This window comes from Hordeum vulgare, chromosome 7H (assembly GCF_904849725.1).
Source record: "Hordeum vulgare subsp. vulgare chromosome 7H, MorexV3_pseudomolecules_assembly, whole genome shotgun sequence".
Taxonomy (NCBI): domain Eukaryota; kingdom Viridiplantae; phylum Streptophyta; class Magnoliopsida; order Poales; family Poaceae; genus Hordeum; species Hordeum vulgare.
The window spans coordinates 303,337,036-303,409,124 of record NC_058524.1 but is presented as its reverse complement, the minus strand read 5'-3'; the positions used below and the strand labels follow the sequence as shown (position 1 = coordinate 303,409,124).

Sequence of the window (72,089 nt, the reverse complement as noted above, 5' to 3'; positions counted from 1 at the left end):
GGAAAAGATGGGATCAAATTTCCGGTCGGTCACCCATCCTAGAACTACTCCACGCCAAGCACACTTAACCTGGGAGCGTCTGTGCATCCAGTCCAGTACATGTGACATGTCGTGTGCCACGACGGGTCACAAACGTCATGAGCAACATGACCGTGCACCTGTCCGCAAACATCCGTGTAACCGCGAGGGTCAGCTCTGATACCAACTTGGTAACGCCCCGGACACACCCATCGGCAAAGATGGGATCAAATTTCCGGTCGGTCACCCATCCTAGAACTACTCCACGCCAAGCACACTTAACCTGGGAGCGTCTGTGCATCCAGTCCAGTACATGTGACATGTCGTGTGCCACGACGGGTCACAAACGTCATGAGCAACATGACCGTGCACCTGTCCGCAAACATCCGTGTAACCGCGAGGGTCAGCTCTGATACCAACTTGGTAACGCCCCGGACACACCCATCGGCGGGCGTTACTCCTGATGGGATCTAGACTGGCCCCACATATCAACACTAGTCTTTTCTGCGCACTTTGTCCTCACTCATGTGCACACGGGATCACTTCCTGGTCGGTCACCCATCCTAGAACTACTCCAAGCCGAACACGCTTAATCTGGGAGTTATGTTCGAATGGGCTCCCAGAAAAGAAGGAATTCCTTATTGATATGGGTAGTCTATCATCCCTAATAAGCCAGGCTATCACACGTCATGAACCCGAGGATAAATTCAACATAATACAAGGTGCAGTGTTGCTAGTGCTGGTCCAAAATAGAGCCACTTGCGGGGCCACCCGGGGCAACTCGGGGGATTTCTATCTGTCCACCGTACGTATTGCTCATACATAGTGTCGTGAGAACGAGATATCCAGCTCCTAGCGGGATCGTCGACACATCAGGCGGCCTTTCCGGAGTTGTTTTACCTTGCTCGACCGTCTCGTGCATGGGATTCCGAGGATACTTCTCGAGGTTGAGGTTTTCCAATAGGAACCCGAGGAGATCACGGGTTTTCCATGATCGAGGTCATTCCGGCGCAGTGTGTGGTAGTTTGTGATGGACTAGTTGGAGCACCCCTGCAGGGTTAAATCTTTCGGAAAGCCGTGCCCGTGGTTATGTGGCAAACTTGGAAACTTTGTTTAACATCCGATTCTAGATAACTTGAAGTAAACTTAATTAAAATATGCCAACTGTGTGCGTAACCGTGACTATCTTTTCTCGTGAGTTATGTATCCCGAAGAGGACACGGTAGGGTTATGTCTGACGTAGGTAAGTGTTCAAGATCATTCTTTTGATCATTATTAGTTCACGTAAGCTATGAGTAGATCATCCCCCCTTTTTATTCTTGTATGTTAAGTTAGCCACCTCAAATAAATGCTTAGTCGCTTGCTGCAGTCTCACCACTTAACCATACCTCACCCATTAAGCTTTGGTAGTCTTGATACCTTTGGAAATGAGATTGCTGAGTCCCCTCTGGCTCACAGATTACTACAACACCAGTTGTAGGTACATGTAAAGAGATACTTTGATGTGAGTGCGCTGATTGTGCTATTTGGAGTTTCTTCTTCTTCTTCTTCATTGTTCTGGATGGGTTCCAGGCTGGCAGCCTCGGATAGCAAGCATGGACGTCGTTCTTTTATCATTTGTTTTCGTTCGTAGTCGGGCCGTGCTCTTCTTCATGATGATTGTATATTGTTGTATTGATGTGAACTTGATGTAGCTTGTGGCAAATGTAAGCCAATTCCATATACTCATCTCTTCAGTACATGTACTTGTAACGATATCCATTCTCGCAAAACGACGACATGCGCTTCTATCCTTGCCGAGGCCCTCGTGCCAAAATAAGGATAGGATTGCATCTTGGATGTTACATTAGTTCACTCTTCTAAAAAAGAACTACATTTGGTTGGGGTGACTTGTGATTAACCACATGAGCAAAACTCTCTTTGTCATATTATTCTTGACCAAGTTAATCAACTTATGTCAATTTACTCTCGATAGATGCTTCACGCGATGTCCATAACCTTCACAAACTTCGTCTTCAGATACCACATTAGTCTTGATGACCCAGACACACACCTATAACCATCTAGAGAGTTAGCAGCATTCAAGAGTAATAGGTTCAAACTTCTCGACTTAGATCTGTGTGATACTTAACCACTATCTAAGTTTCGGGATATGGGGTTTTCCCTTGGTGGACTCACTCAAATCTTTCTCAGAGTGGTCTCAAACAATTATTTTGGCAAAATCAAACTGAGAAGTTGAGCAAAACGGCAGATGGGGGTTGACTATTTTAGTCAGAGCAATCGTGAGGGTGAAATGACTATTTGGGGCATCGAGCCCAGCCAATAGCCAACCGACACGTATCTAACTATCGGATTTCAATTACACCAGACAACTTTACTTGAGGAACAACTAAAGTTGGCTCCTCCCCCTGAGCAATTCTCTCGCAGCCTAGAAGAACCGCCTCTGTGGATGGTAAGTTAAGTTATCGCACAGAGAGATTTCTCTTGTCTCACTTAGGATATTTTTTTGTTAAGCATCATGAAGATGTAAGTCTCGAAACTCTAATCCCTCTCAATAGTATGGTGGTCCTATGACTCATTTAAAGAAAATAAACTAAGAAATAAATGCACTAGTCTTCATTACGCCTTCATTCTTCTCTCATGCAGTCATTTTCTCTCGGATGCCACGCGTATCAATTGCTTCAACTCAACAATATTTTGGGGAGTCTTCAACTATACGCAATCTTCTAGATTGACTTAGCATTCTTCTTTTCTTTGTAGATAATAATGTTCTAGTTTACAGTAAACTCCTCTGAAATAAAGGGACCTAATCTATGTGTGTGCACTAGCAACTCAGAAACCGATAGAATCTCCTATTGTTGCTACACACGATTTGATAGTGCTTAATGAAGATGTACAATATTATGAATTGGAGAGAATGGCAAAGTGATGTACTTAACTACTGTTCATTTGTTTTAAGAAGTACTTCCTCCGTTCCTAATTATAAGAGCCTCTTTATTCGCGGGATTTTAAAATCGCATGAATAGGAGAAGTAGAGGGTTGAAGTGGCATGTCCATTTGAACCCTATAGAATTAGCAAAGAGTGTTTGATGTTAGAGAAAAAATAAAAAAATGTAAAAAGAGGTTGGAGCGGATGTTAGATTTTCTATGAAATCTAGCACAAAAGATTCCATATGAAAAATTCCTATGGGATCCAATACTATGAATCAAAGGATCAGTGTAGGAAAAAATTCTACGGATTTCAATCCTCCAAAAAACTTATAGAATTCCTTTGAATAAAAGGAGCCCTAAGGCCCAGATCTTTTGCCATAGTTTGGGGGTTCTCCCAAAATTTGACCCCCCGGCTTCTTCCAAAATCTTCGACCCCTTTTTATTTTACAATCCTAGCTAATTAGACTCTAACTAGATAAGATTGTAAAACATATGGTGCTCAAAGATACTGGAAGAAGCCCGGGAGGGTTAGATTCTGGGAGAATCCCCAGATTTTGGCAAAAGAAGTGGGCCAAATCTTTTTAGATATTCCAATACGGACTACATATGGAACAATATAAATGAATCTACACTCTAATGTATGTCTATATATATATATATATATCCGTATGTAGTTTTTAGTGAAATCTATAAAAAGACTTATACTTAGAAACATAGAGAGTAGATTGTGAAGTCAAATGACATGATCTAGGAGGCTCTTCAAGAAAGACGGAATGGCAATTGGGCATGGCATGTTCGAAGTTGTTGGCTTACAAAGACAGAAGATAAGGCGAACAAAAATACTCGTAATATTTGTACCAATTCTCCGATGTGGTACCATTGCATCGACAACGAGAAAATTGTAAAAAATCACCACAATTGGGGACGCTAAAACAAAAAAAATGTCACTATTTGTTTTGTTTTCAAAAAAACACCACAATTGTGCCGACGGTTTTCAAAAACACTCATAGGTTACAAAACACAAGCTAACTATGTTTGTGACAAATCGGCCCCCTGTAAGTGATGACGTGTCACCGAAATCTCATAGTGCTTGCATGTCACATTTGGTGTTAAACAACTTTAATCAGTTGATCAATGTTTTCTGAAAACTGTTAGCACAATGGTGACGAGTTTTTGGAAACAAAATGAATGATGACGGTTTTCTGTTTTAGTGCCCCCAATTATGAAGATTTTTTTGTAATTTACTCGTCGGCAGCTAAGTCGCTCCCACACCGATACCGATCACATCATCAATGCCGGTGAAGTCACTGCAAAGGCGAGAAGTTGCTTTTGCCATGTACCGCTACATGACATAGAATTCTCGAGAAGATCTTATTTCTGTCTCCCACCTCTAGGCATTCCTTGTACTGGATAAATGCATCCACCTATGTCATGTAAACGTAGTACTCGACCATTGTTCCATGAATGCTCAAAATCTATGTAAATTGGTAAGTTTATTTTATGTTTAATGCCTCAACATTCTACACTAAGTCCACTGCTCCTCTACTCAAACAATGTAGTTTTTCTATACTTTATTTGCAATAATGTACCATCTGTATCCTCAAGACTTCCTTCTTTTCATGCGAAGTAAAGATTTAAAGAAGCTCTCTCAAGAGGCACTCGCGTTCTAATTTAAGGAATGAAGATATATGTGTCCAATCCTTATATATATTTTGCTTCCATGTATGTATTGTATTTGGTGTCGCACACTAAAGATTTAAACGAGATTTCTTACTCGCGCGGCATGATGTCGTGCTGTCAGCGCTAGTGTATACAAAAGGAATATATATATGTACGTATGTATGTATGTATGTATATATATATATATATATATATATATATATATATATATATATATATGTGTGTGTGTGTGTGTGTGTGTGTGTGTGTGTGTGTGTGTGTGTATACATACATATATATATATACATACATATATATAGAGAGAGAGAAAAAACATCCTACCATCTAGGGGTAGTTACTCCGCATGTTTCATATACTATCATGCGGTAGTATATATATTAATTCATCATTTTTATTATGTTTATATATTATATAAAAGATTTTCCAAAATGAGTTCCATGAAAAAAATACAAGTTAGCCCATAGTTTTTATTATATTTGTGAAATACATATATTTTTATACGTAAAAAAGAACATACACAAAATATGATACATACTACCAAAAAATAGTATATATACTACCTAAACATTATTATATACTATATAGTACGCGTACATACTCTCTGATTTGATAGATATACTACATACAACATACGAAACGCAAGTGCTGGTAACTATAACCGGTGGTAGATAAAATTTATCATATATATATAACTACCGAACGTTCAGATTTTAGCAATAGGCAAGAAAGATCTTTATTTCACTTTAATTATTATACATGCATGCATTACAATGACTAATTTTCATTTTACGTACACTTCTCTCTCTAATTACATGCATATAAGCACTAAGTAAAAAAAGATGATGTCATCCTAAATTCTTTCTTTTTTAAAGCTTTAAAATGTTTTGTAGCTCATATCGTCGCTCCGATTGAAAAATCATTTTCACATAAAAGATTCGTCGCGGCGACACCTTCGAAACTAGATCCCATGTTGGTATGTTTTCATGACTTTTTTTAGGTAAGAAGTTACCATGCCCGTAGTACTAACTTATCATGGTGTTTAGACTGAAGTTATCGGAGGTGTTTCAACTATCTTTTTTGCGTGGGTCAAAAATTTACCATGATGTTTATAAGTAAATTATCATGTCTATAGTATCGCCTACCATCCGTGAAGTGCCTCGGCCGTAGGGTGAGATCCACATGCTGACATGGCATGACTCACTTTATAAACAGAACTTTGGGGGTCATGTCAGTCCATGGCTGTTTAGGTGTGTGTCGGGTTGTGTCGTACCCGGGTTGACCTATTGGCCACCTATTATCAGGTATGTGGCGCGTAAAATATCATGCTAATTACGCAAAAAATATTGGGTGTATGTGGAGATATTTCATCAACCCCCCCCACCCCTACCCCCGTCGCCAAAGTTACCAGGACTGGTGTACATAAGTTATCGGGTCTACGATGTGTGACTTACCATGCTATTCACACAAAAGTTACGGATAGGATATTTCATCAACTCTCCCTGCCTCGTCACCAAAGTTATCATGACCGAGGTACATAAGTTACCAGCTCCATGATGTGTGAGTTACCATCTATTCACACAAAAGTTACCGGGGATATTTCATCAACCCTCCCCCCATACCAAAGTTATCAGGACCGAGGTGCATAAGTTATTAGGTCTGCGGTGCGTGAGTTACCATGTTATTCACATAAAATTTATCATGGGATATTCCATCAACTGCCCCTGCCCCCTCTCCCCCGGCGCCAAAGTTACCAGGATCAGGTATATAAGTTATCAGATCTTCGATTAGTGAGTTACCATCTATTCACACAAAAGTTACCGGGGGATATTCTCACCTCCCGCCACGCTCGTGAAAATTACGAGGGTGTACGATGTGTGAGGTACCATGCTATTAACATTAAAGTTACCATGGGTATATTTCATAACCCCCCGCCTTGCACGCGAAAATTACCCACGGGTGTACATAAGTTATCATGTCATGGGGACGTAAAAAGTCATGTTATCTGTACATAAGTTGTTGTGGTGTGTTTCAACAACTCCCACATCTCCACCTTGTCGCCAAAGTTATCAGGATTAGGGTACATAGGTTATGTGGTTTGTAGTGTGTGAGTTACCATGCTATTCACGCAAAAGTTATCGAGTGGTATATTTCATCACCACCCCCACCCCCACCCCCCCCCACCCCCGCACGTCGCCAAAAGTTACCATGACCGGGGTACATAACTTATCAAGCTACGAAGTGTAAGTTACCCTGCTACTAACATTAAAGTTACCGTGTGTATATTTCACCACCCCCTCACCAAAAGTTTACACGACCGAATCACATAAGTTATCAGGTCTGCGATGTGTGAGTTACCACCCCTGCCCCCTCCCCACTCCCGCGCCAAAGATACCAGGACGGGGGAATATACGTTCCATGGTGAGAAAAAATGCACACAAAGAAAAGACTATCATTGGCACTCAATGAGTGAATCAAAAAATTACGTTGAATAAAAAATCATTGGCATTAAATGGGGTGGCTGCACGGAATATGAAATGGAAGAAAACAATGCCTTGAATTTAATTTTATGAATCAATCTCTCGGAAACTGACAAAAAATGGTGTTTTAAATATACTAACATGACTCTATCGGGTCAAGTATTCTGACTATCGCTTAACTAAAAAAGACGTCAAGTGGTGTGGTGATAGCTTGCTATGGGTCTTCTCTTGGAGACCGGAGTTCAAATCCTAGCCGTGACAATATATATTTTCTCTTCTGCGAAGGCAGTTTTGAAGCAAAAGAATGTTCGAAACTTACAATTATTGTGATCCTATGATGAGAATAATTATTGTGATCCCAGTCGATCTATAAGGTAGAGGTTCCGCTAAGATTTTGAAAAATCCCCAACTAGTAAAAAAATACGAACCTCCCGCACCTTCATCCTCAGCCCTAGATTCCCCCCGCTCCCACGATCCCCACCCCCGCCCCCGGACCAGGCCTCCGCCCGACCCCGGACCCGGCCGTCGCGCCGCTCCCAGACCTGTTTCCTGTGGCGCACCAGAGGATTCAACTCTCACTTGCGAGAGTTCAAATCCTAGTCATTACAATATATGCGCCGCCCCCATCCCTGGTTCCAGCCGATGCGCCGCCCTACAGCAACCACCCGCCACCTTCTTCCATCGCTCCGGCCAACCACCCGCCACCTTCCCTCGCCGCCGCGGCAACATGATGGGGACGATGAATCGACATGCATGTGAAGGGGAGGGCGTCGACCTGCAGCAACAACAGGCCTTGACCTGCTCGCAAGTGAGAGTTGGATCCTCTGGTGCGCCGTCCCTGTGGTCGGCTGGGTCCTTCAGTCTGGCTCCTCCCAAACCCAACGCCATGCGCCACATCTCTGACGCCGTCAGCTGCATATGGCCTGATGTCCTGCTCATCGTAAGGATCCGATGCGTTGCACTCCATCCCCAGGAACTCACCGTTGAGAGCCCAGATTAGGCCCTCCCTCGTCTATGGCCTCGCGCTCATGAGCACCGGAGTGTGCAAGAGGCCTTTTTGTCGGTGCCACTCATTGGGGGTTGTGTGCAGCCTACAGCTCGAGGGCAGTCCAATCCAACCCAACGCCACCGCCAGGCGGGGTCTCCGGCCACCATGTTGGCGAGGGCCCTTCCATGGGCGTGGACGACCACCTAGCAGCCATCTGCTTTGTCGGGGGCAGCGCTGCCTCCGGCACCCGTTGTCGCACCTCCCGTCCGCTAGCCCCGCCGTCCGTGGATCCCTGCCTCCCGACGAGTCCAACGTTCCTCAACGAACATCATGGTCGTTGCCTCCCTTCCATCGCGCTACTGTCATCGTCACCCCCAGCAACCATTGGCGCCGCTACCCTCGTCACTTCACTCCATCGCCACGCCCTGCCTTCTCCCCGATGCGGGTTCTCCACATCGCATCCAACCACCGCCGTGGCGCCCCAACCACTGAACCTTCATTGTTCGTTGACCTTTTCCCAATGGCTGCTTTGACCTTCCCGAGAAAGGTTGCCTCAAGGGATTGGGCTCGCGGGGTGCACGCAATCTCGTCCTAGCCAGTTGTTGTTTGGTAAAGATCCTCCGGCCTAAAGATGCAAGAGGTGGCCTTTCTAGCTAATGCTACTACTACTCTTTCTTCCAATGCTAATTTTGATTTTCTCCTAATGAAGCCAACACCTTGATTTTGATGGATAAGCAAGAACAAAGCTAATACAGAGCATGTGTAGAATACGAATTGCTTGCACGCGCCGCCACGGACTGCTCTGGTGCCATCCCCATCGGATATAAATTCACCCGCGGTCACTGTATTTGATCACTGAATTCACTTTGGTCACCAGACTGTAGAATACCCTAAATACGGTGCTTAATATCACATCGGTGAACAGTGATGGTCACCGCCGACTCTGTATAGACGTATCTGGCACACATGGCGCGCTTTTTGACCTGTTGACTAGCCACGCTGGGGGTCTTTTGCTTTGGTCGTTGATTTGAGGGGCCTAGTGTAAAATGTACCGGTCGTTGTGCAATTAACTCCCTCATCGTTGCGCTCTGTTTCTTCGTCGTTGCGCTCGAGGCCGGTGGTCGAAGGCGCTCGAGGCCGGTGAGGCTGCTGTGGGAGCGAGGCTGCTGGCGGATTTGCTGTCGGGTGTGAAGTTGCGGGAGGTTTGCCGTCGGGAGTGAAGTTGCGGAACACCGACTGCTCTGCCGATGGCCTATGTTCGTCGCCCGGAGCATGAAACTCCACCGCAATACGGTAAGAACCGCCCAGAACCTCCGTCGTCCATCCATGGCCCCTGTTCCATGCGTAATCTCTCGTCGAGAGCCTCAATCCATGGATTTGACATAGAAATTTTGTGGAGAAAGGGGTTACGGCTAGGGTTTTGGTAGGGTTTTGACAATGGATTTTTGGGGGGATTTAGGTATGGTTTACGACGGGTTTGGGGGGGGGTTGTAGATACCAATGGTTTTAAGCGAGATATGTAGTGATCAAGCAATAAAGTAGGGTCTTTTGCAATTCAGTTTTAAGGGAATTCGGTATGTAGTTTTTGGGGTTGGGTAGTTTGTAAATAAAGCAGCTTTTTTTACAATGCAGTAGTGATCAAGCAATAAAGCAGGGTCTTTTGCAATGTAGTTGCTACCAATGGTTGAAATTCATGTACTTTGTTGTTGTGAAATTCAGAAACTACGTTTTTCTTATGTTTTGTGATTGCATATGTGTATTTATTGATTCTAGGTGATGATGATCCTATGTTTTCTGTTCAAATATGGCATGGAGGTTTTTTCATGGGCCAAGGTAGAACCAAAAAATACTATGGAGGACACAACATCTGGTTTGATAACATAGACAAGAACACATGGTCACCCCAACATGCGGATGATCTCATAGAGCAGATAGGGTATGAGAAGGAAGGAAGGATGAAAGTGTAATACCGCATGCCAGGTCTTCAAGTAAGCACAAATGGGCTGACGGTGATCAATGAAGATGATGACACAGATAACATGAGAGCTTTTGTTACATTTGGGCATCATTTCATTGATATTTTTTTGGAACATGATGATTCTATCAGGGACTTGGATGATGTAGTTAGGTTCCCAATTCGAGATCTTCCTCAAGTCTTCAACCCTATGAAGCCAATGATTGTGGACACACCTGAATTAGTGGAGGGTTTCAGGACAGCAACTGAAGTATTAAATGATAAAGGCAAGTCAGCTATGAATATGGATGTAGATGAGGTGGATGACATTGATGAGAGTGGAGATAGTGAAAGTCAGGAGGAAGATGGTAGTGACATTGATTATATGCCAGAACTTGTAGATAGTGACTATGCCATATCAAAGGGGGATGATGACCTATATGTCAACAATTCTTTGATGCTACAGACAGTGGCGGAGCCAGGGGCGAGCAGGGGCCTCCCCCCCCCCCCCCCCCCCCCCCCCCCCCCCCCCCCCGTGACCATTGACCAAGTAGTAGTAGTATTTTATTACTCCATCCGGCCGTTCACTTTCCTTTCCCATAACCGTAATTAGCGTTTTGCTTGTTGCAGCGCCGCAGCCCGCAGTCGATCCAGTTTTGTTTTGATTTGATCGATCTCTACAGCGCAGCGGCGACAGAAACCTGGCACCTGGGTGACAGGCGTTCAGCGCCGTAGAATTCCTGCTTCCAGCGATCTATAATACAGCTCTCCGGACTCCGGTTTTAGATCGAACGACATGAGTTTTGTTTGGTTTCAGCGATCTATAATCTTGCATTCTTGCGTTCAGCTTCTTCCTGCTTTCAGCGATCTATAATCCCACGTTCCAGACTTCCTGCTTCCTCTCGCTCGATCTATAATAGAGCGGTGAGCCGGCGACAGGAGTTCAAGTCTTCAGAGCTTACGCCGCGACGGCCGACGAGCGACAGATACAGGTTTGATCAGCGCCTGTGTTTGATTAGTGCCTGTGTTTGAATTTTGATCCCCATTACCCAATAATTCATGCTAATTTGAGTTTTCTATTTAACAGCTATGAAGACATTGAAGAGGAAAACACGAACAGACAATGCAAAGATTAATTCTTTTTTAAGCCAGTTGAATCAAGTTCTCAGCCTACTGAAAGTGATGTGCAAGTTACAATTCCTAATTCAGTTGGCACTTGTGATCAAGATATACCGGAGATGGAAAATATTGCAGAGCAAGCTGAAATTGTAACCACACCTTATCAGAGAGATCCTGGTAAACGTTGTCAAATTTGGGAACTACCACCGGACAAGCAAGAGGAAGCTCGTCGTTTTTATATTTCTGAGGGGTCATATCAACCGGAGTTGAAAGAATACCCATTCGATGATAAGACTAAACACCGTCGCCGATTTTAGTTTGATTGGTTCACAAATTTCTTTTGGCTTGAGTATTCAACTCACACTGATAGTGCATATTGTTTGTCGTGCTTTCTCTTCTCAAAAAAACCAGTTGGAAAATGTGGATCCGATACATTCACAGTCAAGGGTTTTAGAAATTGGAAAAAGGTTAATGATGGGAAAGCATGTGCTTTTTTAACTCATGTTGGAAAGGGACCTGACTCTGCTCATAATTATTCAGTTCGTTGCTATGAATATCTCAAGACCACTATGGCTCATATTGATAAGGTGTTAGAAAAGCAAAATGAGAAAGTCGTTGCAGATGCAAGATTGAGGCTTAGACTACCATCGATGCCATGAAGTAAGCATTTTTTTTACATCAACTATAATTTGACATGACTTAGTGCATCAATGTCTAACAATTGCTCATTGTTCCTTACTTCATTAGGTGGTTGATATTCCAAGCTTGTCCTTTTAGAGGCCATGATGAATCTGTGGGTTCTAAGAACCGAGGAAATTTTCTTGAAATGGTCAATATTCTTGCTTCGTACAATAAAGACGTGGCAGCGGTTGTTTTGGAAAATGCTCCTGGAAATGCAAAGTATACCTCCGGAGAAGTTCAGAAAGAGATTGCTGGCATACTTGCTCGACAAGTGCAAAAATCAATTAAAGAAGAAATTGGTAATGGCAAGTTCTGCATAATGGTTGATGAAGCTCGAGATGAATCAAAAAAGGAACAAATGGCAATTCTTATTCGGTTTGCCAACAAAGAAGCAGAAATAATTGAGCGATTTCTTGATCTAGTTCATGTTAATGACACTGCTGCCTTAACTCTGAAAAATGCAATTTGTGGTGTACTAGCAGATAATGACTTGAATGTACAAGATATCAGGGGACAAGGCTATTATGGTGCGAGCAATATGAGAGGGGAATGGAACGGATTGAAGGCTCTAATTCTCCGTGAGTGTCCATATGCCTATTATATTCATTGTATGGCTCATCAGTTACAGTTGGCTCTTGTTGCTGCATCAAGGGAGGTACATGAGGTGCATAACTTCTTTCAAAATGCAAATTTTGTAATAAATGTTGTTAGTTCTTCTACAAAGCGCAATGATGAGTTACTAGCGAATCAAGCGGCAGAAATTGCTCGTCTAGTTGAGTTAGGAGAGCTTGATACAGGCAGAGGGCAAAACCAAATAGGCACCTTACAAAGACCCGGAGATACAAGATGGAGCTCACACTATAAGTCCATACAAAGCTTAAAAAGGATGTTTGCTGCTACAGTTGAAGTCATAAGAGGTATAGCAAGTGCTCGTTCTGTCTCAAAATTTTCTCGTGGAGATGCTGTTGGTTCCCTTAAAATGATCATATCATTTAATTTTGTGTTCGTTCTACACCTGATGGAAAAAGATTATGAAGATCACTGATGTATTGCGCCAGAAACTCCAACACAAATCTTTGGATATTTTGAATGCCTTGGATTCTGTTTCTAACACAAAGATCCTACTTGGTAAGCTAAGGGAACATGGTTGGGAATCACTTTTAGAGGAGGTCAAATCTTTCTCTGTGAAGCATGAGATTGATATCCGAGGTTTGGACCGCAAGTATGTTTCTTTACTCTCTAAATTCTAAAATTACTTAATTTATATTAAGTTATATCCTGCTTATTTCTTATCTTGAAAATTGAGTTGACTTTTGGTATGCAATTCATAGGTATGTTGATGTCACCAAATCTCGACACAAGCATGACAACACAACAACGCTCCATCACTACAAAGTAGATGTTTTCAGTGTAGCAATTGATCAACAACTGAGTGATTTGAATGATCGATTACGTACCCAAGCAACAGAGCTCCTTACTCTTTGTTCATCACTGGACCCAAGGCATGAATCTTTTGATATCCCAAATGAAAGGACGTGGATGTCGCCTAGAGGGGGGTGAATAGGCGCTTTAAAATAATTAAGGTTTAGGCTTGAACAAATGCGGAATAAAACGAACGTTTAATATGTCAAGCACAAAACCTACAAACAACTAGGCTCACCTATGTGCACCAACAACTTATGCTAAGCAAGATAAACAACTAAGTGATAGCAAGATATATTACAATAAACAATATGTCTATCACAAAGTAAAGTGCATAAGTAAAGGGTTTGGGTAAGAGATAACCGAGGCACGGGGAGACGATGATGTATCCCGAAGTTCACACCCTTGCGGATGCTAATCTCCGTTAGAGCGGTGTGGAGGCACAATGCTCCCCAAGATGCCACTAAGGCCACCGTAATCTCCTCACGCCCTCGCACAATGCAAGATGCCGTGATTCCACTAAGGGACCCTTGAGGGCGGTCACCGAACCCGTACAGATGGCAAACCTTGGGGGCGGTCACCGAACCCGTACACGTGGCAACCCTTGGGGGCGGTTACCGGTACCCGTACAAATTGCTCGGAGCTATCTCCACAACCTAATTGGAGGCCCCGACGCTTGCCCGGAGCTTCACACCACAATGATTGAGCTCCGAGACACCACCAAGCTTCTAGGACGCCAAATCATCAGCGAAGAACAATATCTAGGGTACTAAGTGTTGGGGAACGTCGCATGGGAAACAAAAAATTTCCTACGCGCACGAATACCTGTCATGGTGATGTCCATCTACGAGAGGGGATGAATGATCTACGTACCCTTGTAGATCGTACAGCAGAAGCATTAGAGAACGCGGTTGATGTAGTGGAACGTCCTCACGTCCCTCGATCCGCCCCGCGAACAATCCCACGATCAGTCCCACGATCTAGTACCGAACGGACGGCACCTCCGCGTTCAGCACACGTACAGCTCGACGATGATCTCGGCCTTCTTGATCCAGCAAGAGAGACGGAGAAGTACAAAGAGTTCTCCGGCAGCGTGACGGCGCTCCGGAGGTTGGTGATGACCTTGTCTCAGCAGGGCTCCGCCCGAGCTCCGCAAAAACGCGATCTAGAGGAAAAACCGTGGAGGTATGTGGTCGGGCTGCCGTGGAAAAGTCGTCTCAAATCAGCCCTAAAACCTCCGTATATATAGGTGGGAGGGAGGGGGCCTTGCCTTGGGGCTCAAGGAGCCCCAAGGGGGTCGGCCGAGTCCAAGGGGGAGGACTCTCCCCCCCAAACCGAGTTGGACTAGGTTTGGTGGGAGGGAGTCCCCCTCCCTTCCCACCTCCTCTTTTTTTTTCTTTTCCTCTTGATTTTTCTTCTCTTGGCGCATAGAGAACTTGTGGGCTGTCCCACCAGCGCACTAAGGGCTGGTGTGTCTCCCCCAAGGCCTATGGGCTTCCCCGGGGTGGGTTGCCCCCCCCCCCCCCGGTGAACTCCCGGAACCCATTCGTCATTCCCGGTACATTCCCGGCAACTCCGAAAACCTTCCGGTAATCAAATGAGGTCATCCTATATATCAATCTTCGTTTCCGGACCATTCCGGAAATCCTCGTGACGTCCGTGATCTCATCCGGGACTCCGAACAACATTCGGTAACCAACCATATAACTCATATACGCATAAAACAACGTCGAACCTTAAGTGTGCAGACCCTGCGGGTTCGAGAACTATGTAGACATGACCCGAGAGACTCCTCGGTCAATATCCAATAGCGGGACCTGGATGCCCATATTGGATCCTACATATTCTACGAAGATCTTATCGTTTGAACCTCAGTGCCAAGGATTCGTATAATCCCGTATGTCATTCCCTTTGTCCTTCGGTATGTTACTTGCCCGAGATTCGATCGTCAGTATCCGCATACCTATTTCAATCTCGTTTACCGGCAAGTCTCTTTACTCGTTCCGTAATACAAGATCCCGCAACTTACACTAAGTTACATTGCTTGCAAGGCTTGTGTGTGATGTTGTATTACCGAGTGGGCACCGAGATACCTCTCCGTCACACGGAGTGACAAATCCCAGTCTTGATCCATACTAACTCAACTAACACCTTCGGAGATACCTGTAGAGCATCTTTATAGTCACCCAGTTACGTTGCAACGTTTGATACACACAAAGCATTCCTCCGGTGTCAGTGAGTTATATGATCTCATGGTCATAGGAATAAATAGTTGACACGCAGAAAACAGTAGCAACAAGATGACACGATCAACATGCTACGTCTATTAGTTTGGGTCTAGTCCATCACGTGATTCTCCCAATGACGTGATCCAGTTATCAAGCAACAACACCTTGCTCATAATCAGAAGACACTGACTATCATCGATCAACTGGCTAGCCAACTAGAGGCATGCTAGGGACGGTGTTTTGTCTATGTATCCACACATGTAAATGAGTCTTCATTCAATACAATTATCGCATGGATAATAAACTATTATCTTGATACAGGAATTATAATAATAACTATATATTTATTATTGCCTCTAGGGCATAATTCCAACAGTCTCCCACTTGCACTAGAGTCAATAATCTAGCCCTCACATCACCATGTGAATTACATTGTAATAAATCTAATACCCATACAGTTCTGGTGTCGATCATGTTTTGGCCGTGGAAGAGGTTTAGTCAGCGGGTCTGCTACATTCAGATCCGTGTGCACTTTGCATATATTTACGTCCTCTTCCTCGACGTAGTCGCGGATGAGGTTGAAGCGTCGTTTGATGTCTCTGGTCTTCTTGTGAAACCGTGGTTCCTTTGCTAAGGCAATGGCACCAGTGTTGTCACAGAACAAGGTTATTGGATTCAGTGCGCTTGGCACCACTCCAAGATCCGTCATGAACTGCTTCATCCAGACACCCTCCTTAGCCGCCTCCGAGGCAGCCATGTACTCCGCTTCACATGTAGAATCTGCTACGACGCTTTGCTTGGAACTGCACCAGCTTACTGCACCCCCATTAAGAATAAATACGTATCCGGTTTGCGACTTAGAGTCGTCCGGATCTGTGTCAAAGCTTGCATCGACGTAACCTTTTACGGCGAGCTCTTCGTCACCTCCATATACGAGAAACATCTCCTTAGTCCTTTTCAGGTACTTCAGGATATTCTTGACCGCTCTCCAGTGATCCACTCCTGGATTACTCTGGAACCTACCTGCCATACTTATGGCCAGGCTAACATCCGGTCTAGTGCACAGCATCGCATACATGATAGAACCTATGGCTGAAGCATAGGGTACGGAGCGCATATGCTCTCTATCTTCATCACTTGCTGGGCACTGAGTCTTACTCAATCTCGTACCTTGTAAAACTGGCAAGAACCCTTTCTTGGACTGTTCCATTTTGAACCTCTTCAAAACTTTATCAAGGTATGTGCTTTGTGAAAATCCTATCACGCGTTTTGATCTATCCCTATAGATCTTAATGCCTAGAATGTAAGCAGCTTCTCCTAGGTCCTTCATAGAGAAACTTTTATTCAAGTAACCTTTTATGCTCTCCAAAAGCTCTACGTTGTTTCCAATCAGTAATATGTCATCCACATATAATATTAGAAACGCCACAGAGCTCCCACTCACTTTCTTGTAAATACAAGATTCTCCAACCACTTGTATAAACCCAAATGCCTTGATCACCTCATCAAAGCGTTTGTTCCAACTCCGAGATGCTTGCACCAGTCCATAAATGGATCGCTGGAGCTTGCACACCTTGTTAGCATTCTTAGGATCGACAAAACCTTCGGGTTGCATCATATACAACTCTTCCTTAAGGAAACCGTTAAGGAACGCCGTTTTGACATCCATCTGCCAGATTTCATAATCAAAAAATGCAGCTATTGCTAACATTATTATGACGGACTTAAGCATCGCTACGGGTGAGAAAGTCTCATCGTAGTCAACTCCTGGAACTTGTGAAAAACCCTTTGCCACAAGTCGAGCTTTATAAACGGTCACATTACCGTCAGCGTCCGTCTTCTTCTTAAAGATCCATTTATTCTGAATAGCCTTGCGGCCCTCAGGTAGTATCTCCAAAGTCCACACTTTGTTCTCATACATGGATCCTATCTCGGATTTCATGGCTTGTAGCCATTTGTTGGAATCTGGGCCCACCATTGCTTCTTCATAACTTGCACGTTCATTGTTGTCTAACAACATGATTGATAAGACGGGATTACCGTACCACTCTGGAGCAGCACGTGATCTCGTCGACCTGCGTGGTTCAACAGAAACTTGAACTGGAGTTTCATGATCATCATCATTAACTTCCTCCTCAACCGGCGTCGCAATGACAGAGGTTTCCCCTTGCCCTGCGCCACCATCCAGAGGGATGAGAGGTTCGACAACCTCGTCAAGTTCTATCTTCCTCCCACTCAATTCTCTCGAGAGAAACTCTTTCTCGAGAAAAGCTCCGTTCTTAGCAACAAACACTTTGCCCTCGGATTTGAGATAGAAGGTGTACCCAACTGTCTCTTTTGGGTAACCTATGAAGACGCATTTTTCCGCTTTGGGTTCCAGCTTTTCAGGCTGAAGCTTTTTGACATAAGCATCACATCCCCAAACTTTAAGAAACGACAACTTTGGCCTCTTGCCATACCACAGTTCGTATGGTGTCGTCTCAACGGATTTTGATGGTGCCCTATTTAAAGTGAATGCAGCTGTTTCTAATGCATAACCCCAAAATGATAACGGCAAATCAGTAAGAGACATCATAGATCGCACCATCTCTAACAAAGTACGATTACGACGTTCGGACACACCATTACGCTGTGGTGTTCCAGGCGGTGTTAACTGTGAAACAATTCCACATTGTCTTAAGTGAGCACCAAACTCGAAACTCAGATATTCACCCCCACGATCAGAACGTAGGAACTTGATCTTCTTGTTACGATGATTTTCCACTTCACTCTAAAATTGCTTGAACTTTTCAAATGTTTCAGACTTGTGCTTCATCAAGTAGACATAACCATATCTACTTAAATCGTCAGTGAAGGTGAGAAAATAACGATATCCGCCGCGTGCCTCCACGCTCATTGGACCACACACATCGGTATGTATGATTTCCAATAAGTCACTTGCACGCTTCATTGTTCCGGAGAATGGAGTCTTAGTCATCTTGCCCATGAGGCATGGTTCGCACGTGTCAAGTGAATCAAAGTAAAGTGACTCCAAAAGTCCATCAGCATGGAGTTTCTTCATGCGCTTTACACCAATATGACCCAAGCGGCAGTGCCACAAAAATATGGCACTATCATTGTTTACTCTAACTCTTTTGGTCTCAATGTTATGTATATGCGTATCGCTATCAAGATTCAATATGAACAATCCTCTCACATTCGGTGCATGACCATAAAAGATGTTACTCATAGAAATAGAACAACCATTATTCTCAGACTTAAAAGAGTAACCGTCTCGCAATAAACAAGATCCAGATATAATGTTCATGCTCAATGCAGGCACTAAATAACAATGATTTAAGTTCATCACTAATCCCGATGGTAGCTGAAGTGACACTGTGCCGACGGCGATTGCATCAACCTTGGAACCATTTCCTACGCGCATCGTCACTTCGTCTTTCGCCAGCCTTCGTCTATTCCGCAGTTCCTGCTTCGAGTTGCAAGTATGAGCAACAGAACCGGTATCGAATACCCAGGCACTACTACGAGAGCCGGTTAAGTACACATCAATAACATGTATATCAAATATACCTGATTTTTCTTTGCCCGCCTTCTTATCTGCCAGATACTTGGGGCAATTGCGCTTCCAGTGACCCATACCCTTGCAATAGAAACACTCCGTTTCAGGCTTAGGTCCAGCTTTGGGTTTCTTCGGTGGATTGGCAACAGGCTTGCCGCTCTTCTTCGAATTGCCCTTCTTGCCTTTGTCGTTTCTCTTGAAACTAGTGGTCTTATTCACCATCAACACTTGATGCTCTTTACGGAGTTCAGACTCTGCGACTTTCAACATCGCAAACAACTCGCCGGGAGACTTGTTCATCCCTTGCATGTTGTAGTTCAACACAAAGCCTTTGTAGCTTGGCGGCAGTGATTGAAGGGTTCTGTCAGTGATAGCTTCTTGCGGGAGTTCAATCCCCAGTTCAGCTAGACGGTTTGAGTACCCAGACATTTTGAGCACATGTTCACTGACAGACGATTTTTCCTCCATCTTGCAAGCATAGAATTTATCGGAGGTCTCATACCTCTCGATCCGGGCGTTCTTCTGAAAGATAAACTCCAACTCCTGAAACATCTCAAATGCTCCATGACGCTCAAAGCGACGTTGAAGTCCCGGTTCTAAGCCATACAAGACTGCACATTGAACTATTGAGTAGTCCTCCTTACGTGCTAACCAAGCGTTCTTAACATCCTGATCAGCCGTAGCGGGTGGTTCATCTCCTAGCGCAGCATTAAGGACATTATCCTTCTTCCCAGCTTGTAATATTAGCTTAAGATTACGAGCCCAGTCTACAAAGTTGCTTCCATCATCTTTCAACTTAGCTTTCTCTAGGAACGTATTAAAATTCAGGATGACTGTCGTGTGAGCCATGATCTACAACACAAATATATTCAAAGTGGACTTAGACTATGTTCAAGATAATTAGAGTTCAACTTAATCAAATTATATGCTAAATTCCCACTCAAAAAGTACATCTCTCTAGTCATTTGAGTGGTTCATGATCCACTTACACTATCCCAAGTCCAATCATCACGTGAGTTGGGTATAGTTTCAGTGGTAAGCATCCCTATGCTAATCATATCAACTATATGATTCACGATCGACCTTTCGGTCTCATGTGTTCCGAGGCCATGTCTGCACATGCTAGGCTCGTCAAGCTTAACCCGAGTGTTCCGCGTGCGCAACTGTTTTGCACCCGTTGTATGTGAACGTTGAGTCTATCACACCCGATCATCACGTGGTGTCTCGAAACGACGAACTGTAGCAACGGTGCACAGTCGGGGAGAACACAATTTCGTCTTGAAATTTTAGTGAGAGATCACCTCATAATGCTACCGTCGTACTAAGCAAAATAAGGTGCATAAAAGGATTAACATCACATGCAATTCATAAGTGACATGATATGGCCATCATCACGTGCTTCTTGATCTCCATCACCAAAGGCCGGCACGATCTTCTTGTCACCGGCGCCACACCATGATCATCCATCAACGTGTTGCCATTGGGGTTGTCGTGCTACTTATGCTATTACTACTAAAGCTACATCCTAGCAAAATAGTAAACGCATCTGCAAGCATAAACGTTAGTATAAAGACAACCCTATGGCTCCTGCCGGTTGCCGTACCATCGACGTGCAAGTCGATATTTCTATTACAACATGATCATCTCATACATCCAATATATCACATCACATCGTTGGCCATATCACATCACAATCATACCCTGCAAAAACAAGTTAGACGTCCTCTAATTTTGTTGTTGCATGTTTTACGTGGTGACCAAGGGTATCTAGTAGGATCGCATCTTACTTACGCAAACACCACAACGGAGATATATGAGTTTCTATTTAACCTCATCCAAGGACCTCCTCGGTCAAATCCGATTCAACTAAAGTTGGAGAAACCGTCACTTGCCAGTCATCTTTGAGCAAAGGGGGTTACTCGTAACGATGAAACCAGTCTCTCGTAATCGTACGAGTAATGTCGGTTCAAGCCGCTTCAATCCAACAATACCGCGGAATCAAGAAAAGACTAAGGAGGGCAGCAAAACGCACATCACCGCCCACAAAAAACTTTTGTGTTCTACTCGAGAAGACATCTACGCATGAACCTAGCTCATGATGCCACTGTTGGGGAACGTCGCATGGGAAACAAAAAATTTCCTACGCGCACGAAGACCTATCATGGTGATGTCCATCTACGAGAGGGGATGAATGATCTACGTACCCTTGTAGATCGTACAGCAGAAGCGTTAGAGAACGCGGTTGATGTAGTGGAACGTCCTCACGTCCCTCGATCCGCCCCGCGAACAATCCCGCGATCAGTCCCACGATCTAGTACCGAACGGACGGCACCTCCGCGTTCAGCACACGTACAGCTCGACGATGATCTCGGCCTTCTTGATCCAGCAAGAGAGACAGAGAGGTAGAAGAGTTCTCCGGCAGCGTGACGGCGCTCCGGAGGTTGGTGATGACCTTGTCTCAGCAGGGCTCCGCCCGAGCTCCGCAAAAACGCGATCTAGAGGAAAAACCGTGGAGGTATGTGGTCGGGCTGCCGTGGAAAAGTCGTCTCAAATCAGCCCTAAAACCTCCGTATATATAGGTGGGAGGGAGGGGGCCTTGCCTTGGGGCTCAAGGAGCCCCAAGGGGGTCGGTCGAGTCCAAGGGGGAGGACTCTCCCCCCCAAACCGAGTTGGACTAGGTTTGGTGGGAGGGAGTCCCCCTCCCTTCCCACCTCCTCCTTTTTTTTCTTTTCCTCTTGATTTTTCTTCTCTTGGCGCATAGAGAACTTGTGGGCTGTCCCACCAGCCCACTAAGGGCTGGTGTGTCTCCCCCAAGGCCTATGGGCTTCCCCGGGGTGGGTTGCCCCCCCCCCCCCCCCCGGTGAACTCCCGGAACCCATTCGTCATTCCCGGTACATTCCCGGCAACTCCGAAAACCTTCCGGTAATCAAATGAGGTCATCCTATATATCAATCTTCGTTTCCGGATCATTCCGGAAACCCTCGTGACGTCTGTGATCTCATACGGGACTCCGAACAACATTCGGTAACCAGCCATATAACTCATATATGCATAAAACAACGTCGAACCTTAAGTGTGCAGACCCTGCGGGTTCGAGAACTATGTAGACATGACCCGAGAGACTCCTCGGTCAATATCCAATAGCGGGACCTGGATGCCCATATTGGATCCTACATATTCTACGAAGATCTTATCGTTTGAACCTCAGTGCCAAGGATTCGTATAATCCCGTATGTCATTCCCTTTGTCCTTCGGTATGTTACTTGCCCGAGATTCGATCGTCAGTATCTGCATACCTATTTCAATCTCGTTTACCGGCAAGTCTCTTTACTCGTTCCGTAATACAAGATCCCGCAACTTACACTAAGTTACATTGCTTGCAAGGCTTTTGTGTGATGTTGTATTACCGAGTGGGCCCCGAGATACCTCTCCGTCACACGGAGTGACAAATCCCAGTCTTGATCCATACTAACTCAACTAACACCTTCGGAGATACCTGTAGAGCATCTTTATAGTCACCCAGTTACGTTGCGACGTTTGATACACACAAAGCATTCCTCCGGTGTCAGTGAGTTATATGATCTCATGGTCATAGGAATAAATACTTGACACGCAGAAAACAGTAGCAACAAAATGACACGATCAACATGCTACGTCTATTAGTTTGGGTCTAGTCCATCACGTGATTCTCCCAATGACGTGATCCAGTTATCAAGCAACAACACCTTGCTCATAATCAGAAGACACTGACTATCAGCGATCAACTGGCTAGCCAACTAGAGGCATGCTAGGGACGGTGTTTTGTCTATGTAGCCACACATGTAAATGAGTCTTCATTCAATACAATTATAGCATGGATAATAAACTATTATCTTGATACAGGAATTATAATAATAACTATATATTTATTATTGCCTCTAGGGCATAATTCCAACACTAAGTACCAAAGGTAATAAGCTTCTCAAACTTCACTTCCACGTATCACCGTGGAGAACTCAAACCGATGCAACTAATGCAATGGCAAGAACACACGAAGTGGTCAAGTCCCTCACACTCAAATCCCTCCACAACAACGAAATCTATAGAGAAATATGAGAGGAAGAACAAGGAGCTCACAAAGAACTCCAAGATCAAGATCCAAGGGGTTCCCCTCACATAGAGGAGAAAGTGATTGGTGGAGATGTGGATCTAGATCTCCTCTCTCTTCTCCCTCAAGAACAAGCAAGAATCATTGGAGGGATTGAGAGTAAGCAAGCTCTAAGAATGTCAACAATGGAGGTAGAACAAGAGCTCAACAAATGGATAAAGCCAAGGGGGAAGAAGACCCCCTTTATATAGTGGGGGAAGGAATCAGACCGTTACCCCCACTCTCTGCCCGAGCTCCAGCGGTACTACCGCTGGCTGCAGCGGTACTACCGCTAGCCCCAGCGGTACTACCGTTGGGCCCCTGGTAGTGCAAAGGCAAGAAAGTCTTCGCAAAAGGGTCCGTCCACGAACAACCGCTAGGCAGGCGGTACCAAGCTCCTGGAGCGGTACTACTGCTGACCAGGGGCGGTACTACCGCCAGCCAGCGGTACTACCGCCAACTCTAGCGGTACTACTGCTAGGTCCAGCGGTACTACCGCTCGCCACTGAAACAGCCATAACTTTCGCATACGAGCTCCGAATCGAGCAAACCCAAGCTTGTTGGATTCAGGACGACAAGAGCTATCCAAACAATGGAAATCTTAAGACCATGCAGATATGAAAATGCCAATGATATAGAGATGTGAGTCCTCTATGAATGAAGAACCGACAAAAACTCCAACATCGAAAACATCATAGTAGATGCATATGGACTCCGTTTTCGATGAACTCGAGCTTGTCACGAAGATGACCATAAGCTCTAAAAATCACAAAGAGAAACACCAAACAAGAACCAAGAAGTATGATGCAAGGATGCAAATGGTTTGAGCTCTCAACGAACGATACGATCAAGCTACTCACTTGAGAGCCCCCCTTGATAGTACAGCAATCTATCCTAACCAGAAAACCTATCAAGGGCAAACCTATACCTTGCACCTCGTCCTCTTGAGCTAGATGATGATGATCTTGGCTTCCTCAAGATGTACCACCTTTCTTGATTGCGTTGGCTTGATGAAGACTAATTGATTGCTCCCCCATACTCACTATGGGTGAGCCACTCTTCAGCATATCTTCACAAGTCCATTGCCACCACAATGGACGGCAAGCTTCAAGCATGATATCTTCGTGCTGATCCACTTGAACTTGCACATCGCAATCTTGATGACGATCACAACTTGACGTCATACTTCATGGGTTGTATGAGATCTTCCCTTTGACGCAAGCCCATGGAAACACACCATACCATGGGATCACTTGATCCCTCTCGGTACATCTTGTACGCTTTGTGTGTTGATCATCTTGATTTACTCTTTGTCTGAGATCTTGATCAACCATGTGTCTCTATGACCATTCTTTGGATAATACGATCACAACTTGACGTCATACTTCATGGGTTGTATGAGATCTTCTCTGTGACGCAAGCCCATGGAAACACACCTAACCCCCACATAGAACTCTCACGAAGACCATGGGTTAGTACACAAACACGTAATGGACAATGCTTACCATACCATGGGATCACTTGATCCCTCTCGGTACATCTTGTACGCTTTGTGTGTTGATCATCTTGATTTACTCTTTGTCTGAGATCTTGATCAACCTTGTGTCTCTATGACCATTCTTTGGATAATACCTTGAATACCACCTTGGTCATCATATAAACTCCTTGAACCCAACAGATGGACTTCAAGAAGTGCCTATGGACAAATCCTATAAATATAACTTAAGGCAACCATTAGTTCGTAGGAATTGTCATCAATTACCAAAACCACATATGGAGATATATGCTCTAACACCAAAGATAAGCACTCTTGCAGAAAAAATTTATCCCGCGGATTTCTCAAGTCAAGAAATAGCTCAATTGGAAAGTCGACTGCCTCATTTTCAGCTAGATGTGTGTAACCATCCAGAACTGATTACCTTGCCATCAATTTCTGGTTTAGCAAAAGGACTAGTTAAAACAGGTAAAGCTTCTTCATATCCAATGGTTGACAGGTTACTACGGCTAGTTATCACTCTCCCAGTCTCAACAGCAACTGAAGAGCGGGCTTTTTCAGCTATGAAAATTATCAAGACACGACTTCGAAGTACAATGGGAGACGATTTACTTCGCCATTGCATGATAATTTACATAGAAAAGGAATTAGCAGATAAGATTTCTTCCGACAAAATTATTGATATTTTTTATCTTATTGGCAAACGTAAAGGCCATTTTAAGCTAATACAAATGTAATGATGTTTTTAAATCATCAAAGCAGAATGAGTTGTTCTATATATGAATAATTTTGTACTGGATATTTTTTGTTTACTTGACTTGCCCCCCCCCCCCCCCCATATCCAAATCCTGGCTCCGCCCCTGGCTGCAGAGGAGAAGAGGAATGAGGAACCCTTGGAAGTGTCAGAAGATGATGACTTAAGAAGGCCAGATTCTGATGATGAAGGGAGAATTTAGATGAACTTCAAAACATTGAGGGATGAAGATTTGTTATGCCCTAAGTTTCATGTGGGGCAAGTTTTTCCGAATGTGCAGCTCCTTAGGAAGGCTATCAAAGAATACTCATGCAGGAATAGGGTCAGCCTCAAGATGCCAACTAATGACAAGATGAGGGTTTGTGCAAAGTGTGAAGAGGGGTGCCCCTTTTATCTATGGGCATCCAATGACAATAGGTCAAAGGCATTCATGGTAAAGAGGCTTCTGGACAAGCACACATGCAGCAAGAAATGGCAGGTGAAAAATTTCACAGCTCCATACATGGCAGAGAAGTATCTGGACTCATTTAGGGCAGATGAAAACATGAGCATGAAGAACTTCTCTAGGGTGGTGCAAGAACAATGGAACATGAAGCCTACAAGGAGTAAGCTTAGGAGAGCAAAAAGGTTGGCTCTTCCTATTGTCCATGGAGATGAGGAGAAACAATACAACAAGCTTTGGGACTATGTAAATGAGTGGAGAAGGTCAAATTGAGGGAGCACTTTTTATTTAGCAGCAGATACAAATGGTACCTTCCTGCACTGCTACTTCTCTTTGGAGCCATGCAAGAGAGGGTTCATGCAGGCTTGTAGGCCAGTAATCTGCCTAGATGGTTGCCATTCGAAGACCAGATATGGAGGTGTTCTTCTCACTGCAGTTGGATTAGATCCAAATGACTGCATCTATCCAAATGTTTGTGCCGTTGTTGACATTGAGAACACTGACACCTGGAGGTGGTTCTTATCCTCTCTGAAGCAAGACCTATGCATTACCAAAACTGATCTGTGGACTATTATGTCTGACAAGCAGAAGGTATTTCATGTCTTTACTACTTTGTCATGATGCATGATTACACACTTGTCTAAACTGTGATGATAACATTGACTTTGACATATTTTCAGGGTATCATCAAAGCTGTGAGAGATTACTTTCCAGATGCAGAGCACAGGTTCTGTGTTAGACATTTGTAGCAGAACTATCAAGAGCAATTCAGAGGTGAAGTGCTCAAGAACCACCTGTGGAAATATGCTAGGAGCACAACTCCTATTGATTTTGAAGAGAACATGGAAGAGCTGAAACTGATAAACTTTGAAGCATGGAAATGGCTTGATGGGATGGACCCCAAAACTTGGGTTCGGGCATTTCAGAAAGAATTTCCAAAGTGTGATATTCTTCTCAATAATGCTTGTGAAGTCTTCAACAAGTAAGTTGCATCTGTTGTCATACTTTGTCATTTTAGAAACAGTTAGTGTGTAGGTTGATAACACTTGATGACAAGGTTTATACTTTGTCATCTGCAGGTACATACTTGAAGCCGGAGAGCTGCCAATTTTGTCATTGATCAGACAATCAAAAAGCAGTTGATGACAAGGTTTTACAACAAAAGAGAGGAAGCAGAAACATGGGATGGCACTGTTTGCCCCAAAATTAAGAAAAGAACTTGAGAAGAATGATGAACTGTCACCTACATGTCATGCATCAAATGCAGGAGAGGGAATATTCCAGGTGAAGTAGCCTGACTTTGCATTTTGACAAGTTCATTTGCATATTTCCGTTACCTCCATTTCATCATATTGCCTATGTTATGTGTGTAGGTTGATAACAGAGGGATATTTTACATAGTGGACCTAAAATATTTAAGTTGCACTTGCAAGAGGTGGGACCTCAATGGCATACCATGCCATCATTTTGTGGTTTGCTGCAAAGATGAAAGAATTGAGCCTGAAGACCTAGTGAACAAATGCTACAACATTGCCTCATTTCTGAAAGCCTACCAACCTATCATCATGCCAGACAGAGATGAGAGAGAGTGGGAAAAGATGCATGGTCCTAAAATCAAACCCCCACTCAAGAAGCATGAGAAGAAAGGAAGGCAACAGAAGAACAGAAGGAAGCAACCACATGAAGCAAAGGACAAGAGAGCAGGCAAAAAAACTCACAAGGCATGGTGTGATAATCACTTGCTCTCACTGCCAAGAGGAGGGTCACAACAGAGCTGGTTGCAACAAGAGGAAGGTTGGGCTTCCACCTGTGAGTCATGCTCCACAACCACAACCTATTCCAGTTGTATCATCACATGATGAACAACAGAATGTGCATCAAGATGAAGTTTATTCAGACAGTTATAGTGATGATGAACAGGAGCGAGTAATTACTTAGGTTTGTCTTACCAAGCTTTGCATATTCTGATTTGTCTTATCCAAGTTTCATCATTTCATCATATTCTGATTTTGCAAGTTTCATCATTTGAGGAGGCGTATGGTGACACAATGCTACGACAGATGAGAATGGAGCATCAATCTAGGAGGCCTCATTTTCTCATGAACACATGCCTGATCAAACTTCATCAAGTTAGCAAGAGCTCAGAACACCAGCATTCCACATGTTACTGCAACTGCTAACAGGGATGGAAGTCAAGCCATGAAGCTGAGGCAGATGAAAATGGAGAAAGATAGAGAAATGGCAGAAAAGAGAAATGTTGCACTAGGGGCACTAAATGTTGCAGCAGAGAAGAGAGTTGTTGAGGCACAAGAGCAGAGAGATCTGTCTGCAAAAAAGAAAGCAATAGAAAGAGAAACAAGGAAGCAAGAGACACAAGAGAAAAGAGCAGCTAATGTTGCAAGGAAGAAGGAAATAGCTGAAGCCAAGAGAGCAATCATCCTTGAACAAAGAGAGAAGAAAGCAGCAGAGTTGGCAGCTGCTAGAGAGGAGGCAAGGAAGAGAAAAGCACCAGAGCTTGCTGCCAAAAGAAATGAAGATAGGCAGAACAAGTCCAGTCTTAAGAGGGCCTCTTCAAGTCAACAAACACATGCCATGGGAGGTGGATCCAACAGCAAGAAATACAAGAAAGTCAGCATGTTTGATGAGCTGAGAGAGCCTAGGAAGTAGAAACTTTGGTCAATATGTTTGTGGTGAACTAGTCCATCATTTTGGTGTTTCTTTTCATGTTGAGTTTAAACTTGGTGGTGTGGTAGTGTTGAACTTAACCTTGGTGTTATGTTGGTAGACATGTGTTCTGACAGCTATGCTATGCTGCTATATATATGATGTGCTGCTGCTATGATGTGTTCTTCATGTGTTCTGTTGCTATGATGTGTGCTGCTACTACGATGTGTTGCTGCTATGATGTGTTCTTCATGTGTTTTGCTGCTATGATGTGCAAATATATGATGTTATGCTATATATGATGCTTCTTCATGTGATCCGCTACTATATATGTGTTCTGCTATTGGCAAAGCAATTTTTGACAACATAGTAGTGCAAAAAGGAGAACAGAGTTCCATAACTTGCATAGCATCTTCTTCTACTGATCACAGAATTCCATAACTTGCACATCTTGATTATATAACCAAAAGGGGAGAACACAGTTACAAAATCACCTTCTGTTGATCACAGTTAACATCATCTCACTACTACTGATCACAGTTACAAAATCAGCTTCCTCACAGTTACAAGATCTACCATAACTTCATCACTAGCATCAGACACATCATGCACAAGAGAACACCTACTGCCACAACTATCTTCAACAGAAGAACAATCTGCCTGCCAACCTGCAACAATGATGCATTCATCCTCTCCTCGGAGCATGGACCCCTAATAAATCCAGCTCTAGCTCTTCTCTGTTCATTGCGTCGCTCCAGCTCTTCTCTCCTGTCTTCACACCACCCAATTGCATCAACATCATTAGCTCCAGTGAGAAACTTCTTCTTTACCAAGAAAGAAACATACTCCCTCTCCCAATGCCAGAAATTGCATCCATTCTGTCAAAATAAATGCAAAAAACAGAAAACAAAATGTGGCAAAACACACAGTTTTTGTAGACCAAATTTTTGCACATCAAAACTGAAGAACATACACCATGGCCGGGGCAGCGGTAGTACACCCATCCAGGATGATCCTCGGTGCTGGAAACATGCTTCATCATGAAGGAACCACACGCCCCGGGGCGGTCGATGAGGGGGATGAATGGGCGGCCGCGGCCATGGGAAGAGCTCGATGCAGACATGCTCCACAGCCGCGATGATGCTGGCGGTGAGTGGTGATGGATGGACTACGACGCCGGCGATGAGTAGTGTTGGGCGGGCGGCCACTGGTGCGATTTGGTCGACGGCGGCGACTAGAGCTGGGCGAAAGAGGAACTGGGCTGGGCAAGGGATTTGGTCGTCGGCAACACTGGGTGTTTGACCCGGTCTGCATATTTTCCAAATCGGTCCCTCAAATCAAACGGAGATATCAAATGACCCCGCGTGTCTTGTGTGGCACTGTCAAAGGGTAAAAAAGCGTGCCACGTGTGCCAAATACGTCTATACAGAGTCCGCGGTGACTATCACTTTTCATGATGTGACATTAAGCACCGTATTTAGGGTATTTTACAGTCCAGTGGCCAAAATAAATTTGATGATCAAGTACAGTGACCGCGGATGAATTTATCTCACCCCATCGTATTGTATCCTGTGGCCACGGGGCTCACTTACCCATTGATGGGGACAACTCCTCCGGACAGCACCCTACTCGACGTCACGCTGGCTGCTCTGAGGCACTGCCTATACTGGTGCTTGCGAATGGATGGTATCTGAAGATATACATTTGCTTCAGTGACTTCGTGTGCTTCTCTGTGTCTATTTTCATCCGTGATTACACATAGAGTATTCTGCGTTTGTGATTAGCTAATTCTGTTCATGCATAAACTCTTATATTTGATGATAACATGTGTCTAATGTAGCCCACTAAAAATACATCTCATTTTGTTATAAAAGATAGTGTTTCTTCTAATGCAGCCAACTAAAAATACATTTCATTTATGTATACAGTGAAGTTCGGCATGGACAACCACCAGCCTTCCTCTCCTGTGTCCGTGCATTCTGTGTGTGCGTGCATGTTTTATGTGTGTGTGTATGTGTGTTCGTGCAAAACAAAGGTGTTTTTCTTTTGCTTTTTTCGTACATAAGAGAAAGAGAAAGAAGTTCAAATATAAGAAATGGAAAGGTTCAAAATATGTAACATGATAAAAAGTTCGTGTAGAAAATTTATGTGCAGAAATAAAATGTAAATTCATAATGAAGTTGATATACACTGATCCCTCTGCACGCGTGATTTTCTCTCTCTAGTAACTAGCACGTTTGGTGAATGTGTGAAGTCCTGCTACTACTAATAGAGAAGGAAAATCATCACTGCACCTCATTTTGAAATAAAATGGAACCAATTTCTTTTAAAAGATGGTCATGTGTGCATGCGATCCGGTGGTCGTGTATGCATGCTTTCGGTGTGCTCGTGCTATGGGTATGTTTTCTTTTATTTCTTGAATAAATCTGAAGTTCATACATACATAATTTGAAGTTCAAAATATCTTATAAAAAATGTTTGTATGTAAAATTCACAAGCTAAAAATGTGTTTTGGGTGTGGGTGTGTGCTAACACCACAAGTTCGAATGAGGAAAAAGTAATAAAATATAACCTAAAAAATTTCATTGCAAGAAGTTCAAATAAAAGAGGAACACACCATCAAAATATCCGCAACGGATGGTCAAATTAAAATAACATAAATAGTTCAAAAAAACTTAATTATAAAATAGATTTCCCATTTCTTAAACAAAAACTAAGTTCAAATTAAAAAACGAAGCGGTTCAATGTTTATTAAAAACTCGGATTCTAACCGCTAATAGAAAATAAAACTAACGTAAAGTCTAAATTAAAATAACACAGAAGTTCGGAGTTTATTAGAAGCTTGCATTTACATGTTCAAAAAAACAAAACAAAAACACAACACCATTTTTGGCATTTTCAAAAATAACTCATAAAACAAAATCCAATGGTTGCTAGAAGTTCAAGCGCTCGTTCAGGGAAAGTTCGGAATTGCAACCCAGTTTACACACACAATTCTCTCTCCCGTATATGTCTATGTTTTTTCTGAAAATACAATGATCCAAAACGGAAAATTCACACGTAACCAATATGAAAAGTTCTACAAATGATATAGTTTGTTGTGATGTCTACAAAAGAATTGATTTTTCGTTGAAGTTTTCAAACAAATAAATATGAGTGGTTATAGCTAAAAATAAATAATTGAAAAAGCCCCAAGAAGTTCAAATTTAATAAAGGAGCAATTCAATATTTATACAAAATCCGAATTTTCCTAATTATTAAAGAATGAAAAACAAGTTCAATAATAAAAAAACAAGAAGTTTGAATTTAAAAAATAGATAAGTTCAAAAAACATAAAAAGGTTTGTCATCGTTTCTAAAATTAGAAAAACTCTAGAAGTTCAAATTTATATAACGAGCGGTCCAATATTTATTACAAAACTAGGATATTTCGATGATAAAAGAAAAAAAAATTACAAAAATAGAGAAGTTCGATACTTATAAAAACTCACATTCTTTTTCTCGTTACTAAAGGGTAAAATGAAGGAATTCAAATAAAAAAGCTAGAATTTCAAATTAAACTCGTGAAATTCCTTATACTGAAAACATACCAGTTTTATTTTCCCTTTTTAAATTATTCCCTCAACATGTTTGATGTCGAGTTTGAATTTTCATCTTTTTATATAACGAACAAAAAATATTTTGAAAATAAATAAATTAAAAGACCAATTTATAAAAACGGAAAAGTTCACGTACTACAAGGTTTGTGTTTAATGTGAGAAAAATGAATTAAAAGGCAATTTCTATTTTTTTCTATAAGTTCAAGTATGCGGTCAGAGAAAGATAAAAAGTTATTATGAGAGAGGTTTGTTCAAAAAAGAATATCATTTGTGTAACATCGACGAATAGATGACAAATTACAAACAAAAATACGTGACAGAAGGTCAACGTGAAAACAACGGAATGTCAACTACTACACTGCGTGAATGTTAGATAATAATCTTTTAAACTGTCGCGAGTATGAATAAAAACATAACAAATGTTGCATCGCCTCTTGAAGCTATCACACGACGTTTGAAGAAATTCAAAGTTCATAAAAAAATCAGATGAAAATAGCACAAAAGTTCGTAGTTTATGAAAAAATCTGATTTTATTATCGTTAGTAAAGATTACAATGAATAAGTCCGAATAAAAAAGATGAGAAGTTTAAATTAAACTAGTGAAATTCCTTACACGAAAAACGAACCAGTTTTATTTTCCCTGTTTATAAAATAAATACATAAACTTCAAAATAAAAAAACTGAGAAGGTCAAAATAAAATAACGGAGTAGTTCGTCGTGTAAATCAACCCAAAGTAAAATAAAGTGAATTTCAAATGGCTTGGTGAGAAGGTCGAATTCTTCACGCGGTGTAAAGTCACAACGCATGATCTCGTTGTTTTCAAGGTAGCTTGAAAACGGCTAGGAATCAGAGAAAATCATCTAAATGAAAAAGGTTTGCAGTTTCTGTAGTTTTTGAACGTTATATTATTTTCCACATTCCAATAAAGTTTGTAAAAACTACGGCCAAAAACCATTTTTAAAATTGACTTAAAACCGTCAAGAATTGGAAAAAAAAATATACAAATAAAAGTTTCACATTTGTTCAAGCTATCGAATGCCATATCATTTTCTCCATTCCGAGAAACTATTGAGAAATTAACGCGAAAATATGAACTTGGTACAACTTCTACAGTTTCTAAGTTACTTTTAAACCGTTCATAGTTGGAAGGAACTTTTAATATGTAAAATTGCACATTTTCATAAGTTTTCCAATGTCATAGCATTTGCATCGATCGGACTAGCCGTTTTCAAATTAACCGCGAAATACGAACCCGGATGTTCAGTTTCAGAAATTCTGCCATTTTTAAATTTCCTCTTTAACGGTATGAAATTTGGAAAAACTTTCGACGTATGAAATGAGGGGATTTGCAGCAGCTATTCAACGCCATCTCATTTGACTCATTGCGTCAAACGGTTTAAAAACATGATTGAAAATACGATCCACGTTTTTTGTATGAACAAAAACGGTTTTCATAACTGTTCTTAAACCATGAACATTTTAACAAAAATACAACTTGGGCTGTTAGCAGGGTGTCCATTGCTTTCAAACAGTATATCACAAACCATATTTGAAGAATATTACCAGGGTGAGTGGATGGAGTGTTACGAGCAAAAAACAACACGTAAAAAACAGAGTGAAGTTCAAGTAGACATGGCAAGAAGGTCAAGTTCTTCACGCGCTGCATTTTTTAAGGATGTGTTTCGTGAAAAAGGCACAATGCATGATCTCGTTGTTTTCGAGATTGCTTAAAAACGGTTAGGAATCACAGAAAACTATCAACATGATTTTTTTGCATTTTTCGTAGCTTTCGAACGGTATATTATTTGCCCCATTTCGATAAACTTTGTAAAAACTACGGCCGAAAAACTTTTTAGCCATTTTTAAAACTGACATAAAACCGTAAGAAATTGGAAAAAGATAATCTACATATAAAGTTTCGCATTTTCTCAAGGTCCCAACGCCATATTATTTGCTCCATTCCGAGAAATCATTGAGAAATTAAAATAAAATACGAACTCGATACAACTTCTGCCGTTTTCTAAATTACTTTTGAACTGTATAGTTGCAAGAAACTTTTTATATGAAAACTGCATATTTTCATAAGCTTTCAAATGCCATATCATTTGCATCAATCGGACTAGCCGTTTTTAAATTAACTACGACATACTAATCCGACTGTTCGGTTTTAGAAATTTCGTCATTTTTAAAATTCCTCTTTAACCGTATGTAATTTGGAAAAACTTTCAATGTATGAAATGAGTGAATTTACAGCAGCTATTCAACGTCATCTTATTTGCCTCATTCCGACAAAAGGTTTAGAAGTAGGATCGAAAATACGATTCATGTTTTTTGTATGAACAAACACGGTTTTCAAAATACTCTTAAACCGTGAACATTTTGATAAAAAAAATCAACCTAGGTTGTGATCAGGGTGTCCATAGCTTTCAAACGTATATCGCACGTCCCATTTGAATACTTTTCACGGAAGTTCAACCGAACACCTCGGAAAATTCAACTACTACTGCTCGGACGAGTCAGCCTGAGATCAGAGTCTATTCGTCATACAGGGTGCAAAATAAGTTATTCTTCATCCAAGTAATCTTACGACCGTTTCATAAATAAATTACATTTGGAATGACAATAGTTCCATTAATATTGATTCATTATGTAAAATTTAATGTAAAAAAAATTAAAATATAGGTCATACGACCAGAAAAATCGCATTCCATGTATATTTTGCACTATATTTTTATGTGTGTAATTTTACGTGACATAAAATATTTTTTATGGTGACAATATATTTTTCTTACGGTCTCTTTTTACATATGAAATAAGAAATAAAGTTGAAACATAAAATTACGGTGAGTTGATGTAAAAATAAAGGAGGGTGAAGAATAACTATTATTCATCCAGGGTGACGAATAGTCAATCTCTATGTATAACACACTCTACCGCTGAGGCCATCAGTAGAGGATATATACATCATTTGTCCATCCATCCAGGTTGAAATGAACTTTAACTGAACTCAATGTTGGTTTAAGTAATTGCTCCCTCTCCAGAAGAGAAGAGAAGAGAAGAAAAGATATACGACTAGTATACATACATGCATGCAATCTCCCAACTCCAAGGAAAGATGGAAGAGCGGTTGATGACTCCCTTTTGCTAGTAGAAAAGGTAGGTTGATGATTGCCTTTTGCTAGTAGAAAAGGGTAGGAGAAGGAAGGGGTGATTGTGAGGTCAAGCAAGGAATCCGAGCTTCTCTCCGTTCTTCTTGGCGAGGCGGATCAAGCCCTGCCTCTGCTTGGGGTCAGCGCCGATGGTCTTGCAGAACTCGGTGATCACCTGTTTATTTGGTTTCCGTATGTCAATAAATTTATTAAGCTGTTTGGCACTCCCTTCGTCTCAAAATAAGCGTTTTAAGTATGTCAATAAATTGATTAAGCTGCTTGATACTTCCTTTGTTTCAAAATAAATATCGGTGTCGATGATCTAAGATTGGTTGTAATAAAAAGTATCATATATTATTATCATGCATATGATATTAATATATGATAATACATCTGTAATACAAAGTATCATAGGATAGTTCATTTATTGTCATGCATGACATATAATATATAGAACAACATTTAATTATATGTCACCTTATTAAAATTGTCTAATTACCTTGCATAATACCACCTATGATACTTTCGTTACAACCAGCTTAATACAAAATTTATACAAATTTTAATGATAAATTTAACATTTATTTTGAGACGGAGGAAGCATATGTTACTCCAAGCGGAAGGGAGGAGCTAGGTACCTGGGAGTGCAGCGCGATGGCCTTGCCCCTGAGCTGGTTGAAGCGCTTGCGTCCAACGATGTTGCGCACCACCACCACCAAGGGCGCGAAGATGCCCTTGCCCTCGTTTACATTGCCCATCCTGGCGGGCGTCCGAAGGGGCCGCGCCGACCGCGGCCGCGCCGACACCGACATGGCCAGCGCCGAGCAGTGGTCGTCACCGGACACAGAGCTAGACCACGTCGGAAGAGCTCGCAGCCCGTAGGACACCGACGCAGTCATCTCTGCTCTCCTTCCTCTTCTCCGCTGTGCTGTCCCGTGCAGTGTGGGGGAATGGAGAATATGGTGAAGACGTAGCCAAGACGATGACGGATGACGGACCGCTGGTGGCCAGCCAAAGCCCCCTCTCTCTTCCGATTCCAGTTGTGAGGGGATGAGGAGTTTCTGGGCAGCAACGGAGGGCCTATGCCGTGCCACCACGTCATCTTTCCTTGGCCTTTTTCCATTTCTCTGCCACGTCATCCTTAAGACGGATTGAGCCAAAAGTCTAGTGAAGCACAATGCCACTTTCAAGTAAAACTAACTATGGAGTAGTAAACTATAATTGACATGGAAAGAGAAAGCAAAAAGCATGAACATCTCTACCAAACCTCGTATAATCATTAAAACTGTAAAGTTTCAGCGATTATATGGGTTTGAGCCGTTTTACCTCATCGAACAGGCACCACAAACGAAGTCCAACCCGTAATTTTTTTACGGTGGTCCGAAAACGAGATCGTGCGACCACTATATGTGCGAGTTCGGCTGTTGGATACGGTCCGAACCCTATCCCTCCGTCGTTGTGAAAACTCTCCACCCCTCACCGTCGGCGCCTCCAATCCGCCGCCTCGCCCCTCCAATCCATCGCCCGAGATGGCCAACTCCGGTCGCCGTGGCAATGACAACCACGAGAGGGTGCGTTACGTCAGATCCAACGCGGCGGTACACGCGTTGGGGCCGATCGCCGCCGTCGTCGCTCCTCCGCCGCGAGACAGAGGAGTACGACCACGCGTGCGACCACCTCTTCTCCGGCAGCAGTAGCTCCTCCGAGGCATTGAGTTCGCGCTCCTCCCTCACCTCAATGAAGAGGGAGCTAGAGGAGCTCCCCTCGATGAAGATGAAGCCGAAGGATGAGGCGCGGCCGGAGCGACGTGTCGGGGGCGTCGTCGGGCCGGAGGACTTCCTCCCCCCGACGAAGGCGAAAACCCTTCTGCCCTTGCTGCTGGCGCGCAGGGCGAAAGAAGACAGGCAGCGCCGTCGGAAGGACAAAGAGATCGACACCGTGTTCTACGAGCAGCATGTCACATCAGACCTCGCCTTCGGCAACAAGGTGGAGTGGCGCCGCGAAGCCACTGAACAGGAACACATCTATGTCGACCTCTACTCCGATGACGACAACGACTGAGCGCTGCCGCATGACAACTACCGCACAAGCTCCGATGAGCTCTATTTAGTGTGACATGATAGTTAGCTTAGCTCGACCTCGGCATCACCGCCACGAGAACCCCAACCCCCTTCTAGTAGTAGTAGTAGAATGTATACGTATGATCATGTAGTATGTGATGAACTATAAATGATCAATGCGGTTGCAATTTCTTCCGCAAAAGTTTTTTTAAAATTATACAATTTTATATGTTGGATCTATTCTGCAACGCACGATTTGACCTGACAAAACCCCGCTTCATCGAACTATAGATGCCTTATGGGGTCGGAAAAATACGGGGTCTAGAGATGCTCTAAGCACCGGTAGTGAAGCAAGTGAACTGCAATTATTGTTAGGTATCCCACAATATAAAACCGTTTTGCAAAATAACATCGGAGGGAGTACACCACAGTGACAGACTGACGACACATATAATAAAGTTCCACTTGCTCTGCATCAGGCAGTTTTAGTTGGTTTTACTACATCCCAACCCCAAAATATGACTGGCTGCCACCACCCCTTGCATCTATCTGCAAACACTCTTCTTCCACCGCTCTTGACCAAATGCAAATCCTTAGTTCCGACTAGCACTTGCCCTAATCCTCTTCCCTGCCAATGAAAATCGTCATATGTACATGGTGCTCCAAATTAAGCACACCACGTCCAGTCACCAGATATGTTCCGACAGCAAAAATGTTTTTTTAATAAGCAGTAAAAAAAGGGTAGGCGTACTTGAATTCTTCGGACCGCCACGGCAATACTTGCTTCCACACTTGCAGTCGAATGCTTTATTGAGGTAATCAGTACCATCAAAATCAATGCCATAATCCTGAAATCACAACTCAAAGTGGGTGATGGTCACTCACAACAAAAATATGGATCTAAGCCAGCAAAACTTCTTAATTTCTTTCAGCTCTACATGCACATTTCGGCATTTCAAGTGCTGGCAACCTATATGAAATAAGGCCGCCGAAACATCAGCCACTTAATTTGACACAAAGGTGTCAGCTCAACATACTATAGTTAAACTGCTGAATTGAGTGAGCACCATAATAATATAGTTTCTGCCTCACGTCCCCCCTATCGCTCATGAGGATCTGGCAAAAAGTAGCTGCCGCAGGACGTCACCGCGGTGATCGCGACCTCCCCCCGTGCAGATGAGACCATTCACATCCAAATGAAACCACACTGAATGAGGTCTCCAAATATTATCTCGGGTGGACAAACTGTAGACGGGTCAGGTAACAGAGTCGTCGCCTAGGATGAGACCAAGTGACGTACAATTAGGCCTATTAGCACCTAATTAATAGTAAAAGACAAAATTACCCTTCCTAATGTAGGAAGGGGGGTGTACTGAAGCAGGCCCCAATTAATATGCATGCGAGCCTCATATTGTGCAGATATTAATTAAGCATATAATCCAGTAGTGGCAGGTGGTTGTCATGGACTAGTGTTTAGAAAATGATACGAACACTTACCAGTGTTAACTCCTCAAAAGCCTCTATTTTCTTGGCAGTGAATAATGCAAGCTGCGTTAAGAGGGGGGAAACATCAATTACCAGTATGCATGTAGCTGCAAATCAAGCACCTTCGGTGCAGAAATGGATATAAATTGCCAAAAATCAGTTACATGATAATAATGGCGATCAGGAGTCTCGACTTCAACAGGTATGATAACTAAATTTGCATCATAGCATCTACATGGCAAAGCATTATTATTAGACACAAATCAGCGAAAAGTACAAATATAGCATTAATAAACAAGGCTCCCGATGCCTTTATAAATGAACAAGTGGGAAAAGACATACCTATGGTTGACAAATCGCCCGACATTCCCATAAAATGTCGGATCAATACAAAGAGCTTCCTCATCTCTTAGCACCCCTTCAGAACCCCAACTAGCGTCTAGGAGCATTTGATGCACATTCTTAGAATTCTTGGCTTTTCTCTCATGTAGTTCAGAACTTGTTAGTACCTCTCCGACTAATTCACAGATGAAAGCACCTTTTGGCAGCCCATCCAGCGTGCATAGCCCCCAGCCCTTCCCTTCATTCGTGAAAAACACCTGAATCACGGAAAAATGGTAAGCTCATCCCATGCTACTAGGTTGAAACAAAAGTAAAGGGAACAAAGTGAAGGCTCAATTTGCTTGTGCTTACAAAAATGGAGCAGGAAACACATTAATATAGCAAAACAAATGAATGATGTCAACGGCCATCCATCAAAGAACAGAATGATCCATAAAGAAACTACTGTTGAATGATCCAACAATGGGAGGCCACAAAAGTTTAACAGCTGCGATAACCTACATATGATTTAAAATAGTACCTGGAGATTACATGTTATCCCACGCTGAATCACACGATTTCCACACTGCATGCCACAGCCACATTTACTCCAACACTCCTTAATGAATTTTCTAGCAAGATGACCTTTACATGGATCTGGTGAGGTCTTATTTATTTCAAGAGGGCAAGCTTTACAGTAGAACTTGTTATCCTTTTCTGGGAAGTGATTAATAGCAATGCACTCATCAACTAATTCTGCCCTGACCAGGCCCTCTGGTGTGTATGCAATCTCACCTCCAGTTGATCTTGCACATGCACATGGACGTGATTCTAATAAGCAGTTGCCTGAACAATCTGCGCAGCAATCCTCATCACCAATCCGTGCAAGTGAGGTGTTGACATAAGCACTTTGAAAAATGAGATTCTTTCTTATGTAATAGAACAATGGCGGACAACTATCACTGCCAAATTCGTTTACAATAGGTATTCTAACTCTTTCTTCTCCCTTTGTTATGTCAGCCACATCATGGAGTGGCCTTTGCTTAAAAAGTGCATCCTGAGGTTGATAAGCAACTACCCAATTTTGAAAGCTAGGTTCCAAGGATGATCCTACGGCAGCATTACCATTCCCATCAACAGCATGCTTACAAGCAATTGGCTTCACAAAGGGAGCATAGGTGTCCAAAGCCTCTTCTTGCAAGCTGCCACCATTGTTTTGAGCTTCAGAATGCACACCACGTGACTCTGCAACATATTGGCATATCTCATTCATCAGCTTGCCAATAGAAAAATCAGGAGGTAGGGTCTTGTATGAGCGAAGACATTTATCCTCAACTATTTTGAAGACCTTGTCCAAACTAATGCAGACCTCTGAAGGGTCAAACTTGCATTTCAATGACACCTTCACCTCACCCAGAGTGGATGAAGCTACATCAAATTCAACAAAAGATGCCTGGTGAGTCTTTTGAACAGTAGGCTCTACCCCATCCTTGACTGCATGCTGTCTGCTGTCCGGATTTTGATCGTGGTTAACTATGCTAGCTCTAGCATCAGAACCACAAGTCAGCATCTCCCTTGTTTTACAATGTTTAATTAGCATGTTCTCCCCACCTATTATTTATTTTTATTTTGAAAATACAGTAGATCCAATCAGAACAAGAATATTGCCGACAGAAACTCATCACGAATTGAGAATGATCAAAGCAACTGCTACAATTGCACAGCCATCAAAAAAGAAGGAAACAAAGCAACCAAATAAATGCTAAAATAAACCACATACATGTGCACTGGAAACCATCTAAGGACTTAAAATAATTGTGCACTGGAAACCGTCTAAGGACTTAAAACAATTTGTTAGTATCATACGGAAAGAGTTCAGTTTGATTTTCAGAGCATACAAACATCAGTATGAACTACTCGCTCCGTCCCAAATTAAGTGTCTTAAGCTTAGTACAATTTTATACTAAAACTAGTACAAAGTTGAGACAGTTATTTTGGGACAGGGGGAGTATAATTGTTAGACAAATATGTGCACTTGTGTAACGTTCCTTGTAAGTAGGATCTGGGAAGACCACATCGGCCACTAGCCACTTGTATAGGACGTGGATCTCTCCCTCATATATACCCTTGTAATCCTTTATATCATTTGTCAAGGAATCAATCTATCCAACTTGGTATCAGATACCAGGCGCCCATGGCTGACGACGCCTCCTCCCACTCCTCCACTGCCCTCAGCTCCGGCGTCCCGCCGGCCCCTGCGTCCTCCCCGGCGACTGCCGCAGCTCATGCGTCCTCTGCCACCTCGGCTTCTCCCCCTCCGCCGTTCATCTTCCACGACACTTCCCCCGCTTCCGGATCACAGTTTGCCCCCCTCTTCTCATCCGCCTCGCCGGCGTCCGCGCCGCCACCACCCACACCCCGCCACCCCATCTTTTCGGATCACATCACCAACCACATCAAGTTCCTTCTCAACCACGCGGACCACAATTACCACAAGTGGAAGTCCTTCCTCATGGTCCTCGTTCGCTACGGCGTCCTCTACCTCATCGAGCACCCCCCGCCTCCCAATGCCGATGCGGCCTACCTCGAGCTCGACGCTCATGTCGCTCTCTGGCTCTACGCCACCCTCGCCGATCCCATGATTGATCACGTCGTCGGCGCCACCACCTCCTACGCCATCTGGAAGAAAATCAAAGATTTCTTCCTCGCCAATCGAGCTGCCCGGTTCATGATCCTCAACCGGCAGTATCGTAATCTGAAGCAGGGCGATCTCTCCGTCTCCGAATATGCCCGCCGCATGAAACTCCTCACAGACGGTCTCGCCGACATCGACCATACCGTCACCGAGAACGACCTCACCACTCAGTTTCTCCATGGCCTCGACAAGGACACCATCCGTGTCGTCCTCGGCGACCAGGAGCTACCGTTCGACACCGTCCTCTCCCGGGTTGTCCTCGTCGAGTAATCGCAGGCGCAACGTGCCGCCGAGGAGAGAGCCTCAGCCTTCGCCCTCTCCGGTGGTGATCGCGGCCAAAGCAGCGGCTCCTCCGATCACCCCGTCTCCGACCACGCCGAGGGTAACCCGCATCCTCAACAACCACCCTCTCGACGTGGCCGCGGTGACCGATCCGGCGATGGTGACCGTGGTCGTGGACGCGGCGACTCCTCTGGACGTGGCCACACTCCACAGCCGGCGTTCTCGCCATTCCCCGGCTACTTCGCACCATATGGCATGGCCCTTCCGTCCCCGCGCCCCGGCTGGATCCCTCCCAACGCTGCTGGTGAATTGGGCCCCCGCCCCGGCGCCCACGCACAGGCCTACCCAATGTACCAACCAGCACCGCCGCCTCCGTCGTACCCATCCGGACCGCCATCATGGAAGCACCTCGCCATGCTCAACGCCGCCTTCCACAACTCCGGCATCAACACCCCCACTACCCCCGAGTGGTACTTGGACAGTGGCGCTTCCTCGCACATGACGGGCACCCAAGGTAACGTGACCTCGTCTAGTCATTCATTACGGCATGTTCCCTCGAGCATTCTTGTTGGCAATGGACACCACATCCCCGTCACCACCACCGGATCCACAACCCTTCCCCCACACAACTTTCGCCTCACGGACGCGTTGGTCTCCCCCTCTGTCATTACTAGTCTTATATCCGTCCGCAAATTTACCACCGATAACTCATGCTCTATTGAATTTTTTCCATGTGGTTTTCTTGTGAAGGATCTTCGCACTCGACAGGTTCTCATGATCTATACCCCTTCATCGGCAACAAACCAGCTCGGGCGTACGCTTTGCTCGCCACCACCTCGGATCTATGGCACCGTCGTCTCGGCCACCCCAGCACAACTACCCTTTCTTCTATTTCTCGCGACTTTCTTAGTGATTGTAATAAAGCTCCCCACTCTCCATGTAGTGCTTGCCAACTAGGGCATCAGCCACACCTCCCCTTTTCTTCTTCCTCTAGCAAAACATATGTTGCATTCGATTTAATACATTGTGATTTATGGACATCCCTTTTGTAAGTTTCTCCGGCTTTCAATACTATCTGGTTATCCTCGAAGATTACACCCATTACTCCTGGACATTTCCCTTGCGCAACAAACACGAGACCTCTACCGTTCTCCAACGCTTCTTCACTTTTGTCCACACCCAATTTCATGTCGTCATCAAAAGCATGCAATGTGACAACGGCGGAGAATTTATCAACACCTCTCTCCGCTCCTTCTCCAGCGGCATAGCCTATCGGTTTTCATGCCCTCACACCTCACCTCAAAACGGCAAAGCAGAACGTCTCATCCGAACCACCAACGACATTTTGCGCACACTTCTTCTCCAAGCCCACCTCACTCCTCCCTTTTGGGTTGAGGCACTACACACTGCTACCTATCTTCTCAACCGGCGACCCTCTCGTGCCATCACACCTTACACACCCTACTACCTCCTCCATGGCGTGCAACCTGAATATTCTCACCTCCGCGTATTTGGCTGTCTTAGCTTTCCAAACCTTTATGCAACCATGGACAACAAACTCTCCCCGCGTTCTTCCCCTTGTGTCTTTCTCGGTTATCCACTGGAACACAAAGGGTACCGCTGCTACGACCTTACCACACGCCGGGTCATCGTCTCACGCCACGTTGTTTTCGACGAACAGATTTTTTCCATACCAGCCCCACACGCCGGTCCACACGCCCTCTACGTCCACAGAAAATCGCCATGCAGCCACCCCCCACCAGCCAAATCTCTCGGATCCCGCACTACCAGATTCGTACGGGCCCCACAACCCACCTACACCCACTTCCGCCCGCAGCGCTCCGCCCCCCGCTGCCGCGTGTCCCCCCACAGCTGGCTCTCCCGCGTCGCCCACACGCTCCACCTCGTTCCACCCGCCCGGGACACCTGGTCGCACCGGAACGCCCAATGATTCGCCTCCACCACCCGCCTCGCCTGCCTCACCTGCCACGACCAGTTCCTCTGCCTCCTCCTCGGAGTCTTCGCCCGATTCTCCTACACCCCGCCCAGCTGGCCCCACCCGATCCTCCTCGCGTTCCGCTCCAACCACTCCACCGGCGCCACCTCTTCCTGCCCATGCAATACCGATACAACCACCCCACAATGCACACCGTATGTCCACCCGTGCCAAGACAGGCTATCTTATGCCCAAACGTTTGTTCCTCGCGGATGCTCTGTCCACCACCATTTCACCAATCCCACCCACTTACAAATCAGCCCTCAAAGGCCCCCATTGGCGCCAAGCTATGCTCGAAGAATATCATGCTCTAATGGATAACTTCACTTGGTCTTTGGTGCCTAACCCTGCAGGTGTCAACATCGTCACGGGCAAATGGATATTTCGTCACAAGTTCAACCCCGACGGCTCCTTGGCGCGCTACAAAGCTAGATGGGTTGTCCATGGTTTTACTCAGCGAGAAGGTGTGGACTACGGTCAAACTTTCAATCCGGTCGTCAAGCCATCCACCATTCGCGTGGTGCTCAACGTTGCTACATCACAGTCATGGCCCATCCACCAACTTGATGTCAAGAATGCTTTCCTCCACGGCGACCTGCCTGAGACAGTTTATTGTTCACAACCGACGGGATTTGTTGATCCAACTCGCCCCGACCATGTCTGCCTCCTCCGCAAATCCTTATATGGACTCAAGCAAGCTCCACGCACATGGTTTCTCAGGTTCCAAGCTTTTCTCCTGTCATTGGGGTTTCGCGCCTCCAAATGCGATTCCTCTCTGTTCATCATGCATCGCGGCACCTCTGTTGCTTACTTGTTGGTCTACGTAGATGACATAATTCTTACAGCAAGCCCTTCTGCCATCCTCACATCAGTCATCAACTCTCTCAAAGCCTCCCTCCATCACTTCTTGGGTGTCAATGTTACCACCAACTCTTCCGGCCTTTTTCTATGCCAACAGCAATATACCCTCGAGATTCTCGAGCGTGCCAAGATGCTCAACTGTAAGCCTGTTTCCACGCCCATCGACACCAGCTCCAAGACCTCCTCTCATGACGGGCAACTTCTCACCAATCCTACAAAATATCGCAGCTTGGCCGGCGCCCTACAGTACCTCACTCTCACCAGACTAGATATTGCCTGTGCCGTTCAACAAGTTTGCTTGTTTATGCATGCACCTCGAGACACACACATGCAACTTGTGAAACTCATCCTACCCTACCTCCAGGGCACCTCTCACTATGGTCTACAGCTCTATGGATCCTCCTCCAAGGATCTTATCGCTTACACTGATGCGGATTGGGCAGGATGTCCGGATACTCGCAAGTCTACATCTGGATTTTGTGTTTTTCTGGGATCCAACCTGGTCTCTTGGTCCTCCAAGCGCCAGCCTACCATCTCGCGATCCAGTGCAGAAGCGGAGTACCGAGGCGTGGCAAATTGCGTGGCCGAATCGTGTTGGCTGCGGCAACTTCTTCATGAGCTTCACCTTCCTCCGACACGAGCCACTGTGGTGTATTGTGACAACATAAGTGCATCCTATCTTGCTTCCAATCCAGTGCAACATCAACGCACCAAGCACATTAAGATCGACTTACACTTCGTACGCGACCGTGTGGCACTTGGTGAAGTCCGCGTTCTACACGTGCCGTCGAGCTCTCAATTTGCTGATGTCTTCACCAAGGGACTTCCATCTCAAGTGTTCACAGATTTCCGGTACAGCCTGAACATCCTGCCACACGGTGTTCCGGCTGAGGGGGGGTGTTAGACAAATATGTGCACTTGTGTAACGTTCCTTGTAAGTAGGATTTGGGAAGACCACGTCGGCCACTAGCCACTTGTATAGGACGTGGATCTCTCCCTCAAATATACCCTTGTAATCCTTTGTATCATTTGTCAAGGAATCAATCTATCCAACTATAATCTTTACTCCTTTAAAAGAGCCAGTTGGTGTTGATGGTCCGTCTGCCCACTTCGGTGAGATGATAATAAAAAATACATGGAGTGACAAGAGTTGAACCGCTACCCTGCCTATCCTTTGCGTGAAAGACTCCTGAAGCGCTGCTAGCACCGGCCATTCTCCCCAATCTATGCGTCTCGTCTCTCCCCCTCCTACTCTCACAGCCTCCCCCAATCCAGTCTCTCTTGCCGCCTCTGTACTCCAATCCCAGTCGCCGGCCTTGAGATCCAACCCCTCCCTTCAAAATTTAAACTGCGACGCCGCACCGCCCGATTACTCCCGAGGTTCCCATCCCTTTCACCAGATTCAGTTTTTGCCGCCCTATTCGCTCCTTGTCGCAAGTACTGCATGAAGTTCATACGCACTGCCAAGTCGCTCGCTCACCCGCACGGGAACGAGGAAGCCGCAAACCCGTGCTCGCTCGCCGTGCCAGGATTGCGTGGAGGACGCTATCCTGCCCGTACGCTCGCTCGCCGTCGTTGAGCCTCTTGGAGCTCGCATCCCCTGCGGGCGAGCTCGGCCAGGGACTGCAGCGCCGTCTCACCTTCTCAGCGCGGCGCTCCGTCCACGAGCAAGCAGACAGTTCGTCTTGGTCTAAGCTGCCTTTTCCCCTTCCATCCGAGCATATCAGCCTCTTCGGACACTCACTTCCTGTACGTCTCCACAAGGTACATCATGTTTATTCTGAATCAGTTGGTGTATAGCTTAGTATTAGTAAAGTTTAGTTTCTGAAAGAGGGTGGGCGGGAATATGACATGGACGGTGCCCGCGCGGTGCCGGAGGTCCGTGAACTGGCGTAAACCCAGTGCACCCTTGACGCAGCTGCAGGTGGATTGACAACTGATATACTACTGCAGTTTTTTGTCTGTTTGACATTGCCCAGGATTTTTGGTTTGTTAGGAAATACGCTTAGTTCTGAAGAGTTTGAGAGAAGAACAGTAGTGCAGTTTCAGAGGTAGACCCAGAATTGCTATTACTTCGAATGGGTTCAGAAGCACCTGCCAAGCAACCCTGTCTATTGATCGAGCTGCTTTCTTTTTCAAATTAATGAATGCGAGTATCATTGGATGGAAAATGAGCAGAAAACCTCATCCGGATTGCCCTACATTGTAGGGAAAAACCTGCATTCTATATGCATGGGTTTACATAGGCAGTTCAGAGACAATGGAAAACAACAAAAGAGGAGTAACAAATCATGGAATGTAGGCAAAGAGAACGAACAAAATACAGTCCGAGTAAACTTATAAAAAATACTGACAGAAAACAATATAATCCTTGTGGTTACCAATCAAATTATTTTGGTTACACTTGTCGTGCTTTCCATGGTAATTTATAAACAGAACATGTGTGTAGCCATTTGGAGTAGGACCACGAATATTCATATGGTTGAACAGCTCTAGAGCACGGGCTCAGATGCTCTCGCTCACGAAAAAAATAAAAATAAATACTAGAAAAAATAATAAAAAATCAATTTTTTTGTGTGGTAGATAATTTCATGCGTGAGGTCCGCTCCAAATTTCATCTTCTTTGAACATCTGAGCAGCTCTCAGCAAAAAAGACAAATCGGCTCAGAAAATTCGTGAACAATCAACCTTTTTTCACAGACCCAGATTTTGTCTTTTTTTCTGAGCTGCTCATATGTCCAAATAAGATGCAATTTGGAGCGAAGCTCACGCATCAAATTGTCTACCACCCAAAAAACATTTGGAGTTTTTTGAATTTTTCTAATATTTGTTTCGATTTTTTTTGTGAGGAGGGGTGGAGCTGAGCCCAGGTGCTGAAACGCCCTACTCCTTTTACATTGCTAACTTTATAACTTCTCGTAGACGAAGATTCATTTGCAAAATGCCTCAATGTCCAAGCCAACGGTCTACTAAAGGAAAAGAAGGTTATTATCCTGTCCCTTAACGTTTGTCTTTAGTATTAAACCTAAACATTGATAGCTCACATTGCAGTATTTGTAACAGTGGTGGAGAAACATAACAATAGAAAGAGGTCTCGTCGTAATATTGCAGCGAGCGCTCCAACACAATTGGTAATACATGAGCCGTCCAACTCAAGAACATCGAGTGGAACATCCTCTGATGGTGAAGATGTTCAGAACGAGTTAGCTGCAAGTTTTCCTACTCGCAGCATCCTCACATCAATCAAAGGCTTTGAACAAGGAGAGAGCTCGAAGGGTAATGTGCTCTTAGTGCATATTTTTACATGTCCTGCATGATGAGTTTATTGCAATATCTTATGGGATTATTTATGTAGGACGGAAGCGTTCCCGTGAATCTACTCGCTATGCTAACCTTACACCAGAACAAAAGCAAGCAAGGCGTGATCGTGAGAGAGTGCGCCGTCAATGTTTAGCGCCTGAGGTTAGGGAAGAGATCAATGCTCGCAGGAGAGCGCGTAGGAAGAGTTTAACACATGAAGAAAGGAATGCACGCCAACAAGCACGTAGGCAAAGTTTGACAGCAGAGCAGAGGGAAGTGATGAATGCACGTACAAGAAAACATAGGCAAAGCATAACACCTGAAGAGAGGCAGGCACTGCTTACTAAACGCAGGATGAGCTATGCAGCTAGGCGGGACACACCATGTGATGAATCCATTGCAGTGCGATGCCCTGAGGCACGTGGTGCTTCACGAGCGGAAAACCCATCCTCATACACTCCCACACTCACCATTGGAACCGAGGGTAAGGTTCTCACCCCTACTCACTTTTGTTGCCTCGAGGGGTGTTTCATTAGCTACTGTCTAATGCCAAAATGATAGGTGATCTACAATCATTCGTGAGTAACTTCATGGACGAGGATACCATCCTTAACGAGATTATGGATGAGGAGTACTACATTTTTTCGGGTGAAGGTAGTTATACCAAAAAAATCTGAATTATTTTTTTATAGTATTGATGCTTTAATGCACTTGATATTGACACGTGCAGCCGAGCAAGTTGGTGAGGATGTAAATTTTGATGAAGCACAAGATGCCTCGGTCGTAGGCTCAAGTGTATTTGATCCATATGAGATAGTATACTCAAACATCCCTAATAGCACGCACACACTTAAGCATGTTGCAAACTGCAAGCACTGTGACGCCAAGAAATTCGAGTATGAGACAAAGTCCTTCTGCTGTCAGAATGGTAAAATCAAGCTAGCAAACCCAGAAGCCCATTCCAGAACTAATGAGGCTCTGGTCAAGTGCAGATGCAGATGCGAGATATTTTCGTGATAACATTAGGTTCTTTAACTCACACTTCTCCTTCACCACCCTTGGTGTCAATCTTGACAACAACTACACAAATATGCGATCAGGCGTGTACACATTTCGTGCGCATGGCCAGATTTACCACAATATCCATTCATTTGGGTTGAGGGATTCAGGCCCAGACCATCTGCAATTGTATTTCTATGATGATGATCCCAGTCTACAACATCGCTTTCGGCACTCCCCAGGACTCGACCAGGACATCATTAGAAAGTTGGTCAACATCCTTAGGGACAACCCCTATTCTCAGACATTCAGGAGTCTTGGACAGGTTGAGGAACTTGAGGAGTGCCGAATATCCTTAAACACTGACCAGAGGTTGGACCAACGGACGTATAATGTGCCAGTGTCATCGGAGGTGGCTGCAGTGTGGGTTGAGGGCAATGACCTGATTAGGAAGTTTGATCGCAGCATTATCTTATATGGGAACAACAACAGCAAGTACGCTATACAAACATATTATGGTTGCTACGACCCCCTCTCATACCCTCTTTTCTTTCCTAGAGGGGAACTTGCTTGGCATCCAAAGATCCCAAAGGTTGGTGTATCCTTGGATGCGGTATTACAGTCTAATGAAAATGAAGATGATGAATCAGGTTAGTCTTTTGCTATAATTTTGTGTTTTCCCTTAGATCTATACTTGTGATAGCCTAACTTTTCCTCTTCGCTTTTATGTAGAAATGAGTGCTCGATTGTGCGTCTCTGTTAGACAGTACTACTGTTATAGGTTACAAACACGCCCTGCGATATTCAACCCAATATTACATGGCAAGCGCCTATTTCAGCAGTTTGCAGTCGATATGTATATCAAGGTCGAGGGCACTAGACTAGACTGGGTTAGGAATCACCAGAAAGAGATTTGGAGGATATTTGGTTTCAACCTTAGTGAGATCTCGCCATCAGTGATGCAATTACAGCTTCATCTCCCAAACATGCACATGGTCTCATTTGCTGCAAATCAGGACTTAAATGATGTTATATCCCGAGAGGGAATATCTAGAACAATGCTCACTGCATATTTTGAAGCTAATAGAACTGTCCCAGATGCCCGAGGATTGTTGTACAAGGATTTCCCAGAAAAGTTCAGATGGAACCCAGGCACAAAGAAGTGGACAAAAAGAAAGCAACGGTTTCAAGTTGGCAGAATTGTGTCAGCACATCCAGCTGAGGGGGAACGATACTATCTAAGGGTGCTGCTAAACCATGTGGCGGATGCGACATCCTTTGAAGATCTAAGGACGGTGAATGGTGTTGTTTTTTCGAGCTTTCGGGAAGCAGCCGAAAGAAGGGGTCTTATCAAGGCTGACAACACACTCAAGGAGTGTCTTACAGAGGCCGAGCTATTCCAGATGCCATCCTCCCTCCGAAGGCTTTTTGCAACTATCTTGGTCTTCTGTGAGCCAAGCGGCGTGCGTGAGCTATGGGACAGTCACTTAGAGGCAATGTCAGATGACTATCGACGTTCTCACGCGTGCCCGCACATGGTGGAACAAATGGTGTTGTTGGATATCAGGAACATGTTGCATTCGATGGGGAAAGACATATCATCATTCCCTCTTCCCAACATTCAGGAGTCTCATGACATCATCGGGGGTGAGGCTATAGAGGTCATTGAGGAGTCCACGGTCGAGGTTGACCCTGAGCATTTGTCTATGGTATCCTCTCTCAACCACGAGCAAAGGTCCGCCTACGATGAGATATTGTCCTCTGTTGACAGTGGCAATGGAGGCGTCTTTTTCGTTGACGGCCCAGGAGGAACCGGGAAGACTTTCCTCTACAAAGCGCTCCTCGCAAAGGTTCGCAGTGAGGGAAAGATAGCCGTAGCAACCGCGACTTCAGGGGTTGCTGCATCCATCATGCCCGGAGGTAGGACCGCCCATTCGAGATTCAAGATCCCGCTGAGCATCGAAGATGGTGCAACGTGCAGCTTCTCAAAGCAAAGTGGGACAGCCAAGCTCCTTCGGATGGCATCCCTCATTATATGGGATGAGGCCTCTATGACAAAACGACAAGCAATTGAGGCGCTAGACAATAGTATGAGAGACATAATGGGTCGACATGACATGCCATTTGAGGGGAAGACTATTGTGTTTGCCAGTTGTCCGAAAGGGGACTAGGCCACAAATAACCGATGCGACTCTACGGAGGTCCTACCTATGGGAAAGCATGTGGCAACTAAGACTGGTCCATAATATGAGGGCTCAAAGTGATCAATGGTTCACTGATTTTCTATTACGAGTTGGGAATGGAATCGAAGAGGTTGATGAGAATGGTAACATACATCTTCCAGATGAAATTTGTGTACCATCTACTGGAAACGACACTGACCTTGATAGGTTGACAGAGCATGTCTTCCCCGGTCTAGGTGAGAACCTCACTGACCCAAATTACATCACGTCTCGGGCCATCCTGTCGACCAAGAATGATAATGTTGACATGATAAACATGAGGATGATAGAACGTTTCCAAGGTCAGGAGATGATATATTATAGCTTTGATCGTGCTGAGGACGACCCCCACAACTACTATCCTCCCGAATTTCTCAACTCACTTACTCCCAACGGGCTTCCTCCGCATGTCTTGAAGCTAAAGATTAATTGCCCTGTTATATTGCTGCGAAATATCGACCCTGCTAACGGACTATGTAATGGAACGAGACTTGTGGTTCGGGGGTTCCAAAGAAATGCTATTGACGCCGAGATTGTTCTTGGACAGCACGCCGGAAAGAGAGTCTTCTTGCCTCGGATACCCCTATGCCCCTCGGATGATGAAATGTTCCCTCTTCGCTTTAAAAGGAAGCAATTCCCAATCAGACTTAGTTTTGCCATGACAATCAACAAGGCACAAGGGCAAACCATTCCTAATGTTGGTGTGTATCTACCTGATCCGGTTTTCTCGCATGGTCAACTATACGTGGCATTATCTAGAGCAACTGCAAAGAGCAACATCAAAATTCTTGCTGTCGCGGGTAATGACGAGAATGGGAGGTCCAAATCTTCCAAACAACAAGGGACAACCACGCGGAACATTGTCTACAAGGAAGTCCTCAGCATGTAGAAATTTGAGTTGATGGTAAAAGCTCAGCATGTAGAAGCAAACGTGCAATGCTTGCTAAATAATTACTACCGTGTACCAAGGAACATAGTTGAAATTGATCAAGCTATGTATTATTTGTTCTAGATGGAGCAACTATTTGTCTGGTTCAATGGTTTGGGGATGCAAAGATATGCCAATTTTGTTTTTTCTCTCTCGCATAGTATTCTCATGTGAGTTAGTCTATGAATTTGGTACATATAATATTTTCATATATATGGGTGCAAAATCACTTAATGTCATTTCCTTCCATGAATCGTACCTACCCGCTATGTTACATTTTATAAGACATTTTTAGAGTCATTTATCCGAGAATGTAAACTAATATATGACATTTTAGATCACTAGCTGTACGTTCTCTACAGACTAATATAAGATTCTTAAGAGCTTAAGCTATACGTTCTCTACAGACTATTTCTTTCAGCTCTCACTAATTTTGTTTCGGACAGTTTTTCTCGCGTTTCACTCCATTTGTTTTAAGTGCTATGGAATTTATGCTGCAATCAATCAACCTATCACTAAAGCAGACCCCACTGCACCACGACATGGACTATAATTTACTACCTGAAATGAGCCCCCTACATGCAGGATTTATTTAATAACTTTGTCCTTCCCCTTCCCGATGCAATGGTATGCACAGACCCTTGACTTGTCTTGGTACTCTTCCCCTCACATGCCTGTAATGCACCCTTCGAATATTTTAATAATACTTACCTTTTCCCTTCCCAGTGAATGGAGTACTGCGCAGCCCATCATTGCCTCTTCTCTCTCACTTGGCTATTATATTGTACCATCTCTCCGAACAGCTAACTCCGGATTCCAAGGGCAAGTAATCGATTCAAGCCTCTGAATCGATGAGACAATACCAAAGGATTGAGCAGATCTCCTCCCAGACCAGGAACTATCCGGATGGATCTCTCTCTCCCTCCTTCTCTCTCCCCCTCTCCCTCTCCCTCTCCCCCTCTCTCTCTCTCTCTCTGACATGTGCTCCTTCCCAATCCAATCGCAGATGGATTTTCAGACCAGAGGCTTGCTTTGTGTGGGAGTGGATCGAATCCTGACCCGTGCAACTCCATATCGGCACCCCTGCTTACTCCTCTCTATATATAGGTGTTGGTGTGTTGTTTGGCACGCCATTCTCAAGCAAGCCAGCTGAAGATTGCTTCGAGAAATTTGGTATGTTCTACCACTTAATTATTTTGCCTCTTTGTTCTTTGCTATGATTTGTGAATATGCTGCTATAATCATATGCATGCAATCCTTGTTGAATTGTGAGTGCTAAGTTAAAACCGTTGGTTGTTCTTTTGCTAAGTTAAAACTGCTTAATCATATGGTTCTGTGGTACCTTTATTCACAGTTCTTCTTCCAGGACAAGATGAGGCCACTGAAGCGTAAGAGAGTTGAAGCGCCACGCATCCCAACACTCGAAGATGTGCATCTGTACACTAGGTGGAATCTGTGTGTCCGAGTGTACCACAAGTTCCATGTGGAGAGGTTGTCTCCTGGTAGAAAGCGGCTTAACATGGTATTATTGGATGAGAAGGTAGTCCTCATGTGCACATTTAGTTTCAATTGTAATAAATAATATTAGTCTAAAAACATTGGATTGTCACAATCTATTTATGTATTTATTAATAGGGCAAGAAAATGGCTGCTGTCGTATATGATGAAGATGTCGATCGATTTGATCCTTTACTCGTAGAGGGGCGGGTATATTATGTGTGGCAGATGCTCGCAGAACCAATTGTCAGAGATGGGGACTATTTGTTTGCAGATAGTCACTTTGTGTGTCGTTTCAGCTCAGTGACAATAATCAATGAGATAAGAAATGTCAATGAGCAGCTGATCCCATTGTTCCCTCCATTTATGCCTTTTGACAAAGTTTGGGAGTTCACCCTTGATAATAATACATATGTTGGTAAGGTAATTAGTTTCCTTTTATACATTCTAAATGTTCTCTTGTAACACACCATCAACTATAATGTTTTTCCATTCAAATGCTAGATGTCAGTGGCATGGTTTTGTTTGTAAGTTCTATGGGACACAAGGACAGTTTCTACAACCGAAGGATCCCAGTGAGAAATATCGTTCTGCTAGATGAGAAATATCTATCTTATGGTTTAGAATTATTTGAATAATTCAAAGATTTTATGTTTTTCTTCTAATATTACTTGATTTTGTAGCTACAATATTGTCAAGTTAGTTGTATGGGACAAGTTAGTGACTGATAATCTAAGTACATGGGAAAAACTGGCCGAGGAGCGTGCTATTGTCGTGGCAACAATGCTACGTGCAAACCGCATTGGTAAGTTGAGTTCATGCATTGTTCTATGGACATAGTACCAACAAAAAAAAATTGCTAATAGATTTATGATTTGTCTTTAATTAACTAGACCGTGGCCTGCATACTACGGACTATAGTAGGATGCACTTTGACCCGAACATCATAGCCGCACATAAACTGAGGCAAAGGTAATTGTAAATTTAGTTGAAGTTATTTTTTTATATGGTATACTAAAAAATCAGAATCATTTTTGTGTAGGATCAATAATGATGTGTCTGGACCAGTATCTCCATGAATCAAAAGAAGATGGAGAATGGAGTCATGAAGCAAAATTGGAGAATAGGAGAATGTGTTGCATAAGCTAGACTGAGCTGCTTTTGGATTGTGTTAATCGGCTTTTGCTTAAATTTGGGTGTATGAGTCGTTAAAAATCTGTTCGGTGCTTTTGTAATTGTTGATGTAACTGAAACTGAGTTTCACCTACAACGTGAAATCTTATGATGGTGTAATGCCAAGACAACTTCGTCTGAGAAATCAAGTTGTTGTGTTTTCTAGGCAAATGAGAAATGTAACCTTCAATGCATGACGCATTTGAAAATAGTTGCGCACATGCATATAACTGCTATTTTTTATGTGGCTAAAGCCTAACCATATCTTAACAAAAATGCAGTACTACATTGATTTATACTTTTGTTGTTCCATTTCATTTTATGTGATTCCGTAGCGTAGCACGGGCATCTTACTAGTTTCAGCTAAAACTAACGCAAAGCATGAACAGCTCTAGCCTGGTCATCAGAAGAGGGGAAGAAACGAACATCTCTAGCCTTGAAAGTAGTTGTGGTGAGATAATGCAAGAAGCCGCATACCTGAAGACCCAATATTGAGGCCGTTGGTAAGAGGAGCAGCTGGAACATCAATTTCAGGTTCAGGCTTGGGCTCTTGTAAGAAGAGAGCATCTTGGGAATTTTCATTGACACCCATGGGTCTGTTGATGAGGGAGGTTTCATTATCAGTGTCATACCGAGCAGCGGAAGGGTGTTGGTCATCTGGATCTGGTGTGGCCGACGTTGAGTTGTGAGGTTCGGACTCTTGGCCCGTCATCTGATGTGAAACAGCAATTGGGAAGGCTGAGCATCAAGTGGTAATTATCACTAGTAGTAAAGAAACAGAAAGTAGAGTAGTAGCATTTGTACATGACGGGCAGCGGCAGGCATTGGTTGATTGTTTTGGGCATCCAGGATGGTGTCAGCAAGGATGCGGTAGCTCTCGTCCTCGATGGGCGCCCAGTTTTTGTCAAAGAGGTGGTAGAGGTGCCTGAGGACCGGCTCAACCTGCTTCTTGGAGAAGCCGAGACGCCCCATGGCCACATAGGCCTTTTGAGTCTTGTCCTTGTGGGAAACCATGGCCTTCCTATGATGAAATGTCCCACTGCTACTTGACTTGTGCTGCAGAGAAGGTTTCTATTTGCACTATCAATCAAACCCTCCTCCTAAGACAAAGACGAAAAATAAATAGACAAATTCGTTTATGAAACCCTAGGAGAAATGAGGAATGCGCGAATTTGCATCGAATAACGGCTGGATAAGAAGAAACCCCAATCTTGAAAGGGCGTCAGGTTGTACCAAGAAACATCCATCAGTAGAGGGAGATGGAGGGAGAGGGAGAGGGAGAGAAGGGGGAATGCACCCACCTAGGGCACAAGAAGAAAAGAAATCGAAACTTTGGAGCCTGCTAGAAGAAAGGATCGATGGTCACAGACCTGCACGTCGCAAGGCAAAGTGGGCGAGTCAGGGGTTCTGGGGCGGGGCGGGTGCGAGTTGGAGGCTGGCTGGGGTTTCGAGGCGCAGGAGTCCGGAGGAAGACGACGAGGCCAAGGGAGACTGCCTGCTGCTGCTGCTGACTGACTGACTGACACTAATACCGTCGCCTTTTGGGCCTGCCCTTCTCACGGGCCTCTTTAGTGATGATAATAATAAGCCCATAAAAGGCCTCGCAAGTCCAGTCCAGTCCAGTCCAATAAAAAGGAGTCGTCCTCTTGCTGGAATAGAAACCCTAATCGAATCAATCCCTTCCATCCAGTCCAGATCAAAACAAGGGAGAGGGCATGGCGTCGTCCTCTGCTGTGAGCAAGCGCGGCGACGCGGGCGGCGTCCTGGCTGCGATCTCGCGGTCTTCGGTGGCGGCGCACGGCCGCGAGGCCGCGGCGGTGGCGGGGAAGCTGCTGCGGAGTACGGGGAAGGCGGCGTGGATCGCGGGGACCACCTTCCTGGTGCTCGTCGTGCCGCTCATCATCGAGATGGACCGCGAGCAGCAGATGGTCGACCTCGACCTCCAGCAGCAGGCTCTTCTGGGCTCGCCGCCGACCCTCGCCAAATAAATCTCTCCTCTTGTTCGCTTCCGTCCTTCACATTTCATTTTGCCTGGTATCATAAGTTGTCGACAATTTTATCACTAGTGTGTCTGTGTCTGTTATCGGAGAGAAAGATCATGCCTTGTTGTTGTGACTGTGACTGCTCCTTCTCCTGCTCGGTACAATTATCGCAATATCACCAGCTTGTCTTGAACTCGGTCCTGTGTTTGTTTATGATTGCCTATTTAGATACGTACACTACATACATACATATCATTCCTTGGGGACGATTCTGACTTCTGATTGTAACAATGGCCCATAACCAGAACTCGGTCCTGTGTTTGTTTATGATTGCCTATTTAGTATCTTTCTTTACTCATACGATCCACCATGAATGGATCAGATTCCACTATCAAAAGGATAACAGAAGAGAACATAAAAACAGCGTCTTGGCGCAAAGCAAAGCAGGTAAACTAAAGTAAGGTTATCCCAGCCGCAACTCTCCTGCTGCATGCAACCCTAACAGGGTAGAGGGGGGAGCCAAGGCGAAGCAAAACAGATCTCAAAAGAGCTTGGGAAGGTATCCATCAGCACACACTGGTGCAAAATCATTGTTTGAACCATCATCTCCCATGATCATCAGGGAAGCATTTCCTCGCTCCCTCCTGCCATCCTCAACAGCCTGTGCACACAAACATCAGTATGAACTATAATTTCAGCTAAAACTAACGCAGAGCATGAACAGCTCTAGCCTGGTCATCAGAAGAGGGGAAGAAACGAACATCTATAGCCTTGAAAGTAGTGGTGGTGAGATAATGCAAGAAGACGTATACCTGAAGACCCAGTATTTGAGGTCGTTGGTAACAGGAACAGCTGATGTTTTTGAGCTTCCAAATAGCCCAACAGGGCCAATATTTTGAGGTCGTTGGTAACAGGAGCAGCTGATGTTTTCGAGCTTCCAAATAGCCCAACATAGGGCCGCCAGGCCAATAACTTTAGATTCCTACTTCGAGGTAGGAATTTGGGAATGCACGAGAAGTATTGGGAAAAAGCATCCAGGTCTATCCCAAGCGCCAATAGTTTTTCTCACTATACTGCACACATATTTCGCAGCAGAACACTGCAAAGGTGATGAATATTTTAATTCTCATGGCAGAATCCGGCAGTATCGCCGCCACGCGCCCCGCTGTTCATTGCCCGCCAGCCGCAAGTCGTAGCTGATCCAAGCTCCACTCCACCGAGGCGGCCGGTGACCAGGAGGAAGACGCTCGCGGGTGTCTCAGGCTTCAATCTGACCAGGTGCAGCCTGTTAAAATTAATTACAGATTGTAATTATATTAAAGGAAACCCTTGTCCAGTACCGGCGTACCGTTGCGAAGGAAACAGACACATCTGTCCCTCCCGTTCTGAACCGATGGATCCCCAAGATCAACAGGGAAACGAGAGTGGTGGAGCGAGACTCGCCGGTGAGAGAGCAAGATCAACACGGAAACGAGAGTGGTGGAGCGAGACTCGCCGGTGAGAGAGCAAGATCAACACAGAAACGAGAGTGGTGGAGCGAGACTCGCCTGTGAGAGAGCAAGATCAATACAGAAACGAGAGTGGTGGAACGAGACTCGGCGGTCAGATGCATGGCCTCGTGTCCTTCCTCCTCCTCCTCCGCCAAATCCGTGAGGACAATTTTCACGGCCAGTTTTTCGGGATATAAAATTCCTAGCAAATGACCCTTGTGCTCATCAGCCCTAATATTATTGTTAGCCGGTGGACACTTTCTTGGTACAAAATTTTTAAGCAAATACGTCAAATCCGTGAGGACAGTTGTCAGGGTGAGTTTTTCGGGATATAAAATTCCTAGCAAATGACCCTTGTGCTCATCAGCCCTCATATTATTGTTAGCCGGTGTACACTTTCTTGATACAAAATTTTTAAGCAAATACGCCAAATCCGTGAGGACATTTGTCAGGGCCAGTTTTTCGGGATATAAAATTCCTACCAAATGATCCTTGTGCTCATCAGCCCTAATATTATTGTTAGCCGGTGGACACTTTCTTGGTACAAAATTTTTAAGCAAATACGTCAAATCCGTGAGGACATTTGTCAAGGCCAGTTTTTCGGGATATAAAATTCCTAGCAAATGACCCTTGTGCTCATCAGCCCTAATATTATTGTTAGCCGGTGGACACTTTCTTGGTACAAAAATTTTAAGCAAATACGCCAAATCCGCGAGGACAGTTGTCAGGACCAGTTTTTCGGGATATAAAATTCCTAGCAAATGACCCTTGTGCTCATCAGCCCTAATATTATTGTTAGCCGGTGGACACTTTCTGGGTACAAAATTTTTAAGCAAATACGTCAAATCCGTGAGGACATTTGTCAGGGCCAGTTTTTCGGGATATAAAATTCCTAGCAAATGACCCTTGTGCTCATCAGCCCTAATATTATTGTTAGCCGGTGGACACTTTCTTGGTACAAAATTTTTAAGCAAATACGCCAAATCCGTGAGGACAGTTGTGAGGGCCAGTTTTTCGGGATATAAAATTCCTAGCAAATGACCCTTGTGCTCATCAGCCCTAATATATTTATTAGCCGGTGGACACTTTCTTGGTACAAAATTTTTAAGCAAATACGCCAAATCCGTAAGGACAGTTGTCAGGGCCAGTTTTTCGGGATATAAAATTCCTAGCAAATGACCCTTGTGCTCATCAGCCCTAATATTATTATTAGCCGGTGGACACTTTCTTGGTACAAAATTTTTAAGCAAATACATAACTTAGGGTTCAAGACCGTGATGGTTCATAGAGTACAACAAAGATTTCTAGTGGCTGATGGCGAAAGCGGTTCGTGAATCTTCAACGTCTAAGGGACTCAACTCCCATAGCAACGGGACTCAATTCCCGTAGCAACATATGACCTGGATAACTCTTATCTCGCGTGGTTGCCATTTTCGATGCCTAGGTTGGAGGTGGCCGTCATCGTGCTCCTATTCTGATACACGATCTGGCCAAGACAATAGCCAATGAGAAGTCAGTGAGTATGTTTAATTGTACTCCGCAAAACAGCAAGAAAATAGATATAATAAAGAAAGTGAATTGCATGCATTAAATTTTTAATGATATTTAATTTGTTATAAGAAAAATTCATGAATGCAAGTTCGTAGTTGGTTTAGTGATTGCTAAGGCGTGAGGCCATCGCACGTTCGTAGTCGGATCATAAAAGTCTAATTCCATCAAAAACGATAGTCACATCTCATCGAAAGACGAGGCACCTTAGCCTCTATCAGGCGTGGCTAGGCGCGATCTTGGGAAGGGCGGAGCGCGGGCATGTACTACTAGGGAAAAGCTTATAGGTAGAATTTTAGCGATAGCGCCGGTTGTGAGCTCGAAGCTACTACTGATTAGTAGTAGCGCGAGTGGGGACAAGCATCAAACAGGCGCTACTACTAATCGGTCCGACCGCGACATGTAGGGGCGACCTATGGTAGTAGCATTCGTCAGGAAGAAACGCTACTGCTAAAGACATAGCAGTAGCACCCTTTTCTGACCCGCGCTACTGCTAAGAAGGGTGTGGACTTATCGTCTTCGTTCGCACACGCTGACGGGGATATAGCTTTAGGGTAGGGTCATAGGCCTGACCTATACGTCCTACCCAAGGGCACCTCATTATTAATTTAAGGACTACAAGGGAAAATCCGACTGGATCGCGACAACATCTAATTCACTCGGTACGGATGCACTCGGACAAGTACATTCCATCTACTCGAATGACACTCAACCGCTCGACCGTATGACTCACTCGGGTATGCAAATACCAACAATCGGCAAGGAAGTCGAAGCATAGAGGAGGTTCTGTAGTGGGCTGACATTGTGACATCAATGCCCCATCTTGTAACATAAGAGGTGAGGGGTGGCGCACTCTATATAAGCCACCCCTCCACATAGCTAGGGACCAACTTCTTCCCATGCGGGCTCATTCTTTCCCTAGTGTTAGGGCATTTTTATGCCTAAGGAATTTTAGTGATTGATGACAGTACCTTCAAAGACTAATTGTGTGTATTAAGCTTTCAGATAATACATAACAACGACACAAGACGATTCGGCACCCTTCGTGGAACAGAAGCACGATGTCCTCTACGATTCTCTTTGGTGGTTTTTGAGTCGTAGGAACACCGTACTATTAAAAGGGGATCCGTAGTGGAAAGGTTTGGGTGGAATCAATTTTGCACGCACACACTTTATCTCCATCCTCTTTCCCTGCAACTTTGGAGTTGTTCCCATCTCTGGTTTATCTCATCTTGCAAAAAGGTCTCCTAGCGGTAGTACCGCTGTCCCTAGCAGTAGTACCGCTGGGCCTAGCGGTAGTACCGCTAGAGCTGGCGGTAGTACCGCTGGGCCGAGCGGTGCTAGAGCTGGCGGTAGTACCGCAGGGCTAGCGGTAGTACCGCTCCTGGTCAACGGTAGTACCGCTCCAGGACTTTAGTACCGCCTTCTTTGCGGCTGTACTTCGTCGGACTTTTTGTGAAGACTTTCTTGGCGGTGGTTGGCCCGGTAGTGTCTGTGCACTACCATGGGCTCAACGGTAGTACCGCTGAAGTGCTAGCGGTAGTACAGCTGCAGCCAGCGATAGTACCGCTGGAGTGGCAGCGGTAGTACCACTGGGCTCGTGTTGTGAGTGGGAAAACGGTTGGATTTTTTCCCCCACTATATAAAGGGTTCTCCTTGCTCAAGAACCCTACCTTTGACCCTTCCAAGCTCTATTGTTGCTCCCTAAGCTCAAAAGTGCCCGATCTCTCTCCCTAGCCAATCAAACTTGTTGATTTCCTAGGGATTGGTTGAGAAGGCCTAGATGTACACTTCCACCAAGAGAAAATTGATTCCCCCACTAATCCCTTGCGGATCTTGTTACTCTTGGGTGTTTGAGCACCCTAGACGGTTGAGGTCACCTCGGAGCCACATTCCATTGTGGTGAAGCTCCGTGGTCTTGTTGGGAGCCTCCAAGCTTTGTGTGGAGTTTGCCCCATCCTTGTTTGTAAAGGTTCGGTCGCCGCCTTCAAGGGCACCTATAGTGGAATCACAGCACCTTGCATTGTGTGAGGGCGTGAGGAGAATACGGTGGCCCTAGTGGCTTATTGGGGAGAATTGTGCCTCCACACCTCTCCAACGGAGACGTACTTCCTGTCAAAGGGAAGGAACTTCGGTAACACATCCTCGTCTTCATTGGTTCCACTTGCGGTTATCTCTAATCTTTACATTGTGTATGCTTTTGTTGTTGACTATCTCTTACTTGCCTTAGTGCTTATAGTTGGTAGCATCATATAGGTTCACCTCCTTGTTGTCATTTTAGAGAACCTTTATGTTGCTAACCCTAACTTGTTAAGATAAATTAAAAAGTGGTTGTTGTCTATTCACCCCCCCCCCCTCTAGTCAACCATATCGATCCTTTCAATTGGTATCAGAGCCACGTCTCTTTATTAAGGGTTTCGCCACCCGAAGAGTATGGAAGATGATGAGGGAGTTCCCCGTGGGCAACCCGAGGTCATGGCCTTGACTTCGGTCACAAGGGATGACTTGAATACGACTATGGCCACCCTCAAGACGTCCTTGACGGACGAAGTCAAGACCATGCTTAAAGAGTTAATTGAGGGAATTAAAGGTTCACCCGAACCGGCGTTGGTGGTTAAACCCGCCAACACCGATTCAGAGGCCAATTCCTCTAAGGAAATGGCTAAAGGTATGCAACCTTCTCCCCCTCTCAAAAATGATGGGACTGGAACCTATGCCTTAGTTCCACCTCCCATGGTCTATGGAGGACCTGTTCCCACACCGCGTCTTAACCCTGTTGGTCCTCCTCCTAAGCTTGTAAAGGGTGATTTTGCTAACTGGGTATTTTCTATTAAGTCTCATTTGAATCACAGCTCAACAAATTTATGAAGAATCATCGAGCAAGGCTACTATCCTCATGATCCAAGCAACCTCACTCCAAGAGAAGAAGCGGACAATCAATATAATCACTCCGCATTGTTTATTCTACAGTCCGCGGTACCTCCTGAAGATCTTCCTCACTTGCGCCCTTTCACTCTGGCTAAGGACTATTAGGAGCACATTATGGTGCTGTACAAGGGAAGCTCAAGCATTCAACGGTCCAACTATGAAGTGGTACTTGAGCCGATGAGTTTCTGATGAAGGAAGATGAGGACCCTCGTGATCTCTATCGAAGGGTGACTGCTATTGTTGTTGCTCTCAAGGATCATGGGAGCAAGGATGTGGATGACAGATGGATCAAGCGCAAGTTTCTCAAGGCCATCATGCCTTTCAACAAAGCCATGTCATCAGTCATTCGCCAACAACCAGATTTCCACTCCTTGTCTTCCAGTGAGGTTTTGGATGAATTCATTGCAATGTGAATCATGAACGAGACCGCTGACAATGCACTTGCTCGAGTTCGGTCAGAAACAGCTTCACCCAGCCTTGCGTTAAAGGCAAAGGCTGCTTCTGAAGAAGAAGAAGAAGAGGATGAGGAAGAGGAGAGCTGCCGTGAAGACACTAAGTATGCTTATCACGAGCACGTGGCTCTTGCGTCAAGGCAATTCTGGGGCAACAAGAGGAACTCAAGACCCAACTTCACCAAGAACAACTCAAGTGGGTTCAAATCCAAGCAACGAGTGAGGACATGCTATAACTACGGTATTGTGAGTCACTTCGTGGCAGAATGTACATATGAGAAGAGGGAAGACAACGGGGGCAAGCTCATTCGCAAAGACAAAACCAAGTCATTCCCAAACAAGAACAATGTTGTCAAGAAACCCCACCCAAAGGGTATGGTGGCACTTGAAGAGTACCCCTCCGATGATGATGACGATGACGATATGGTGGCAACTGCGACTGTCGCCATTGCCACCCCTTCTCCCAAGAACGTGTCTCTCTTCAACGCCCCCAACGATAACCACATCGCCAAGTGCCTCATGGCCAAAGGTATGGATCAGGTAACACCCAGCATTAAGACCAACATCACTACTGCTCCTTCATTGTTGAATTGTGTTGATGATAGTGATGTTGTGGAACTTAATGAGCATGATCTTGACAAATTTCTATGCACGGTCAAAGGAGAACCCAAGAAGCACTTTGTTGCTCTTTTGGAACAACTGGGTGCGACTAATGACCTCATCGAGTCTCATGAGGAGACCATCTCCGAGCTGCAAGGACATAGTCGTGACTATACCGATGAGATTGTTGAACTATCTATTGCACTAGAAAAGGAGCGCACTCTTCGTTTGGATCTTGAGGAGTCATACAACGATGACTGCGCTAAATTGCAAAAGGAACTAGATCATGCTATTGTTCTTACTCGTATGCTTAAGTCTGGAAAGGATGCTCTTGGGGTTGGCAATGACAGACTCAAAGTGGAGTTTGACACACTTGACAAGGCTCACAAAGTCTTGAAAGGTGCCCATTTCTCCCTGAAAGAGTCTCATGATCAACTCCAAGCAAAACTTACCAAGGAGATCTCTACTTGTCCTCCTTTCGTTTTAATTGATAATGCTTGTACAACTAACTCTTGTTGTGAGCATGTACATCTTGTGGTAGGAAAGGAGGGACTTGGACTTACATCTAAGTCAAAAAGAAAAAGGAAGAACAGGAACAAACGATCCCCTACCCTCATGGACATCTTTGTCAAAGAGGGCGAAGGGACTCAGGAGGTGAACAGGAACAAGGTGGAGAATGGTAGCGTCAAGAAAAGCAAAACCATTCCTACCAACACAGCCCGCAAACTCAATCCTTCCTATGTTTTATGTCGTGTTGGTGATAGGCATGTTTATGCCAGATTTGTTGGTTCTTACTATGAGTTCATTGAATGGGCTATTTGGGTTCTTAAGACCCTTGTCTCTAACATTACAAGACCCATTCAAAAATGGGTACCTAAAACCAAGCCTTGATCTATTGCAGGAGTTTGCTTCCGATGGGGTGTCATGGTTGCTCGATAGTGGAGCAACAAATCATATGACCGGAAGGAAGGACTTAGTGGTGGATGTGCATCCTTCCCCATCTATGCCCACCCATGTCCAATTCGCCGATGCATCATCGTCAAAGGTATTGGGATTTGGTAAGGTGGTCATCTCTCAAGAGTTATCTATTGAGAAGGTCATGCTTGTTGAATCCCTTGCTTACAATTTACTTTTGGTTCGTCAACTTGCAATTATGGGCTTCTCCACATTCTTTAATCTTGATACTGTGGTCCTTTTGTGGAGCAAGACTCTTAAAGTAGCCTATGTTGGATATGTCGAAAATGGTCTCTGTGTGGTGAACTTTTCAAAGCGACCCACTAAGACTGCGACTTGTCTAATGGCTAAAGTTGATGTGGGCTGGCTTTGGCATCACCGACTAGCTCATGTCAATATGAGATCTTTGCAAAGTCTCCTCAAAGGGGACCATATTCATGGACTAACGAATGTGAGTTTTGCTAGAGATCGTGCTTGCAGTGCCTGCATTGAAGGAAAGATTCATGAAACTGCTCATCGTCCAACGACTCTCATTTACACTAAGAGGCCGTTGGAGCTCCTTCATATGGATCTATTCGGTCCTCCATCATTTGATAGTCTTGGGGGCAGAAAGTACTGCTTGGTGATTGTTGATGACTACTCAAGATACATCTGGTATCAGATTTCTCAGGCTCGATCATGTTCACCCCGTCACCGCCGCTTCTTGTCGCCCTCACCTCGGAGGAGATCGCGGGAGCAATCCGCGATCTCACCACCGCCGTCCAAGGGATCTGCCTCTTCCTGGCCGGTCCCTACGGACCGCCACCGGCCGCGCCATCAGTCGCCGCCTACGGGCCGACACGGCTGCCGTGGCAGCCGTCGCACCAGGCGGCCTCCGCTGCGATCGCCGGGCCGCGACAGCCGACGATGTTGTTGTCGTCGCCGCCACTCGACGCCAGGCTGCTGCAGCCGCCGCTGCCGCTCCCCGTCTCCGGGCCGATCTATACGGCGGCCTGGGCGCCGCCGCACATCCAGTCGCCACCGGCGCCACCCCAATAGTACGGCGGGCCCTCCCGCTTCGCCGGTCCCGATAGTGCGCCATTCCACGAGGGGTCCTCCATGGTCACAGCACCGGCGCCGACCCCTGCACGGCCGCCACCACCGCCCTCGGCTGCGACCACGACGCCGGTCATCACGTTCCAACATGGGATGCCCTACGACGCGACTGCGACGACCTCGTTTCCAGCAGCGCCACCGCCGTCCCAGGACAATCCCATCCAACAAATCAAGCTCCAGCCGTCGCCGGCACCGCTTCCGACTTGGATCGCTACCCACCACGTGTCGGCGGCAGTGAGGCTGCATGTTGCTGCACGCGACCTCCTAGCGCGTCGGCATGTGCGGGAGATGCGTGATTTGCAGCTGCAGCTCCTCCAAGTTGCACTTCTCGGTGCAACGGACCTCGATCTCGTCCGCTGCGTGGGGGATCTTGGGCATGCAGTTTCCCCCACGGGCGACGGGCATGCTGTTTTCCCCACGGGCGATGACCTCCAAGTCTGCGACATCGACAGTCAGCCGGCGGGGAGAAGACATGGTGTCACCGACAGGAGCGCACCGCGTAGCACCACTGCATTCCGCCGCCGGCTGCCGCGAGGGCTCCCTTGGTCCCGATGGTGTCCTTAGGATCCAGGGGGCTGCAAACGCACAAGTTCGGCGCGCGGAGGATTCTCGCCTTAACGTTCGGAGTCAAAAGTAAAGATTCGGAGTCTCATTCGGGTTAGCTTATTTCAGGTCAATACAATAGGCCGAGATGTAAAAGGCTTGTTTTTTAGGCGTTAGGGTTGTGTGGGGTCGAATCGCCATTAGGTTGCAGCTCGAGGGCGAGTTGCATGTCCAGGTGGGGTGTACTGTTAGAGCACGTGATGGGCCTGGGCCCGTTAGTCTTAGGGTTTGCTTAGGGTTCAAGTAAGCCTTACTTGGGAGTCAAGTAAACCTCTCTATATATGGAGAGGAGATGTATCAATCTAATCAGGCAAGAATTAAGAAGGAAAACCCTTTTCCCTCTTGCCCGACCGTGGGAAAGGACCTCTACGGCCGGCTCTCTCGCGCCCTCGCAGCTCTCTCTCTCCCGCTCAAACCCTAGCAATCATAACAGAGACTCAACAAACTGTCATCAACTTTGCTAATGAAGCTCAACGTCAACATGAAGCAAAGATTTTGATGATTAGAAGTGACAACGACACCGAGTTCAAGAACTACACCTTGGATGAGTTTCTAGGTGATGAGGGAATAAAACATCAATATTCAGCACTATATACCCCTCAACAAAATGGTGTGGAGGAAAGGAAGAACCGGACGTTGATGGACGCTGCAAGAACAATGATGGCGGAATTCAAATCTCCATATAACTTTTGGGCCGAAGCCATCAACACAGCATGTCATGCGTCCAATCGGCTCTATATCCGCAAAGGCTTGAACAAGACCCCATATGAGATTCTCACCGGAAACAAACCCAATCTCAAGTACTTCCGGGTATTTGGGTGTAAGTGTTTCATTCTCAAGAAAGGTGGACGTTTAGCTAAATTTGATTCTAGAGCACAAGAGGGCATCTTTGTTGGTTATGCTACAAACTCTCATGCTTACCGTGTCCTCAACAAGTCCACCGGGCTCATTGAGGAGACGTGTAACATGGAGTTTGATGAAAATAATGGCTCCCAAGTGGAGCAAAGTGGTCTACGTGATGTAGGTGATGAAATTCCTCCCCAAGCCAGAAGAAGAATGGGGATTGGTCAAATACTCCCCATTGAGGAACCCCTTGTGGCTGAAGGAGAAGGACAATGCTCTACTCAAGTGGAGCCATCATCCTCACAAGCCCTACACGCTTCTGATGAACAAAGAGAAGACCCTCAACCAGTTGGACAAGCTCAAGGACAAGATCAATTGCTCAAAGATGGTGATGTGTCCCATGATGTACAAGCGCTTACACAAGGTTTCGAATCTGCTCAAGATCAAGATCAGGTGCAACTACAAGATCCAGACCAAATAGAAGCACAAGATCAAGATCAAGAGCAACCACAAGAACAAGGACAAACGAGTGAACCTGCTCAAGTCGAAAGTCAAGTTGATCAGGATGATGTCTCTCAATTCCCTTCTGCGGCGCCTAAGAGGGCTACTGGTGCCAAGGGAGGATCAGAATGCAAGGGCAAGCAAAGTAATCAAGTTGATGCTCCCCAGTTATCCAATGTAGAACTCTTGGAGCGTCGCGCAACCAAGATTGCGAACAAGCTGAGAGTCAAGTCACATCTTATGAAGAATCTGCTTGGCAGTTTGAAAAGGGGAGTATCCACTCGTCAACAAATTTGGAATTATTGTGAGCATCACGTGTTTGTTTCATATTGTGAACCTCAACAGGTACAGGAAGCGCTCGATGATGAGGATTGGCTTATGGCCATGCATGAAGAACTCAACAACTTCGAGCGTAATCAAGTCTGCAATTTAGTGCCAAGACCAAAGGAGGAACATAATGCCATCGGGACCAAATAGATCTTCAAAAACAAGCAAGATGCCAATGGGATTGTGATTCGAAACAAGGCAAGATTGGTGGCTCAAGGCTACTCCCAAGTCGAGGGTATCGACTACGGTGAAACCTTTGCCCCTGTTGCTCGTCTAGAATCTATTCGCATGCTGCTTGCATTTGCTTCTCATCATAATTTCAGATTACAACAAATGGATGTGAAAAGTGCTTTTCTTAATGGTCCTTTAAATGAGTTGGTCTATGTCAAACAACCCCCGGGGTTCGAACATCCCAAGCTCCCCAATCATGTGTACAAACTTAATAAGGCACTCTATGGCCTTAAACAAGCCCCACGTGCGTGGTATGAGTACCTTACAGAGTTGTTACAAGATCGTGGGTTTGAAATTGGGAAGATAGATCCCACTCTTTTTACTAAGAGGGTCAAAGGGGATTTGTTCATATGCCAACTATATGTTGATGATATCATTTTTGGTTCACCTAACGAATCTTTCAATGAAGAATTTGCTGCACTAATGACCGAGAAATTTGAGATGTCTATGATGGGTGAGTTGAAGTTCTTCCTCGGATTCGAGATTAAACAAGGCTTAGAAGGGACCTTCATCAAACAAGCCAAGTACACCCAAGACATGCTCAAGAGATTCGAGCTAGAGGATGTCAAGCCGGTCAATTTTCCCATGCCAACAAGATGCAAGCTTGACAGTGATCCCAATGGTAAAGCAGTTGATCAAAAGGTATATCACTCCATGATTGGATCCCTTCTTTACCTTTGTGCATCTAGACCAGATATTATGTTGAGTGTAGGTATTTGTGCACGGTTTCAATCTGCACCAAAAGAAAGCCATTTTATGGCTGTTAAGCGAATCTTTCGATATTTGGCTCATACCCCAAACTTTGGTCTATGGTATCCCAAAGGAGCGAACTTCAACCTAGTGGGCTATTCTCACTCATATTGGGCAGGAGACTGTCTGGAGAGGAAGTCAACTTCTGGAGGATGCCAAATCCTTGGTCGTTCACTGGTAAGTTGGTCTTCAAAGAAGCATAATTGTGTCTCACTATCTTCCACCAAAGCTGAGTATGTGGCTGCTACAAGTTGTTGTGCACAGTTGCTATGGATGAGGCAAACTTTAAAGGATTACGGTGTCACTTGTGACAAAGTGCCTCTTCTATGTGACAATCAAAGTGCTATCAAGATTTCCCTCAATCCGGTGCAACATAGCAAGATCAAGCATATTGATATTGTTGGTGAACGTCGCACGAGAAACAAAAATTTTCCTACGCGCACGAAAACCTATCATGGTGATGTCCATCTATGAGAGGGGATTTCCGATCTACGTACCCTTGTAGATCGCACAGCAGAAGCGTTAAGAAACGTGGTTGATGTAGTGGAATGTCCTCACGTCCCTCGATCCGCCCCGCGAACCGTCCCACGAACCGTCCCGCGATCCGTCCCACGATCCGCTCCGATCTAGTGCCGAACGGACGGCACCTCCGCGTTCAGCACACGTACAGCTCGATGATGATCTCAACCTTCTTGATCCAGCAAGAGAGACGAAGAGGTAGATGAGTTATCCGGCAGCGTGACGGCGCTCCGGAGGTTGGTGGTGATCTAATCTCAGCAGGGCTCCGCCCGAGCTCCGCAGAAACGCGATCTAGAGGTAAAACTGTGGAGGTATGTGGTCGGGCTGCCGTGGCAAAAGTTGTCCCAAATCAGCCCTAATAGCTCCATATATATAGGAGGAGGGGAGGGGAGGCTTGCCTTGAGGCTCAAGGAGCCCCAAGTGCTGCGCCACCAAGGGAGGAGGAGTCCTCCTCCAATCCTAGTCCAACTAGGATTGGAAGGTGGAGTCCTTCTCTCCTTTCCCACCTCCTTTTTTTCTTTTCTCTTTGATTTTCTATCTATGGCGCATAGGGCCTTCTTGGGCTGTCCCACCAGCCCACCAAGGGCTGGTGCGCCACCCCCAAGGACTATGGGCTTCCCCGGGGTGAGCTACCCCCCCCCCTCCGGTGAACACCCGGAACCCATTCGTCATTCCTGGTACATTCCCGGTAACTCCGAAAACTTTCCGGTAATCAAATGAGGTCATCCTATATATCAATCTTCGTTTCCGGACCATTCCGGAAACCCTCGTGACGTCCGTGATCTCATACGGGACTCGGAACAACATTCGGTAACCAACCATATAACTCAAATACACATAAAACAACGCCGAACCTTAAGTGTGCACACCCTGCGGGTTCGAGAACTATGTAGACATGACCCGAGTGACTCCTCGGTCAATATCCAATAGCGGGACCTGGATGCCCATATTGGATCCCACATATTCTACGAAGATCTTATCGTTTGAACCTCAGTGCCAAGGATTCATATAATCCCGTATGTCATTCCCTTTGTCCTTCGGTATGTTACTTGCCCGAGATTCGATCGTCAGTATCCGCATACCTATTTTCAATCTCGTTTACCGGCAAGTCTCTTTACTCGTTCCATAATACAAGATCCCGCAACTTACACTAAGTCACATTGCTTGCAAGGCTTGTGTGTGATGTTGTATTACCGAGTGGGCCCCGAGATACCTCTCCGTCACACGGAGTGACAAATCCCAGTCTCGATCCATACTAACTCAACGAACACCTTCGGAGATACCTGTAGAGCATCTTTATAGTCACCCAGTTACGTTGCGGCGTTTGATACACACAAAGCATTCCTCCGGTGTCAGTGAGTTATATGATCTCATGGTCATAGGAACAAATACTTGACATGCAGAAAACAGTAGCAACAAAATGACACGATCAACATGCTATGTCTATTAGTTTGGGTCTAGTCCATCACATGATTCTCCTAATGGTGTGATCCCGTTATCAAGTGACAATACTTGCCTATGGTCAGGAAACCTTGACCATCTTTGATCAACGAGCTAGTCAACTAGAGGCTTACTAGGGACAGTGTTTTGTCTATGTATCCACACATGCACTGTGTTTCCAATCAATACAATTATAGCATGGATAATAAATGATTATCATGAACTAAGAAATATAATAATAACTAATTTATTATTGCCTCTAGGGCATATTTCCAACAGTCTCCCACTTGCACTAGAGTCAATAATCTAGTTCACATCACCATGTGATTCCAACGAATCCAACACCCATATAGTTATGGGGTCTGATCACGTCTTGCTCGTGAGAGAGGTTTTAGTCAACGGTTCTGAAACTTTTAGATCCATGTGTTCTTTACAAATCTTTATGTCATCTTATAGATGCTGCTACTATGTGCCATTCGGAAATACTCCAAATATCTACTCTACTATACGAATCCGTTTTACTACTCATAGTTATTCGGATTAGTGTCAAGGCTTGCATCGACGTAACCCTTTACGACGAACTCTTCAACCACCTCCATAATCGAGAAAAATTCCTTAGTCCATCAGTTACTAAGGATAAATGTTGACCGCTGCTAGTGATTCAATCATGGATCACTCTCTGTACCTCTCAATAGACTTTGAGTCAAGGCACACATCAGGT

General features: G+C 44.9%; 3 protein-coding genes and 1 long non-coding RNA gene across 10 annotated transcripts; 2 read left to right on the top strand and 2 right to left on the bottom strand.

Moving 5' to 3' along the window:
• Positions 1 to 34,997: 34,997 nt before the first annotated feature.
• LOC123409139 (protein PROTON GRADIENT REGULATION 5, chloroplastic) lies at positions 34,998 to 36,339 on the bottom strand. The gene is made up of 2 exons (XM_045102119.1): positions 35,925 to 36,339; positions 34,998 to 35,461 (listed from the first exon to the last, which is right to left on the bottom strand). Exons 1-2 carry the CDS (start codon positions 36,183 to 36,185, stop codon positions 35,357 to 35,359), a joined length of 366 nt encoding a protein of 121 aa, XP_044958054.1. The 5' UTR covers positions 36,186 to 36,339; the 3' UTR covers positions 34,998 to 35,356.
• Positions 36,340 to 37,692: 1,353 nt separating this feature from the next.
• On the bottom strand, positions 37,693 to 56,628 carry LOC123409138 (histone-lysine N-methyltransferase SUVR4-like). Of its 7 annotated transcripts, none has more exons than XM_045102114.1 (9): positions 56,407 to 56,623; positions 55,910 to 56,161; positions 55,583 to 55,817; positions 39,694 to 40,763; positions 39,174 to 39,430; positions 38,996 to 39,062; positions 38,844 to 38,894; positions 38,098 to 38,194; positions 37,693 to 37,974 (listed from the first exon to the last, which is right to left on the bottom strand). In XM_045102114.1, the coding sequence occupies exons 2-9, from the start codon at positions 56,117 to 56,119 to the stop codon at positions 37,940 to 37,942; spliced, it is 2,022 nt and encodes a 673-aa protein (XP_044958049.1). In that variant the 5' UTR covers positions 56,120 to 56,161; positions 56,407 to 56,623; the 3' UTR covers positions 37,693 to 37,939. The 7 variants fall into 7 exon arrangements, with proteins under 7 accessions (XP_044958049.1, XP_044958046.1, XP_044958050.1 ...); XM_045102111.1 differs by having other exon boundaries at positions 55,910 to 56,205; positions 56,476 to 56,623; XM_045102115.1 differs by having other exon boundaries at positions 55,910 to 56,176; positions 56,476 to 56,623.
• LOC123409141 lies at positions 54,571 to 55,573 on the top strand. The gene is made up of 3 exons (XR_006612831.1): positions 54,571 to 54,737; positions 54,826 to 54,904; positions 54,975 to 55,573. It is a non-coding gene; the product is annotated as an uncharacterized LOC123409141 (long non-coding RNA).
• Positions 56,629 to 56,766: 138 nt separating the features above from the next.
• Positions 56,767 to 57,280, top strand: LOC123409140 (mitochondrial import receptor subunit TOM9-2-like). The gene has a single exon (XM_045102120.1). The coding sequence runs from the start codon at positions 56,821 to 56,823 to the stop codon at positions 57,091 to 57,093; it is 273 nt and encodes a 90-aa protein (XP_044958055.1). The 5' UTR covers positions 56,767 to 56,820; the 3' UTR covers positions 57,094 to 57,280.
• Positions 57,281 to 72,089: the final 14,809 nt, after the last annotated feature.

Excerpts from the sequence above, each read along its gene's own strand:
- LOC123409139 (XM_045102119.1), bottom strand. The coding sequence starts at position 36,185 with ATGACTGCGTCGGTGTCCTACGGGCTGCGAGCTCTTCCGACGTGGTCT. Across the intron at positions 35,462-35,924 it reads CCATCGCGCTGCACTCCCAG|GTGATCACCGAGTTCTGCAA; the intron begins GTACCTAGCTCC and ends CCAAATAAACAG.
- LOC123409138 (XM_045102114.1), bottom strand. The coding sequence starts at position 56,119 with ATGGTTTCCCACAAGGACAAGACTCAAAAGGCCTATGTGGCCATGGGG. Across the intron at positions 40,764-55,582 it reads CCTCAATATTGGGTCTTCAG|GTGGGGAGAACATGCTAATT; the intron begins GTATGCGGCTTC and ends AATAAATAATAG. Across the intron at positions 37,975-38,097 it reads TGGCGGTCCGAAGAATTCAA|GGAAGAGGATTAGGGCAAGT; the intron begins GTACGCCTACCC and ends TTTCATTGGCAG.
- LOC123409140 (XM_045102120.1), top strand. The coding sequence starts at position 56,821 with ATGGCGTCGTCCTCTGCTGTGAGCAAGCGCGGCGACGCGGGCGGCGTC.